The sequence below is a fragment of the Capricornis sumatraensis genome, chromosome 10 (assembly GCF_032405125.1).
Source record: "Capricornis sumatraensis isolate serow.1 chromosome 10, serow.2, whole genome shotgun sequence".
Taxonomy (NCBI): Eukaryota; Metazoa; Chordata; class Mammalia; order Artiodactyla; family Bovidae; genus Capricornis; species Capricornis sumatraensis.
Genome location: NC_091078.1, coordinates 104,667,857 through 104,737,920, shown reverse-complemented (window position 1 = coordinate 104,737,920; position 70,064 = coordinate 104,667,857). Strand labels below are relative to the sequence as shown.

Genomic DNA, 70,064 nt, shown 5'->3' with positions numbered 1-70,064 from the left:
ATTGTTTGGCTTGTTATGGAGCTTTTTCAATGGATGAGTTTAGACCTGCATGTGCAGATCGGGAACGCTGTCCACAGTTTATTTCTTGGGAAATAAATAACTTGGGAAAACCAAGTTATAGAGCAACGGGTATAATCCCACTAGGTTATTTTAAAACCCTATATGATAATTGTATGTGCACTCCCCAAGGTTCTCTGTGAGAGACATGGTTTGAATTATAATAAAAAACATACCTCTTTTGTAATACAAAAACCGGCAAGAACTTTGAAAAACCTAACACAGAATGTGTGCTAAGTATGTGACCTAAAGCTCTGAGGTTTAGAGCTATGATCTCTTTGGGTTATTTTTGAGTATGGAGCAAGGTAAGAGCTGGAATTCTCTTTCTTTCCATACAGACATTTAATTGTTCAGCCACCGTGTTTAAAAAGCAATATTCTCCTCCATCGAATTACTTTAGGGATAAATCGGGAGATTCGGGCTGGCACATACACACGGCTACATACGGTAGGCAACGAAGACCAGCCTACTGTTTCGCACGGGGAGGCCGCTGAACACTCTGTGATGGCCTCCATGGGAAAGACTCCAAGCAGAGCGGACACGTGTGTGCCTGCCGCTGATCCCTGTCGTGCGCACCTGAAACCTACGCAGCGTTGCAAGTCAATTACACTCCAATAAAAACTTGTTTCAAGAAACTCAGTTGACCGTATTCACGTGGGGTCTATTTCTGGACTCTCTTCGTTTGCGTTGGCCCAGAGGTTTCTCCTAACACCAGTGGCACACGGCCTGCATTGCTACAGCGGTGTCACAGGTCTCAGGAGGCGACTGCACACACCTCCCCGCTCTACTGTTCGTCTTTTTTTTCAAGACTGTTTTGGCTCTCCTCGGTCCCCTGCCTTTCCACATAAAGTTTAAAATTCGGTTGCAATTTTTCTTTTGATCAAGTCCGTAAGATTTTGACTTGGCGTGTACTGAACGTGTCAGGCAATCTGAGGATACCTGCCATCTGAGCGCTGCAGGACGTCTGGTTCATGACGGTGCTGTGTGTCTCCACTTCGTTAATTCACCTCTCATCTCCGTATATAAGGTTTTGGAGATTTGGTTTATTTGGGTTTATCATTTGCCCGAGTGGACGGGGAGAAGCTGGGCTGCAGTGCAGTCAACACGAGGCTCTGCCGGCCCTCGGGGAGCCCTGGTGGCTGGGTGGCCTCTGTCCAAGAGGGAGCCGGGCAGGGGCACCACGCCTCTAGACTCCTACACTAGGTAGGTATTGGGGGCCGGCCGCCCCCCAAACGGGGCCTGACCTTGAGAGACACAGGCTCCCCTGAGCTGCAGTGATGGATGTGGCTGGGAGCCAAGGGCAGGACTCCCGGCAGGCAGGCGGGGGGTGAGTGCGGACCCCGAGGCCCGTCACCGTGTCCACTGGGCCTGCTGACTCTGCCGAGAACCTCTCCAGGAAGTGGGAGCACCCCAGCGGGGTTGGATTCACCTGCCAGTCCCTGGAGCGTCGATGACCCAGGAGCTCGGGCACACGGCCGCGTCTCCAGGCTGATGGCCTCTCTGTTCCTCTGCAACCAGCGCACGCCCGCTGCGCCCTCCTCTGAAGGATGCCCAGTGGCACCCGCGGGGTCTGCCCGCGGACTGGTGTGAGCCAGTCTCCCTCCAGCGTGCCTTTGGGGCCGATCTTGCCATGAACACCAAGAAGGGCTCCTGGCAGGTGATGGCGGCTCCTCGGAGGTCCACGCCTCCTGGGGCTACTCCATGGGCTCGGTGGCTCTGCTGTCTGGCCAGAGGATGGTGGGGCCCTGGCAGTGTCCCTGAGGACGGCCGGGAGCTGGTCCCGAGTGGCGCCGTCAGCATGCTTCACTCTCAGACTTCCTCCGGCCTCTGTGGGGGGCCTGGCAGTGCCAGCCGACACGTGTGGCACAGCGGGCTGGGTTGCAAAATATATCCGGCACGGCAGTTGGTGAAGGAGTTATGCAATCGCTGCCAACTTACGGAAACCACCTCGCAGCGCTCCTGGGAGGCGAGGAGGCCAGCGGTGCCACCACGGCCACAGGCTCAGGCTCCAGACCGGCCCAGACTGCGTGTGGCAGGACCCGTGACGGATCTTCCCTGAAGTGGGAGCACGTGACCCACAGGACCCCTCGACGCTGGCATCTCCTCCTCGAGGGAGTCTAGGGTCCCTCTGTCCTTCTCCACAACCTCCAGGGTTCCTCCGTCCTTCACAAGCTCCAGGAGACGGACCCCCAGACTCCCATCTCAAACCCCCAGAGAGGAGGTCTGGCCTTAGAGAGGGAGCCTGGAGGGGACAGCTGGAATGGAGGGACTGGGGACCCCCCCCCCCCAGCTGAAGGGGCTGAAGTGGGCTCAGCCTGGAGAAGTGTCCAGCTCGGGGGGAGCAGGGGCATTCAGGGGCACAGGTGGCAAAGCTGGGCTTGTGGGGGCGTCACAGGGAGGCCGACCTCAGCCCCCCATCAATGCACGTCCTGTTCAGAGCCCTCCAGCAGCCGACCACCTTAAACCCCCAGACTGACACCTCACACCGAGGCTCAGCACCTTCGAGAGGCACTTAAACTGAGTCCCGGTGGGAACACAGCCTGGACACATTCTCCCGTGCCCTTTCCCTCTTCTTAGAAAGGCCGGCTGTGACCGAAGCCCTGAGTTAAATTGTGATTTGTGCGAAACTTCCAGGTATGCACGCTCACTAGAGTAAGCAGATGTTACTACACTCTGCACGCTATCCTGCACCTGACTTTTTTCACTCAACGTTTTGAAAGCAAAAAGGTGCAAGTCCTCCGACTTCGATTTCCTCCTTCAGGATTGTTTTGGCTCGCCTTCGTCCCCTGCAATTCCATATGAAGCGTAGAATTAGGTTTCCGATTTTTACGGAGACGCCATCTGCGATCCTGACATGGATTGGGTTGAATCTGCAGATCAGTTTAGAGAGTACTGTCAGCTAAACAATACTGGGCTGCGCGCACTCAATAGTGCCCGACTCTTTGTGACCCCCTGGCCCGCAGCCCGCCAGGCTCCTCTGCCCATGGAATTCTCCAGGCGAGGACACTGGAGTGGCCCATGCCCTCCTCCAGGAGATCTTCCCAACCCAGGAGTCCAACCCAGCTCTCCTGCATTGCAGGCAGATTCTTCACCAGCTGAGCCACCAGGGAAGCGACATTAAGTGTCCAGCCCATGAGCACGGAGTGTCTTCCCACCGATTTGGACTTCAGCTTCTTTCATCAATCTCTCATAGCTTTCAGAGCATAAGCCACGCACGTGTTAAGTGTATTGCTGAGTCTTTGATTCTTTTCGGCGCTGCTGCTCATTGAACTGTTTGCTTGATTTCATTTTCAGACGATCCTTTCTAAGTGTATAGAAGTACAACTGATTTCTGTGTGTTAATCTTGTATCCTGCAAATTTGCCGAATTTGTTTATCAGAGCTAATAGTCTTTGCGTGGCTTCCTCGGGATTTTCCATATGCAACTTTATTTCATCTATGAACAGAGATCATTCCTACTTCCTTTCCAATGGGGATGCGCGTTATTCCATTCAGTTGCCCAACTGCCCTGGGTAGACCCCCGAGAACAGCGCTGAATCGAACTGGCGGGGTGAACATTCTTGTCTCGTTCCTGTGGTTGAAGGGAAAGCACCCGGGGTTTCACTATTAAGTATAATGTTGCTGCTAAGTCACTGCAGTCATGTCCAACTCTGTGTGACCCCATAGACAGCAGCCCACCAGGCTCTCCTGTTCCTGGGATTCTCCAGGCAAGAGTACTGGAGTGGGGTGCCGTCGCCTTCTCCTCTGTCTAATGTTAGTGATGTGGTTTAAAAGATGCCCTTCATCAGCTCGAGGAAGTTCCCTTCCATTCCAGCTTTTTTTAGTGCTTTTTTTTTTAACCACAGAAGGTGTTGCGTTTCATCAAGCTCTTTCTGCGTCTCCTGAGATGACCACGGGTACTTGGTGCGTCACTCTATTGATCCGGCGCGTTCCACTGACTGATTTTCACATGTTAAGCCAAATCTGCAGGAATCCAGCTTGGTCGTGAGTGTGATACTTTCACATATGCTGCTGGGTTCGGCCTGCTGCCGTCTCGCTCGGGATCTCTGCATCCGTGTCCGTGTGAGATGCAGGCTGTCGTCCTCTCTTCCCGTGACGTCTTTGCCCACTTCTGGCATCAGGGTGATGGCTGGCCTCACAGAATGAGTTGGGAAGCGGTCCGTTCTCTTCTATTTTTGCAAGACTTTGTGAGGAGTTGGCGTTAATATTAATTATTCTTTAAATGTTTGGTAGACATCACCAGTGAAGCCATCTGGCCCTGGGCTGCCTCTCTTTGTGGGTAATTTTTAAAGAATTATTATAATTCAATCTCTTCGCATATTACAAAGGCCTAGTCAAATTGTCTGTTCATTCCTGAGTCCGTTTTGGTATTTTGTGTCTTCCTAGGAATTTGTTCATTTCATCTGAGCTATCTAGTTTATTATCACACTGTTGCTTACAGGGTGCCTTTAGAACCCTTTTTATTTCTGTAACGCCAGTAGTAATGTCTCTCTCCTTGCTGATTCTAGTCATCTGCGTTTTCTCTCACTTTGTCTCAATCGAGCTGAGAGTTTCCAGGTCTCCTGAAGTCTTTAAAGAGCCAGCTGTTAGCTTTGCTGTCTGCCTCTGTGGCTCTTCTGATTCTGTGCTCCGTGTGTAACCTGCTCTCTCGCTCCTCTAACCTTCCTTTACTGCTCTCGTCTGCATTAAGTGAAGGGAGCATTTGAACCCGGAGAAGGCAGTGGCGCCCACTGCAGTGCTCTCGCCTGGAAAATCCCGTGGACGGAGGGGCCTGGTGGGCTGCAGTCCATGGGGCCGCGAAGAGTCGGACACGACTGAGCGACTTCACTTTCACTTTTCACTTTCATGCACTGGAGAAGGAAGTGGCAACCCGCTCCAGTGTTCTTGCCTGGAGAATCCCAGGGCCGGGGGAGCCTGGTGGGCTGCCGTCCATGGGGTCACACAGAGTCGGACACGACTGAAGCGACTTAGCAGCAGCAGCAGCAGCATTTAAATTTCTTTAATGGTTTTTCACTACCTTGTTTTGAGGTATTTCCTTAGTAGGCTGCTCTAAGGCTTATCAACAGCTTCATATTTCTACTAATTTAGTTTGTGACATGTAGATACACAACTCTTATATAACGCTCCCTTCTCTTCCTTTTCACAGTATTGTACTAAGCTCGTTGCTGTTGCTCAGATGCTAAGTCCTGTCCCATGGACCGCAGCTCGCCAGGCTTCCAAATTCATGTGCATTGAGTCGGTGATGCCATCCAACCGTCTCACCTTCTGCCTCCCGCTTCTCCTTTTGCCTTGAATCTTTCCCAGCACCAGGGTCTTTTATATTAAACACGCTACATCTGTAAATGTTGTAAACCCCACAGCATGTGATGATGGCTATTATTTCTGTGATTTGGTGTCTGCCTGGTCCACCGTCCATGCCCCGTCACGGAGGTCCTTCCGCAAAGGACCCAGGCTCATGGGGGCGGCCGCCAGACTGGGCCTAGGCACCCATCAGCGAGAACTTCCCAGGAGGAGGAGAGCGATGCTGGGAGAGGTCGGCTGATTCACGCCGTGGAAAGACTGGCGCCCTGGGCTGGGGGGCGGGGTGGGCCCGGCTTCCAGGAAGGCCTCGGGCAGGACGCCAGGCAGGAAGGGGCTGGAAGTTTCTGGAAGGGCAGCCTGGACAGGCCGGGCCAGCAGCCTCGGGCCTCCCCGCGCAGGGCAGCTGCCCTGCCTGTCAGAGCCGGGGAATCCGCGGCACTTCCTGGCACATGCAGAGGTGGGGGAGGAGGGCAGGAGGCTGCTCCTCAGCAGGCCCCAGGCAGGGGGGCATAAGCAACAGGAGGAGAGGGCGGGCAGTGCTGGGCACACCTGGGCCCCAGATGCCCCACGGCCACCCCGTCCTGGGAGCCGCACCTCTTGCCCGGGGGATGTGGTGAGGGGGCCAGGGTCAGGGACCCTTGGGCAGAGAACCCGCTGCTGTGTGGGCAGGAGCCTCGGGGCCCACAAGGCAGGTCCACACATCAGAGACTCGGCTCTCTCTGCCTGAGCCAGACACCCCCACGGCCAGCATCCCGCAGCAGAACATCAGAAGGGGACAAGGCACGCCCCGATCTACCGGGGCCATGCCCACCTGAAGGGACATCCTTAGTGCACGGTCACCTGCTTCTCTGCAGGTCCTGCGACTGAGAAATAGCGGGGCAGACGTGGGGGCTGCTGGCCATGTCCCCCACGTGCCCCCAACATGCGAGCCCACACACAAGCCAACTTGTTCCTCCGAACACCAAAGGGACGCTGCTCAGGGCGCGTCACAACAGCAGCACGACAGTCCAGCCCGCCCGCAGCCCAGTGTGACCCGGGTCGCTCGCCTCCTGGCCCGGGGCCCCGCACACCTGCCCAGGCGAGGCCTGGGGCTCAGCCCCGCATCCACTTGTCCATTCAGCCCGCGGTCAGTGAAGGCCTCCGGAGCCCCAGCCTGCAGACCCCTTCCCACACAGCAGTCAACCCAGGGGGTCCACGCGGGCCAGACGAGGACCCAGGCGGGCAGTGCTGGACGAGGCTGTGAAACTGGAAGAACAGGGCCTGGGCTGCAGGGAGGGGAGGGCCCTCCGTCCCCCTGCCAAGAGCTGCATGGAGAGGACCCAGGGGTCCTCTCCCTGGGGATGGGGAGGCCTGGCTCCGCTGGTGCCTGAGCCCCTGGGAGCGAGGCTGCCAGTGGAAGTGTTCAGGGACACTGTGTTCTGCTGCCTGCGATCCAAGCGGACCGATCAGACCCAGCAGATGCCATCCTTGCTGTCCCACTCAGGGGCCTTCTCCCCACTTTCCCACTGGCTTCACCTCCTGTGATGGCGACACTCTCCTCCCGGTGGAGAGGTGGCTGCTGCGGTTCCAGCCCTTTCATCAGGAAACCAGGCTGTCTGGTCAACTTTGGGTTATGTCCACCTCTGAACCCATTGCTGTGGGTGTGAGGAGCAGGAGGGGCCACTGCAGCCTGGGTGGGAGCTGAGGTCAGAGGGGAGGGGCGGGGAGGGAAGGCTTTCCCCAAACAAAGCTACTTTTGGGGAAGATGAGCCGGTAGGATTTGCTGATGGACGGACTGATGAGGGGGAGGGAGGGAGAGAGATTGGCACAGGCCACTGAAAAACCCGGGCCAGGCGGTCTTAGGAAGCTCTGGGCTCTGAGTCACCACGTGGGCTGTTTGCAGTCACAGCACCTGCCTGGCTGCGGCAGCGGCCCCAGAGAAACTGCAGGTGGTAGCTGCCTGCCGGCGAGAGGCCGGTCCTGCTGCCTGCCCCCGGGACCACACGCTAGCCCGTGGGCTACTGTGAACCCCCCTCAGCCCCCATGCCACAGGCCAGTCGTCCAGGGGGCTAGGCCCGCAGCTGGGGGCCGAGCGGGGGGCGGGGGGCAGCTCTCTCTGGAGAGAAGCAAGAGGGACGGAAAGCAGGGGCTGCTGTGCTTTTTCAGGAAGGAAACCTTCTGGCTGCAACAGTCTGGGAGCCTCGGTCCGCCCGGCCAGGAAGCTCCCCGCCCCCACCCTCGCCCGGGTCCAGGCCAGCACTTCTGAGGCCGGAAGGGAAGAGGTGAACGAGCATCGGAGCAGCTGTGGAAGCCCCGGGCCGGCCCAGGTGCCCCGTCTTACGTGCTGATGGCAACCTCCACGCCCCCGAACTGGGAACTGGCCTGCGAGGTGGGGAGGGGGTGGGGGCGGGGTGGGTGTACAGGGCAGGGCGCCAGGCTCCAGGACTCGGCCGGAATTCCTGCAGGACGCTTTGTTCTCAGACAGCAGCCCCCGCTAGGGCCCTGAGGCCCAGGCGGCTGGAGCTCCGCCCCAGGAAGCCCTCCACTGGCGGGGGGCTGGGCACTGCCCCTCGGTGCCCGCCCGCCCACCACCAGGCACGCTCCCCCCACACACACACCCTGGCGCCTCCACCACTCCTGGGCCCCCCGCCCTGGAGCCGCCTGGAGCCTGGGCCCCGGCCGGCTGGACAGGTGTGTAGCTGCACTCGTGGGCTCCGCAAGGCCTCCGCTTCCTGCAGCAAAGTCCTCACAAAGTCCCCCACCCCGACCCGGCCATGACCGCCCCCCCACGCCAACCTGCTGGGCACGGCACAAACCCGGCAGGCCTGCCTGTCTCCAGAGCGCTGGGGGCCGTCAGAAAAACAACCTAACCTCTCTGCGGTCCTTTGGCGTCTGCTGCGGCATGGACGGCCTCAGGCCCCATGAGGGGACAAACATTCAGCTTCAGGGACTGACTCAGAATTATGCAATCAGAAAAGTCTGCAGGAAAATCCAGATTTCAGCACGAGTTTTGATGTCACTTTGATTTGTGGGAATGTTTTTAAACAAAACACACGCAGCACTTTGTTCTGGGCACTGACGCGGCCTGCACAGAGGTGCCAGCGGCCGCTGTTCCAGGTACCAGAGGCGAGCCCCAAGGCCTGGACAGGTGGGCAGCTTGGCCAGAGGGGGACGGCTGCAGAACTGGGGTTCAACCCAGTCTCTCTCACGGCCTGACTCCTAACCCACTCTGCACACCAGGTCCCGAGGACCAACGCCCTCAGCTGACCACCCCTGCCACCCCAAGGGTACCCTCTCAAGAAGAAGTCGTTTTCCAGAACTGTGCAAGGGGGAGGCACCTGTATGTGTGGGTGAGAGTGTAAACTAAGAGTGCATTGTACATGAGTGCATTGTGTGTGCGTGTTTGACTGGATGTGTACGTGGGTAGTGTGAGTGTGCATTTGAAGTTGGGGTGAGTGTGTGAGTGTGTGTGTGTGCATGTGAGTGAGCGGATGTGAAGGTGGGTAGTGTAAGTATGTATATGAAGTTGGGGTGAGTGTGTGAGTGTGCTGTGAGCAGATGTGCAGGTGGGTAGTGTGAGTGAGTGTGTATATGAAGTCGGGGTGAGTGTGTGAGTGTGCAGCAGTGTGTGGCAGCCCATAGACTCCCTGAGAAGGGCTGGCGGGGAGAGAGGGCGGGGGCAGGGCTGAGACTTTGGGATGCGCCTGAAAAAATTAGAGAGTGATTAGTCCCCGCCGAATTGTTTTTCTAAACTCCTGATGCAAACAGCATGTGGGGCAGCGCCCAGATGGTGCCCGGGAGCCCCCAGCGGGGTCCTCAGGAAACAGGTGCTCTGGGAATGCTTCCTGCCCCGGGCGCGGCGGGCGGGCGGGTGAGGGGCCCTGAGCTCCACCACCGTCAGGCAGCCCGTCCAGCGGGGTGGGAGCCACAGCAGCGGTCACGGCGGCACTGCCCTCAGCTGGACCAGGGCCCCCCACCCGCGGGGCCCGGCCTCCCCAGGCACAGGACTGCAGCCTTGGCTGGGCCGGGTGTGGGGAGCTGGGCTCTGTCCACCCTGCGGGGTGCTGGCAAGAGGCTGGCAAGCATCTTTACTTGGGAAAGCCACTGCCCATCTTTCTCCCAGGCGTGGCGCCCATGAATGGTCCACCAGCGGCAAACGCTCAGCCCTGTCTGTGCACCTCTCCACAGACATGGAACCTTCTCCATCTTCTTCGTCCTTGCTCATCTGATAGAGGGAAACGCCATCTCCCCGGTGGGCATCTCCAGCCAAAGAGGGGCACAGTGACGCCTGTTTTAGGAAGACCATGATGGGGGCTAAGCCGATGACAGCCTGGGGTACAGCCTGGATTGTGTTCTGACACAAAAAATATCTCAGCAACTTAAGCAGATAGGGATTTATTCTTTTCGCACAATGAGAAATCCAAAGTGTTCAGTGGCTGAACCATGCTCGGGCTAATAAAGTCTGTTTCTCTGTCCTCGTGGTCACAAGATGACGGCTGCAACTCCAGCCAACAGCTTCAAGCTCTGTCCTATTTCATTTTGTGAGACACCGTGACGTGTGTGCGTCTGTGTGTGGCCTTTTGTTTTTTAAAGATTGTTTTTGATGTGGAGTACTTCCTTTTTTTTTTTTGAGGCCTTTTGTTGAATTTGTTACAATGTTGTTTCTGGTTTCTGCTTTGGGTTTCTTGGCGGTGAGGTACAAACTGGAGCCCAGCTCACTGACCAGGGATCAAACCCGCAGCCCTGGCGTTGGAAGGCAAGGTCTCAACCACTGGACCGCCAGGCGTGTCCCACCACCGTAATGCTTTTGTCAACGTACTGACGGGCGTTTGGGTAGCTTGAACTTTGCGGCTGTTAAAAATGATGCTGTGTCAGGACTTCCTGACCGTCCAGTGGTGAAGACTCTGCTCTTCCACTGCAGGGGTGCAGCTTTGATCTCTGGTCGGGGAACTATGATCTCACGAGCCACGTGGCACGGCCAAAAAAGGAAAAAAATAATGGTATTTTAAAAGAAAGCTTCTATGTCACAGTCACTTTTTAAATCTTAAACTGAGACCTTTAACAAGCATCCCTGTCCTCTATCACACACCTAAGCCCTCTCCCCGGCCTGAGGCGCTGTCCCGCACCTGCAGAGCCACACGCTGCGACTTCAGCCCCAGTTCTCCTCGGGCACCGTAAGGTCCACGTGGCAGCTGCCTCTCCCCTGCCTTCCTCCCTGCTCCTGCCTTGCAGGCTGGCGGCAGCTCCATGCCCCGGCCTTGGGCAAGGACGTCGTCACCCACGCCGCCCGGGATGTCTGCCGGGCCCTGCAAGTCCAGCCTGTCCCCAGGTGTGGAGTCCACAGAGGGGTCCACGAGTCTGGAGTTGGGGCGAGGTCAGGGCTGGGGATCACTCAGCAGGAAGTTGTCGGCGTGCACGTGGTGCATAAAGACAGGAGACTGAGTGAGATCTCCGAGGGAGGGAGGGGACGGAGCAGAGGTCTGGGGACTGAGTCTGAGGCTCAGCCTTCCCACGTGAGGAGGACTGATTCCGATCAGCCAGTGAAGGTGAGAAGAGAGTGGGGTTCCAGAGCTGGTGAGCCTGCCCACGGACGGCAGACAGAGAGGCAGACAGACAGACTTCAGATGGTCGGGAGGAGGAGGATGGCGAGCCGAGACAGCCTGCCAAGAAGCAGGAGCATCACTTTGTGGACAAAGGCCCCTAGAGTCTAGACTGGTTTCCCAGTCGTCATGCACGGATATGAGGGCTGGACCGTAAAGACGGCTGAGAGGCAAAGAACGGATGCTTTTGAACTGCGGTGCTGGAGAAGACTTGAGAGTCCCTTGGACTGCAAGGAGACCAAACCAGTCAATCCTAAAGGAGATCAGTCCTGAATATTCATTGGAAGGACTGACGTTGAAGCTGAAGCTCCAGTACTTTGCCCACCTGATGCAGAGCAGACTCATTAGAAAAGACCCTGATACTGGGAAAGACTGAAGGCGGGAGGAGAAGGGGACAGAGGATGAGACGGTTGGATGGCATCACCGACTCGGTGGACATGAGTCTGGGCAAACTCTGGGAGACAGTGAAGGACAGGGAGGCCTGGCGTTGCACACTCGGACACGACTTAGTGACTGGACAACAACAGACAGGTGATGATAGAAAGACAAAACACTACGGATGGACGATAAATAGACGGCAGACAGTAAGCGGGCCAGCAGATGGCGGTCGGATGGACCGACGGGTGGGTAGATCTATCCGTAGACACGGGCACCGACCTGCGGAGGTTTCCGGTTTCGACGGTGACGCGCTCCCACCGCGGTCCGTCCCGAGTGCCACTGCGGCGTCACTGAGCAGGTTGCTGGCACACAATCAACTCTTGCAAGCTGATATGAACTGGCTCCTGCTCAGCACTGCCTGGAAACCAAGCGAAGAAAGAGTCCCGAGAGGGTTAGAAGAGCGGAACAGTGACCCTCGCATTAAATGCTGTTGACGCGTCAAGCTGGGTGAGGACTTCTGCGGAGACGTGCGTCACGTTTTGTCACGCAGAATTGTTAGCCTTCGTCCAGGAGAGCTGCGAAACCAGCATGACCCCATACCCCGCTTGTGACATCACGTTCTCCCAATGCAACTCTAAAAACCAGAGGAAGGAAGAGAAAGGACCACTTAGCTCATTTGTTTTCCATCTTTTTTCTAATATATGTATTAAGGCTATAATTTTCCCTCTAAGTATGACTGTAACTGCATTCCACACGGCTTTATATTTGGTATTTTACATACCATTCTCTCAAAATATATTTTTTATGGCCCTAGTGTTTTTTCCCTTTGGCCCTTATGGTTTGGGGTTTGGTTTTTATTGTTGATGCTGTTTCGCTTAATTTTTAAAGCAAAAGTCACTTAATTTTCTTAAATTAAGAGGCCAAGAGAGGAAGTATTTAAAGAAACTACGGTTTGATCCCAGGCCGACTCATTTTTACCTGCGTCCACATTTTTCTTCAGCTTCTTTCTTTTTGATGGAATCTCTCCTCGAATCTTGTGCATAGCTAACATTTGGAAATTTTAGTCAGATTTAAAGCGTCACACTCAAATACATCTCCGTAATCTTCAGATTGTTTCAGGATACACTGTTTCATTAGTGCAAACCTCGGAACTTGTCTGCTGTAAGCATTAATAACATTTCAATTATATCAGTATCTATGTAACAAATGCATAATGTTTCATCTTTTAAAAAATAGTTATTTTTAGTAATTTTTAAACCAACATTTCTAACTTCAATATATTGTGGTCAGAGAACGCGTCCTGTAATATTCCAATTCTTTGAATGAAACTTTTTCAGACTTGCTTCCTACTATGAGCACATTTTTGGGAAACTTCCAACATGTGCTTGAAAAGAGTGTTTTCTCAAGTAGCCGTGTGTCCATCAGGTCGAGTTCCCCAGTCCTGGCGTCTGGGTCTCTCCCATCCTCCCTGAGCTGCTCCTGCCCACTCGGCGCCCTTTCTGCGGCTCTGGCTATTTCTCCTTGTCTGTGATTCTCTTGGTTCCCATTCCATGGCCTTGTCTCTGTCTGGCCTGGTTCCTTTCACTGGATGCTTGCTGTAAAACTTTTAAACGTTGTTGGTACAAATAATTTGAGGCCTCAAATGCAGCAATCTTCCTTCAGAGAGATATTTAAATGTATTAAATGTCTTTACACATATTAAATATCTTCACACGTATTAAATGCATCCAAAAAGCCTCTCTAGTGCCTTAGACCCTAAGCCCTAAATCTGGTCTTGGGAGCTGAGCTCACGGGATACCGAGCAGCCGCTCCAGGCAGGCGAGGCGGATCTGCCTGCCGTTCAGCCCTCAGTCCCCGGGCAGTGGGGTGAGGGGGTACGGCTTCAGGCCCCCCACCAGCTGCAGCAGCCCTGTGCCACCTCAGCCCACAGCCCCCGGCGGCACCTGCTCCCGAAAGCAGCCTCAAGGGAAAGGTGACCCCAAGCGCTGAACTCACGCTTCCGGAATTTTGACATCACACTAGGCTCCTGGCCCAGTAGTTTTTTGCTGTTAGCTCTCCAGTGCCTTCAAGCTGGCGCTTCTCTCTGCTATGGTGTTGTCCAGCTTTTCCAAGTGTCCTCAATGAGAAGGGGGGTACCTGTCACTCAGTCATCTTTACAAAGCAGCAAAACCCTTGCTGGAGTTTTCAAAGGAAAAAGTCATGGCTTCCGGTCCCCCAGGAGAAGGAGCGCCTTATTTCACATGGCGGAGCGTTCCCTTCCACTGATGGGAGTCTGAGGGGCGAGGGCCGTCAGTAGGGCCTCTCAGAGGCAGACAGCTGTAAGAGCAGAGTTGGCAACGAGCAGCCAAAACGCTAAACGCAGGCTTCTGTTTCCAAACGCACAGACTGCTAAGCCGCTGTGCTGAACTCCTGCAAACCTCAGGAACCATTCCACCCCGAGCCGGCAGGCAAGACGGAAACAGCACTGACGCCTGGTAACGGCGTGTCCTACCCAGGGGGAGGCGGAGGTCCAAAACCAAGCCGTTGATTAGGACAACATCACCACAGGGGGGCTGACAGCCAGCCCTCAAAACGCCAGGGGAGGGCTGATGCAGAAGACTGACCTGGAGAAGGGACTCAGGCCAGCGCCCACGCCCAGCTCAGCCTGTCTGCCCCCGTCCTCAGTGCTGAGCGGGGGTTGACTTGCAGTTCACACTCCAGGGTCTCGAGAAAAATCTTGGTCAATGTTTTAGCCACCTCCCTCCATTCAGCCTCTCTCAAGTTCTCTTCTGGACGCCGCCGACTGACCCACCGACATAAACACCATTTCTAGTTCCCGCCCTAACAGCCAGAGGGGCCTGGTGTTGCCGCTGGGAGCTCTCCAGCGACCCTTCATGTTACCACAGGAAGAAGGGGACACTCTGAGAGCCTGAGCTCCGGCCCAAAGCTGCAGCCACTGAGGCAGGGCCGGGCCGCTGCTGCCTGCCTCCCGCCCGGTCCACGCGGCCTTGGACCGGACACATCCGTGAGTCCAGCTGCCCCGCGTCTGACTCTTCAGCAGCCTCTGCTTGAACACGCCGAGGGACGGGGCTTCGCGTGGGGCTAAGCCTTGATGGACCAGCGAGCCTTTACCTCAGGAGAAAGTCACCCCCTACAGCGCCCTGGGCCCAGCTCTGCAGCCTGAGCCACACAGATTGGCCTCCGCACGAAACCGCAATAACTGCAATAATAGTAATAATACTAACAGAACAGCGACAGGGCTCCGGGTGGGCTGGTGTGCCGCCACCGGGCTCCAGGCCTCTGCACCTACTGTGTCGCTCGGGGCTGGAGACCAGTGACTGTGCCCAACCCCCAGCCCAACAAAGACAGGAAGTCCTCAATTTATGAACTAATTGTGTTCCTGAAATTCCTTCGTAAGGCTGTTGTTTGGATGGTGGAACCGCTTTCCCACATAAACAAGTTATAGACGGCCGCAGGCGCCCGAGGAGGTCCCGAGCCTGGCGGTCACCACGCCAGTGGGACCCCAGGGCCTGATGGTGACGGAGACCAGGGCTGGGGGCTCCGGCCGCAGTCACCACCCAATGCAGGGAACACGGGCGCCCGTTCACCTTCACCACGGCCACCGGGGGACGCGCCGGCCCGGACCAACACGGCCAAATGTCCACGCCGAGGTCGGTCCCAGAGCCAGCCCTCCACCAGCGAGAGCCCAAGGAACACGCCCGAACACTGCCCACACGTGGAGGGCATGGCGTGGGCCTGAACAGTGCAGGACGGCTGGCCCCCGTGGAGGGCAAAGGCTGGCCCCCTGCAGGCCGTGGCGTGGGCCCACGCTCTGCCGCTGTGGCCCTGAGTGGCCTCCCCACCACCTCGAGGGTCCCGCATGGAGATGCAGCCACCATCCATTGCCCGCTGCTCAAGCCTGCCCTGGCCCCCGGGTTGCTGGGGGTCCGGGCGCCTGCGAACCCCAGTGTGAGGGTGCCAGGTCTGTGTGGCATCAGCCTCCCTGACCTCAGGGTCCCACGTCTGCTCCGCGCACAGACGTGCCTGCGCGTGCAGAGCTAATTTTGAGGGCTGCGATGATGCCGGGCGCACGCGCGTGCACACACACACCCCCCACAACTGGTACTGAGGTTGGGACTCCAGGGACAGCAAAGAGGCCAGCGGACCAGCCCCTCCCCACCGCTCTCACCCAGATGGCTCCGTCCTGAGTGAGCCTGTCTCCTTGGGGGGAAGCACCTTCTACCAGGGTCCAGGACGCGGCTCACACGGTAGCTCTGAGAAATGGAGCGGAGTTTGTCAAGGAGCAGGCCTTTTCCAGAGACCGAAGCGGACTCAGGAGAGACCATCTCCTCTCTCTCCGCGGCTCTGCCGAGTCTCTCCCCGGACGCGGCCTCTCCCAGGAAGCGGAGGCTCAGCTGGGGCTCAGGTCCTGCTGCGTGTTTTGGGAAAATCGCTGACCCTCTCTGAGTCTGAGACCCTCATCTCTAACTGCGGGGAGGAAGGTGACAAGCATTCATGCATGCACGTTTTTACTGAGCGTCTGTGAGGTCGGGCCCTCAACCCGGGGGCAGCAGAGACAGTCGAGGGTGGGAGGAGGGCGGGGTGGACGGTTCAGGGGAGGGTCAAGCTTCAGGCACAGCGTCTGCAGAGATCTAACTGCCACACAACACACCCAGCTAGAAAGTTGTGGTCAGGCAAACGTTCTTCCAACAGCTTGTTAGGACCCCTTCGTTCAGCACAGAAAGTGAAAAGCAGATCGAAGCGCAGCTGCTGGGAGGGATCTCGCAGGGGGCACAGCGGGAGCCTGGCGCGGGTGGGGGGCGAGGGCAGGAAGCGTCTGACGGGGCCCGAGCGGTCCCAGCCCAGCGGGCACAGGGGACCAAGGGGGACCGTCACCCCTCTCTAATGGGGAAGACACGAGGCCCCACTTCACCCAGCGTGGGGGGTGGGGCCCCGCGTGTCTCAGCTGGCAGGGCCCCTCCTTCCTGCCGGGGGTGCCCGGGGTGGAGGCGGGAGCCAGGGGCGAGGGGCCCAGGGACGGGATGAGGCCGGGGCCGGGACGCTGGGAAGCAGCTCCCTGCAGCCGCCGATTATCTGATGGAGCGCTTCCTTCATCAGTGCTAATATCCATGTAGTGAAACAATGAAAGGGCTTCCTATCAGTTCCAAATAGGACGTGAAACACTCTCGGTGCTGAGGGTAGAGGATGCTCGATAGGGCAATGGGAAACGCCTGAGTCACCAGAGGGCTCTTTGATTCCGACGGCCAATCCGAGAAAAGAGAGAGAGACACGCAGAGGTTCATCGCAGTCCTTCCCGAAGTGGGCGGGGCACGGGAAGGGCGGCCCTGAGGCTGGGACACCACCCCTCCCCACGCCCCGCCCCAGGCTGAGAGCGGGAGGAGCTGGCCACGGGGACACCCCCCGGAGAAGGGAACGGAAGGCCCGCGTCCCCGGCCTGGGAGCACGTTCCCCCGCTCCTCCGCAGCCCCAGGCCCCAGGGCAGTCCTCCAGCCCGGTGCGCCCTGAAGCCAGTGGCCCCAGGGCCAGCCCGGCTGAGGAGGCCTGTCCACCCAGCGCCTTGTCCTGCGGCTCCAGGCAGCCTCCTGGGCGTTTCTGATTTCCTGCAGGTAAAATGAAAGCAGCCCTCGGGCCTGTATTCCTGCCCAGGTCTTTTGGAACGGTCCTCCCAGGCCCTCCAGATGGCGGCCCACTTCCTCCCCTTCTCTAAGAGGGTACCGCGCTGTTTTTCTGGAATAGACGCAGTGATCCTATACCCACCGTCTACCTGGGCAGAATGGCTGTTAGCGCCGTGGGGGGTGTCGGAGTACACAGCTGTACCCCTAAAGCTAACTGCAGGCCACTCGTCCGCCTGGAGCTTACAGGAGGGGCCTGGCACGGCTCCAGCCTACGGGAACTGCACAGCTTTCACTTAAGGGAGCCGGCCTTGACCCGACCTCACTTGGCCTAAGAAAACGGTGCCGGCCTGAGTCTTGCTCAAGCAAGGACTCCCTCTGGGGTTAGAAGCCCCTGCCTTGCGGGGTGATGGTAGCCTGTACCCATCTTTAAGTGCCAATGCTTGAGCTGGCCTGCGGGCATGTCACCTGCCTGCACCGGGTGCCCGGGCAGGGCGCATGCAAGCCGTGACCTGCCCTGTGTAGACGAGAGCTGGTGGGAGAGACCTGTAGGTGACCGGCCGGCTCAGGTCCACGTCCTGTGCCCAGTGGGGGGCCTTTCTGAGCCCAAGTCCGTGGACCCTGAGCTGAAGGGAGCTATTCAACGCATGTCATCCAGGGTCTCCGTCCCCGGGAAATGGCGCGTCGGGCGGAGGCAAGGCTCCGTGGTCTCCGTTCCAGGTTGACTTGGAGGCTCCTGAGAGAAAGGGTCCCCCTGTTCAGCTCTGGGCAGAGAACAACGCCGAGCACTCACCAGGGCACAGGTGTGTGCGCTGGGAGCGGCTTCCTGCGGCCTGCGTCCCTGATCGCTCTGGTGGCTGCCTTGACGGTGGGACCTCGGGGGCAGCATGCCAGCATCTGTATCTCTCCCAGAGGCCTGCTTTCGGACCCAGGCCCATGGGCCCCCCAGACCCTGCGTGCTGCGCCGGGGGCTGGGAGCTTGCGGGCCTGACGGCACGGCATGCTGGCCCCGTAATAAGCAAGGACTCCCAAACATCAGGACCCGCGTCATTCCTCCTGTGGGGAGCCGCACCTGAGCCAGGCGCAGCGGGGGGCACTCTCACGCCCCTCTGCACCTCACTGGGAGAACATGGGGGTCCCGTTTGGCAAAGAACCGAGGCTCAGAGAGAGAGGCCACCACCCAGGTGGTAAAGGGAAGCACTGGGTTCAACCACAAGGCTGTCCCAGGCCTCAGGGCTCTCCTGCAAACTCAGATTCCTCCAGGGTCCGGGCAAGGCACCCCAAGGGGCACTCCGAGGGGCAGCACGGGCTATGGGTAAGCAGGGGGCCGGGGGGTGCGAGGAGAGCCTGCGGCAACCTTGGAGCAGCTGCCTGACCTCTGTGTGGACCCCCACGTGCTTCTGCCTCAGGGAGTGGCTCGAAACCCCGGGCAGATCAGAGAAGGCTGGCGCCCCGGACTAGCGACAAGGACGCACACCTCCAGCACGCACAGCGGTCCCTCCATCTCTCTGCACCCTGCCCGCCCACAGCAGCTCCCCTCCAAGGGACAGAGCAGCAGATGGAGGCCAGCCTGTGCCCGTGTGCCCGCTGCGGTCCCGCCAGGTCAAAGTGATCCCATGTTCCCCAAGAGGTGGGGGGAATGCTCAGGGGTCCAGAGGAGGCTGGGGACGCTCGCTGACCTGTTTCCTGGGGCCATTTTCCCAGTGCTGGGATGGCCTGGGACCGTCGCCGGGAGGCCGCACTGACCGCCGGCTGGCTCGGCTGGGACCAGCCCCCTGCCCCGCTCAGCTCTGCGCTCAGCCATCAGCCCTTCTCACCGGAGGCTCCACACCCCTGCTGGGGCCCCGGACGGTCTCCGGCCCCTGCCCAGCCGCCTCCCCCCACTCCAGGAGAGGTGGCCGCACCAACACATGCCCGCTGCCCCCGAGTGATGGGGCCGCCCCTGGTGGAGGGGAGCCTGGGGCAGCGGGGGGGGGGGGTGCCCGTGCAGCCCTCCCGGGATGACAGGAGCCGTCAGCCCCGCACGCCTGGCAGCCCGAAGCGCGGGACCCTTGACAGGCCTGGACTGGCTCCAGGGGGGAGCGTGGGGGGCGGCGTCCCCGGCACAAAGGCCGGGCCTGTCTTCACACCTGCGGGAGAACTGAGCGGCCGGTGGGGGTGGGTGCAGGGCGGCGGGGGCCGGGCCCCATGAATAATTTGCTCTGAAAGAAGCATGTCACAGGGAGATAGCTCAGCCAGACACTTCAAATAAAGGCGAGCGGCCGCAGTGACAAGGGACATTCTTTGCCACCGACGCGCTGCTGGGACCTCAGGGCTGGGATGTCGAGAAAGAAAGGCGCCTTGGACCCTTCATAGTTATTTTTATTAAAAAAAAAATTGAGAGCGAGAGAAAGGATGAAAAATACCAGCACGATGCGAGGATGGGCCTGCGGCACCGGGAGGCCGGATGACCTGGCGGCAGCTCTGTCCCGCCGCGCGGGGACGGGGGTCGGGGCCAGGCGGCGCCCCTCCTGCTCACTACCCCCGGGCCCCTGCCCCCACCTGCCCTTCCTCCTGCGTGAGGACCGCCCGGCCAACCGCCCGCCTTCTGACTGCCCCCAGCCGCGGGGCTCGGGTGCGACCCGTCCAGCCAGCCCAGCCCTCGCAGCAAGGACCCCGGTCTGCACGCTCCGTGCCCCCCAGCAGAGCAGAGGGTCTCGAAAACACCGCCGCCGCTACGCTTCCACCGCCGCCCGTACTCAGGGGGCCGGGCCTGAAGGCCGGGTCCCTGAGGCCGGGCCCGGGGGGGCCCCCGAACAGCCCCCCGGAGAGGCGGGGGGGACCCGAGCTGAAACGGAATCACGCCGGAGTCTCCTCTTGGGGGAAGGCTGGTCCCCAAGCCACTGTCCCGTCAAAGGGCGCCAGGCCTGCCCTGGTCGAAGAGGAGAGGGCCCAGGGCAGCTGCAGCTGCGCCGGGGCTGGGCCGTCTCTTGCCTGAGCGGTGGCTGCCCCCAAGAGGACAAACACGGCGCCAGGCTGGCGTTTCAGGGGCAGGCCGGCTGGCCGTGGGGAGGGGGCAGGGAGAGAAGGGCCCAAGGGCCGGACACATCGACACACCGGCCTGTGAGAGCGACTGAGCAGGGGCCGCCTAGTTCGCGTGCTTTAGGGTAACAGAGCCAGAGCCGTTGGGAGACCAACTAAAATACGCTACCGCGGGGGATACTCACGGAAGCAATGAGATGTGCGCGCGCAGGCGTGTCTTAGCCCGGAGAGGCTGAGTGCCGAGGTGTACGCGCGCAGGTGTGTCAGCGCGCAGGCGTGTCTTAGCCCGGAGAGGCTGAGTGCCGAGGTGCACGCGCGCAGGCGTGTCAGCCCGGAGAGGCTAAGTGCCGAGGTGTACGCGCACAGGCGTGTGTTAGCCCGGAGAGGCTGAGTGCCGAGGTGCACGCGCGCAGGCGTGTGTCAGCCCGGAGAGGCTGCGTGCCGAGGTATATTCGCACAGTCGTGTCTTAGCCTGGAGAGGCTCTAGGGGAGAGGGGGCCGCTGAGAGGCACAAAGTCACGCCCCAGGGAGGAGCACCATCTCCTTGCAGCGCCGTCGGGGGGTTTTCTGCCATTGTGTTCAATCTTGTGGTTTCTTTTCCTGTTTTTAATTTTTAAACCACCCTATATTTCAAGCAGTTTGAGATTCACAGCAAAAACGAGTGGTATGTACTCGTTTCCACACACTCCTTCCCCTGCCACACACACAGCCCCCCCGTGATCAGTGTCCCCCCACCCCGAATGAGGAGGCTTTGTTACAAGCGATGAACCCGCAAGGACACGGCGTAGGCGCCCGGAGTGCACAGGTTCCAGGAGGGCTCCCTCTCGGTGGTGCAGAGCCTGGGACATTAATAAAGAACAAGAGCACAAGGACACGCATTCGCCATCACCATCGCACAGAGCGCGGACTTCCGGAAATTCCTCCGGGCTCCACCTGTTCATCACCCCCGCCACGCCCGCCCCCCGCCCCGGTGTCTCCTCACCTGTTCCGCTGTCTCCACAGTTTTCCCTCTTCCAGAATGAAATAACAGCTGAAACCACACAGTGGGTAGCCTTCTCCAATTGGCTTCTTCCCCCGAAGCAGAAAGTCCCTCAGCTGTAACACACACTCCTCTCTGGTTTAGCGAGAATGATCCCCGTGTGCACGCCACTCCTTCGCTCGGTGAAGGCCATCCAGGCGACTTCCGTAACTGCAGATAAACCTTCAGTGCGAGGGTTCTGAGGACATAAGCTTGCAGCTCCTTTGGGTGCAAACCAGGGAACATGATTGCTGGACCGTACGGTCAGAGTCAGTTCCGTTTTGTAAGAATCTGCCAAGCTTGCTTTCGAAGTGGCTGCAGCAACCTGCTTCACTGCGAGCAGCGGGTGTGAGTGCCTGTTGCCCCCCGCTCGCCAGCCTGGGGTGTTGTCCGTGTCCAGATTCTGACAGGTGTGCAGTGGGGCCTCCTTGTTCCTGTTTGCATTTCCCTGAAGACACACGAGGTGCCGCGTCTTTCCGTGGGCTTATCTACCCTCTGTCCATCTTCTTTGGAGAGCTGACTGTCCAGGCTCTTGGGTCTGGACAGCCGGGTCGTTCGCTTCCCATCGGAGCTCTCTGTATAGTTGAGGCAGCTGTCCTGGAATCGAGAGCTCTCTGCAGTCTAGACAGCCTTCCTTGATCAGATGCGTCTTTTGCGAAGATTCTCTCGGACTGCAGCTTGTCTTCTCACCCTCTTGGTGTTTAACCTCTTTCACGGAAAATGTTGAGGGTCTGAGGCTGAGACCCACCCACATGCCGTATCTGTGGGACCCCCACCCTCCCCGTGCCCCACGGCCCCTCTGGGGAGGGGCCCGTGAAGGAAAGCTTAGTCCTCACCGGGAGGGATCAGCTTCCTCCCTCGGAGGAAAAGGCTGAATGTGTGTGTGTGGCCAGGGGTGGAGGTGGGGGGGTCAGAGGGTGGCGGATGGGGGAACCCTTGGGGACAGCCCGAGGGGCGCGAGGGAGGCCTGGCGGGACGCAGGGTCCATGTGAGGCCTTTGTCCACGAGGCTGGGATGTCCTGGAGATGGAACCACAGAGACTATCCTCTGCCAGGACATTGGACTGGACCCTGGAGAGGACCTTGGAGTGGGCCCCGGACAGGACGCTGAAGCGGGCCGGGGAGCAGACCCTGGAGAGGGCCCTGGGCTGGACCCCAGAGCGGGCCGACCAGGCCTGGAGGCACCGCCCTCTGCTGCCCCTAGGGGGCCGTCTGCAGCTGCTCCGGGCCTCGTCCAGGTGCCCCGCCAGCCGGCCCCTGTCACTGGGGCCTCGTGGAAGGCCGTCACCCCTGGTGCTTCCACGGGTCAGACCCTAAAGGGCCTGTAACCAAGTGCAAGGGTCAGGGCCCGCTACGTTCCCCCCATGCCCTGCACCCTGGACGTAAACCAGAACCCAAATTCAAACCATTCCCCGAGGCCTGAGTCGGGGACCGGGGCCCCTGGAAGAGCCCTCACTTAAATATTCCCTGACTCGACAGAACAGGCTGCTTTCGGGACGCCCATGAAATTGTTGGCATTTGATTTCCCTTCTCAAAACCCACATCGCCAAAAATAATCGAGGAGGTAAGCGTAACTCCGGGCTGGAGTCCAGCTGTCTCTTCAGGTCTGAGCTGTTGCCAGTTTCGCGCACGACCGTCAACTGTCACAGCAGAACCGCGGCTCTATCTGCACCGCCCCAGGAGGAACAGGGGCGGCCCCCAGCCCCCATCACGAGATCTCAAGGCGGAGATCTTAGCCAAGTGTCCTCAGCCCCTGGAGGCCCAGAAGCAAACCCAGCAAGGGGCCTGAACTCTGACAGTCCCGCTCTGGGACGACTTTGTCAACTCATTAGCACCTGGAGGTCCTCACGGGCTCTCAGGTTGGGGGCCGATCCCCGGGGGGAAGGATGCAAGGAGGAGGAGCTGGAACGAGTGAAGCTCAGAAAGGAAGTCAGATAAACGCTAGGAGCATCTGAGTCACCAACCTGCAGATGTCACAGGCAGGAAGCACGCTGACGCCCCCTCCGACCCCGGGACAAGGGGGCAGAGACCCCAGCGCTCCAGGCACCTGACCTCCGCGTGCCCCCAGCACTTCCCTGGTGCCGTCGCCCAGCACCCCACCCTCAAGGCTCTGATCTCCTCTGGGACACGTACGGACACAGGGGTCAGCGTAGACAGATGCAAACAACAGAGGCGAGAGACGGTGCCCGCGTCACGATGGAGCGCGACACAGCTGGGAAGGGGAGAAGCTCGTTATCGGTGGGTCTGCAAGAGACACGGTTCAAGAGAAAAAATCAGGATGCAGGACCTCGGTATAAGAAGCAGGGGGACAGAGATGCAATTCAGCCAAAAAAAGAGAGAGAGAAGGAAATCCCACCATTTGCAGCAACACGGATGGAACCAGAGGGCAAACTGCTAAGTGAGATGAGTCAGAGAGAGAAGGAAAAGTACGGCACCACCTCGCGTACACGGAAAATGTTACAGCAAAGAAAGAACCCTGAACTCGTGGAAACAGAGACTGGTGGTTGCCAGAGGCGAGGGGTGGGAGGGTGGGGAAAGCGGGTGAAGGAGGTCAAAAGGGACAAATGCCCAGTTAAAGGGAAATAAAAGTAAATGAGCCCTGGGATCACAACAGAGACACACTGTCTACGAGATTGAAAGTGTCGCTCGCTCAGTCGCGTCCGACTCTCGCCAGTGCTGTGGACTGAAGCCCGCCAGCCTCCTCTGTCCATGGGATTTTCCAAGCAAGAGTACTGAAGTGGGTTGCCGTTTCCTACTCCAGGGGATTTTTCTGATGCAGGGGTCGAACCCGGGTCTCCTGTGTGCCAGGCAGGTTCTTTACCGTCTGAGCCACGAGGAAAGCACAGAAGACAGTGACCAGAGTTATTTAACAATGCTGCGCCGCATGCTGCTAGGCTGCTCGGACGGTAGAGCTCAGAGAAGATCCTCCCAAGAGGGACTTCCCTGGCGGCCCAGCGGCCGACACTGCGCTTTCACTGCAAGCCGTGTGGGTTCAGTCCCTGGTTGGGGAACTAAGATCTCACATGCCATGAGGTGTGACCGAAAAAATCATAAAAAACTAAAAAAAAGAAGGTCCCAAGAAATGTTGTTAAGTATGTGTAGTGATGGGTGTTCATTAGCCTTCCTGCCCAATCATTTTATAATGTACACGTGTATGGTATTATCACATCCTACGCCTGGGATGAACATAACATTGCATGTCAGTTACATCCCAATTTGAAGAGAAGACCTATGCACACAAATGCTCACACGTGGCAAAGCCATGACTAGAACTCGCCAGGGGCCGAGACGCCGGCTGTGTCTATGGACTGCAACCGGGGACGCAGTGGGAGCGGGGGTCCCACCGTGTGCCCGTCTGGGCCGTTTGAATCTCAGGTCACCAAAATGTGTTACCTTTTAAAATATATTCAGATTTTAAACGGAAGGGAATAAAAAAGCTCTCCGTGGAGAGATGCTGAGATACAGATTCGCGAGTCAATGAAAGCTGGTAACAGGGTGTCCAGGGTGCATCGAGAATATTCACGTCTTCTCTTTCCTTCAGAAAACCTAATCGAAGGAGCACGATGCTGTAGCTTGTGAGGGCGTCCCTCCCACCATTTCCCGGAGCCCCTTCCGTTTAAGGAGGAAATGCCCAGGAAGACACAGCCGACCACCTGAAAGGTGCCCAGCAGGTGCCTTTGGGGCAGAGGCCTCTCTGGGGCTGCGGCTTCGTCCTCCGAGAGAGCACTTCCAGGTCGGCCCCTCCGCGGGCGCAGGTCCCCACCGCTCTGCACTGTCACGCCGGCCCCGGAGGTGAGCTGCTCTCTGAGGCCTGAAGGCCTGTGCGCTGCCGCTCTTCCTGCGGCGGAGACACGGCTCTTGGTGCGCCATCGAAAGGTGGGGACCAGAAAGGCACCCGAGGGACCGTGGGTTTTACTTGCACACGTGGCATCCCCCTGCGCGCGCTCGCTGCCCTGCTCGCCGCGTGCGTCGCCAGCTCGGCCAGGGCCGCCTCGCCAGGTTGCCCGGGTGGTGCGCTGCTCATCGCAGGGCCCCGGCAGCTCCGGGGGCCCAGCACCCGCACAGCTGAGCCAGCAGAGGCCCCGGGCTCGGCCGCCGGCCCCGCCCGTGCGCTCGGGCCGCCCGCCCTGTGTGGGCCGCCCTCGCCCTCCGTGGGAGCCTCTGACTCACGAGAAGTCCCCCGGGGCAAGGCTGACTCTGGCCGAGTCTCTGCCCGGCCTCGCGCTTCCTGAAGGGGCCTCAGATAACGCGATGTGGATGACCACCGCGATAAGGGCGCCTGGGAGCCCGGCATTTCCCATCCGCCTCAGAAGAGCCGCCTAAGATCCGGCTTCTGATCCGCGACTCCCACACGCAGCCTCCGCCAATGGGGTCCCCTCGTTCAAGGCTGGGCTTCACACACACGCTGCCGGGAACCGTTTACGAATTTTTTAACTTACCCCCCTTGCCATGGTCACCGATTTCTGGAAATCTAGCCTCGGAAAGTCATAAAAAGAAAAGGAGGGAAGGAGGGAGGGAGGGCAGAGACGGGAAGGTACATTCAGGAAAACGTCCACTGGGCAAAATCACGTCCAGTGGCGGCGGCAGGCATGTAGTTTAGCAGGCAAAGATTTTTATTCATTTTATTCCTGTGCCCTTGAGAACTTTCTGTAATGTTACATTAGTTTGATAACTCAGACTAAATCGATGCCAGCTCATGGCCTGATGTGACTGAAGGACTCCAGGCCACCCAAGGTCCGCAGGGCGGGTCTCCGAGCTGGACAGCCTGGGCTCCGCTCCCCTTCACTCCCAGCTGCGTGTGTCCAGGAGCTCGGGGACCTCTCTGGCTCGGCTCCCTTACTGTCCAAGGGGCACAGCAACAGTACCAACTGCGCGAGGCTGCCGCAGCATCGAATGAGTTAACGAAGGTGGAGACGCAGCTCTCAGCAAGCCCTTCTCCGCTGCCCTCTCGGTGCAAACAGCAGCTGTGCCATCATCCGCGTCCCTCCCAGGACAGGCGGCCCACTTTCCGGCCCAGGGCGGCACAAAAGCAGCTCACCCCGGAACACCACGGCTCTCAGCTGCGGCTGCGGGTCATGGCCGAGGAGGAAAGGCCTGGGTGACAAGGACCACACACCCAAAGTACAGTGAGGTTCCCCACACCCCATCATCAGAACGGCCGTCATCAGAGAGCCCACAAACCAAACACGCCGAGAGGGTGTGGGGAAAGGGAACCCGCCTACGCGGCTGCTGGGATACAAGCCAGTGCAGCCACGGTGGAGAAGAGCGAGCAGGTTCCCCGGAAGACTGCAAATAGAACTATTTATGGTCCAGCAATCCCACTCCCGGGCACGTGTCTGGAGAACTCATTCAAAAAGATACACGCAGCCCAGCATTCACAGCACTTAGACATGGAAGCAGTCTAAGTGTCCAGAGACCCAGCGGTTTTCATAACGGAGCGAAGCAGGTCAGAGAAAGACAGACATCAGACGATGTCACTTTTGCGCAGAATCTAGCGTATGATGCAAACGGACTCACTCACAAAACAGAAACAGACCCACAGACAGAGAACCAAGCATGTGCACCAAGGCGAAACGCGGGAGAGAGTGATTCAGGAGCCCGGCATTAAGAGACGCACATGCACAAAATGGACAGCAAAGATGGGGACTGGAGTCAGCATCTCATAACCTGCAGCAGGAGAAGGCCCGGAAGAACGACGCACCTGTGCATTTACAGCTGAGTCACTTTGCTGTCCACTTGACCCTAATACAACACTGTAAACCAACTATACTTCAGTGGAAAGTCACGGTTGTTTGTTTTGGAAAAAACTCTATCTATACATAACTGACATTCCCGTTTTCTCCAAAATAAAGGGAAGGGGCCAGAGGCTGCAGACAGTGCGCTGTGTCCGCTCTGCTGTTTGTGGAAAGATGGGGGGCCCTGGACCTGAGCCCACAGGAGAGCTCGCAGAGTAGGGGCCGGGGGGTGGGGGTGGTCATCCGCGGGGGGAAAGGGAGAAAAGACGGCGGAAAGGAAAGTGGGCCACGAGGCCCCGCCTGGGCCTACCGGGACCACCCTGACTACAGGGCTGCCTCCACCCCTCCGGCCAGCGCCCTGCGCGGGGCCAGCTGGGCCCCAAGGCGGCCCTCGCAGACTGCGGCCCACACCTCGGGCACGTGGCCCCCTGCAGGCCCCGTCCCCCCAAGGCCCAGGCTGGAGGCCCATCAGAGGGCCTGGGAGCAGGAGGCAGAAGGGGCCCCATGGCCTGCCGCCTGGTGCCCATCACTTGACATTCCCTCTCCCGGGCCTCGTCGCTAGGTGGATGGGGCGGCCTGAGCGTGGTGGGCCTCGCTGCCCGGCGTGAACCCCCGAGTGACCACCACGGACATCTGTCCCTGCAGCGAGGTCTCCCTGGGGCCCCCGGCTGTAGGCATGGCCTCCGCCGTAAGGAGCACGGCTGTTACTGACACTGGGTGACAGCTGCGCCCCCTGCAGCTGGGAGCCCTCGAGCAAGCCCTTGGCGTCGGGGCAGGCCCTTCATAGGCGCGTCTCCGAGACTGTCCTCAAGAGCTGAAAGGACTCCCGATGGCTGAGCTGGGGGGGCGAGCCTTACAGCCCCGTCTCCATGGCCCCAGGGGCAAAGGATACACACGTGGGCCTGGCCCGGGTCCCACCACGGCAGGGGTGGACCCCCGAGTGGACCCTCAATCTGGCCGCTCCCCCCACCCCATCCACCCTTCCCCTCCCGGGGCCTGGCCCCAGCCACCGCTCCTGCGCCCCCGCCCTGGGCCTGAGCCCCCGGCACACACGGGGGGCACCTGCCCACAGGCCCGGGAGTGCCCCCGGAAGGTGGCCGGCCTCCTGCATCCGTTACGGCCCCGGGCCCGGCTCTGCCCACCACACGGCAGTGATGGACAGTTTGTGAAACACCCCGAGTTTGCGGTTGACCAGAATTCTGAAATAATTCCATTGAGACCGGAATTCATGCAATGTTCTGTATCCTGATGTGGTAAAGGGGGCAGCCCACGGGGGCGGGGTGGGGGCAGGGCACGCGAAGGCCAGGGATGTGAGGCAGCCTACAGGCCCTCGGGGGGGCTCCCGCCGCCCCCCCAGCCCGCGCCCACGGGCTCCGGAAGGCCCATCTGACAGGAGCGGAACCCTGATAAGCACCACCTGATCAGGAGGCCCGGGGCAGAGAGACCAAGGCACAAATCGTCAACAACCTCCCCTGCCCCCCACGTGGAGCAGGGGGTGCTAGGGCGGGGGGGCGTACAAGGCAAGGAAAGCTAGCCGGGGCCTCGGCCAGAGAAGGCAGGCCCCAGCTCCCCGACCCGCAGCACCGGGCCCCGGCCCTCCACGTGCAAAGCGTGGTGGGGGGCTGGCTCCAGAGACCCCTTCGGCCTGGAAGCGGCCCGCGGCTGGCCGGGTGGACGCCTGAGCCTCCAAGTCAGCACTGGGTCTCAGGTGCCCGGGGCTGTCCCAGCCTGCGGGGTCCTTGGCCGAAGGCCCGCTGGTGGGCCTACTTTGCTGCCGGGGTAACCGGGTTTCCATCTTTAAATCTGAGTCCACTCTTGAGCTGCATTCCCAGCCTTGTTCTGGAAGCTCTGAGCCCCAGCCCCTGGCCTCAGTCTTTTGGGGACCATTTCTTGACTTTTGAAGGTGGAAAACGAATTTAGCTCTCCATAATGATAGAAACATTCTGCAAGAAAAGACGAGGTGATCCACCAGAGCCCAGGCTACACGTGGCCGATCAGCGCTGGGAGGACACAAAACCAGCTGGGGCAGCGTCTTCAGAACAGCCGTGGGCGCCTGCGGAAGGCGGAGCCCACCCCAGGCCCTGGGAGGTGGGTGTGGAAGAGGGGCAGAGGCAGATCGCAGCAGAGCCGAGAAACTTCGGGCCCATCACGCGGGCACGGAGAGCTCCCTGCGGGAAGCGCAAGGAAGCGCCTCAGGAGTTTTCCTCTGGGAGGGGCGCTGGCAACCGGGGGCTGCTGGCAAGGTGGGAGCGTCCACTTTCCTTCCCATCTCTCAGGTGCTTGAGTGTTTACACGAGCAGGTATTATTATTACTTTCACAATTTCTGAGACACAGGAAGCATCTTTTAACGACTGAATTCCGGTGCATTTGGCCACGACATGCCGTAGTTCAGAGCTCCAGGAGGCTGGCGAGGCACACCTGCCCTCACCTAGGAGGGGGCACAGCCTTCCTGGGGCACGCTGCGGCTGGGCTTCAGAGAATGAGTCGGAGCTCCTCCAGGCAGACAAGGAGGGACGCGTCTTCGCAGACCAGGGAAATCAGTGGCTGTCGTGGTCACTGGATAAGGTTCATGGAGTTTATGGAGGGCTGGACCTCAGCTGGACCTTGGAGGAGAGAAGGAGTTTCAGTGAGAGAGGCGTCAGCGGGGCGGGCCTGGGACCAGCAAGGACGGAACGGAGGAATGAGCCTGCCCCACATTAGGGATGCCAGCTGGGCCCATGGAGGCCCTCTCCCAGACCAGCCTGCCCCATTGCTGAGCCATAACCTCCAGGGCACCGCAGGGCACCTCCAGAGCGGGTACCACCCCTGAGGATGTCCCCAGGTCCCCTCAGGACCTGGCCCAGAGTTGCCACCCAGAGTCCAGGGGTCTGCCTCGGGCACTCTGCCCACGGGGTGCCCGTGGGCTCCCAGGGGAGCCTGGGCCAAAGGCGCTGGTCGTTGCAGAGGCCTGAGCAATGTGCCGTGACCGGCTCCTGCTGGGAGCCGGTCACGGGGCCTGGATTCCGATGGAAACTGCACTCACCACGTGGGACCCTGAGCCAACCCTCCCTAACCTCCAGCTTCCTGCCGGGCAGCAGACAGGACCCTGGGGTGTGAGGCTCCAGGTCCCCACGCAGGCCCTGCCTGGAGCAGAGCAGCAGGCACCCGGCGGTAACTGCCACTGTGGACTGGCTCCCATCCTAAAGCTCCTTCACTGCCAGCTCCCTCGGTCTGCAGAGACCCCTGGACGGCGGCTCCTGGACGCCCCGAGATGACGGGGGCCCGCGAAGTGTGTGGGGGGCGGCCGTGCGGGCAGCCCCTCACCTGCTGGGCGGGCACCACCCTGCTTCGCCCTTGTAAGTAGAACCCCCATCCCCCGCAAAACAGAGCTCCCCCGGGCGGGGCCAGAGCACAGCCCCGAAGGCACAGCGCGGTCTCTGCGCAGTGTGCGCATTTCCCAGGCAGGGGCTCCCTCTGGCGGTGATGGGGGGCGTGGGTCGCAGTCCCCACCAGCCTCGGAGGGTCTCTGGGGCAAACCTGAACCTCGCTCACCCCTCAGGGGTCAGGGCCCAGCCGCCCAACTTTGCGAGCGAGAATCAAGCCCCAACGGCAGAGCAGTCACTTCATACGGAGCTCCAGGACCCGTCCACGGGAAAACGACAGGAAACCGGCGGGAGCCCAGAGGCTGGCCTGCGGCGGGGTGGGGGTGGGGGTGGGGTGTGAAGTGGATTCCAGCACTTATTGAGCACCTGCTGTGTGCTCTACAAGTATGGTCTCCCAGGACCCCTATTAAAGAAGAATTATTCCAGAGGCCCCGACATCGGGGGGTCTTGCAATGCGGGAAGAGATGGGGCGTTCAGCACAGCCAGGAGAAGGGGGTTTACAGGTGCGGGCAGCGGGTGGCAATGACTAAGAGGAAACACCAGCGGGCAGGGTTCTGGCCAAACCCACCTCCCCAGAGCCTCGCTGAGGGCGGGGTGGCGAGCGGTGAGGAGCCCATCGGATACACAGGGTGGGGGGTTCCAGCTGCACAGACCTGGCAGGACTCTTGATAAACCCGGACAGTGCAGAGAGGCGCACAGAAGCCCGAAGGTCAAGGCCCGGGGAGAAGGGGGCTCCGAGGAGCCGGGTCGGGCTCTGGTCACGCAGAGGGGCCCCTTCTCGGGGTGTCGCCCCCCACAGCAACCCTGGGCACCCCATCGCATGTGTGGGATCCGAGGCTCCGGGGCTGGGCGCCCAGGGGAGTCTGGCACCCGAGACAAGGGGCTCAGCTCCCCGGGAAACGGCAGCCAAGTCATAGGGCGTCCAACACCCGCCCCTCCCCTGCCACCATGTAAATGTTCCTGTTACAACAGACCCCCACCGAGTTTACTTCGGGCCAGTGCCCACCCTGCCAGCTCCTCCGAGCCTCACGCCAACAGTGCCTCTCAGTTAGCAGTGAGCGTTACCCCATTTCCCAGGTGGGGACGTGGAGGCACAGGGCAGCTGAGCGGTGGCGGAGCCAGCAAAGCAGCCCAGCAGCCCGCCTGGAGCTCGCGGCCTCTGGCCCCCGCCCTGGCGACAGTCTGTAACTCCACCCAGTGGAGGGCCGGTATCACTCGCCACTAACAAGCACCTGGAAAGAGATGCTGCACTGCTGAGTGTTAGGCTCATATGCACCCAGGTCTGTCCCCAGAGCCCCCCACCCAAATCAGGGTTTCCCTCGTCACCCCCAGACTCTCCTGGACACGGCTGCTTTCTGGGGACCACCCCGATACGCAGCCCAGGCTTTACAGGGGGCCCGTCTCGGGCCAGGTCAGGTCAGAGGCGGCTCCCAGGGTTGGGTGGGCGGCAGCTCGTGGTGGCCGCTCTGCACGTCCCTGCCACCTGCCTGGCCCCCGACCTGGCTGATGGACACGGGGCCCCAGAAGGGCCACCTCTCCTTCCCAGGATCCTGTTCTCGTGGAAATGAGTGACACCCCCTCCCCAGGTCTGCTGTAAGAACTCAACAGGTACACTCTACACCAAGCGGGGGGGAGGCACCCTGAGAAGGGGGCACACTGTGGCCACCCTGGCGGAGCCTGTGAGCCCCCCTGTGGGCACCAATGGGCCTGCGGGGGCCAGCGCTCTGGGCGGGGGTGTCCAGAGGCAGGGGACACACGGCAAGGTTGTCTGGGTCATGACATCCGCGTGCATCGTACCCGTGGCATCGAGAATCGACCCCAAACGTGACCCAAGAGACACTAACAAGAAACAGTGAGCTCTAGAGCCAAGTGGCCGCGTGCTGGGACGGGCCCTTGAGTCGAGCTCTGCTGGGACCTGCAACCCACAAGCCCGGAAAGGGCCCCGACGCCCTCCCCAGACACACACGAGTCACAGCTGCCTGTCCAGACTCCTGCTCGTAACATGGGCATGATCGGGTCTGTTGTCTGGGTCAGGAAACGGATGGGAAGGTCCCAGGTGACTTGCAGAACCCAGACGGAACCCCAGCAGGCTGATGGTCCCTCTTCCAACCACCCAGCTGCTGCCCACAGTCTGGGAAACAAAGGCCTGCGCTTCCCCCTTCCCGGCAGAGGCTGGTCCAACATCCACCCCAGAGTGTCAGGGCTGGAAGGACCCTCAGATGTTGGCCTGTGCAGGAAGATTTCAAGCCCAGAGGGAAGGCACTTGCCCAAGGACAGGGGGCCACCAGAGGGAAGACTTGGGGGCAGGAGGTTCTGGGGGGAGGGGAGGCAGAGAGACACCAGGGGCGGAGGCAACAGGACCCGCAGGCGGGCTCAGCCCTCCAGCCAGCCCTGGGAGCCTCCCCAGGCCTGCAGCCAGCTCCAGCGATCCCATCACCTGTTTCATTTCCTTCAGAGCACTCAGCACTACCTACGAGGATTTATTTTCCAGTTTCTCATCCTTCTGAAAGTCACAGAGGGTCCTGTCTAGTTCCTGCGTCCCCAGTGCCTAAAACCCTGACTGACACACAGTAAAGACCACTGAGAGATGGAAGGACAGGGTCTCCACTGGCTTCCTGCACGCAGCTGCAGGGAGGCACAGCCCAGTGGTCAGAGATCTCCCGTGAAACCCGCTTCGGCGCTCAAGGCCCTGCGGTTCGAGACCCTTCCCTCCACTGGCCCCTTCTCTCCTGATCGGCAACCTTTCCCTCCCTGGGACCTCCTTCTTCCCCTCCAGCATTGAAAGGGGCTCCTGTCTTTCTCATCTTAAGATGGATCATCCTGGATTCCACCTCCTGAATGGAAGGCCACAAGGGGGCTGGAGTCAGGCACCTGCAGATCCTCCGGACAGGGAGACTGCTCCCCTAACCACGCCCCATCCGCCGGCTCTCCCCGCAGCCCACCCAGGCGCTCTGTTCACACGTTTCCCTGCACTTGGTTCTGGCCTGTCGCAGCGACCACGGGACCAGTGACCACAAGGAGGCTGCGAACGTGAAGGGCCAGGTCGGGGGCTCCACCACGGGAGGGAAGGCCGCCCTTAGCGCCGGCTCAGGCCTGGCCCGGTCTGCAGGCTCCGTCTTCCCTCCGAGTCACCTCCCTGGCCATGCAGGCAGCTGACCGGTGGGTGCCCAGGTTCAGGCCCTGCCGTCCGGGCAGCAGCCGGCGCAGGCGGCCGCGGGGGCCTTTCCTGCCCGGGCCGCGGCCCCAACCGCTGGCAGCGCTTCCGGCGGGCCTGCGGCGGGCTGCACTATCAGCGCGGCGCCAGACGCCCGGCCAGGATACTTGTGGTGAAACTGTGAGGGCGCACTCGGCCCTCTGGGGTTTCTCCGTGTCAGCCTCCAAGACAAATGGAGGGGGAGGCTGCCACCCGGCCCGCCTCTTCGGCCCCCTTTCCCTCCGCTGGCCCCCCGCGGCCTTGGGCCCGCTGGAGGCCCGGCCACGGAGGAGTCGGGCTGGACCACGGGGCTGGACAGCGGCGCCGGATGATGGGCCGGAGGGCAGGCTGGCCTGGGGGCCTGGACCGCCCGTGGCCCAGGGGCACCCGCCCCCCACCAGAGGCCCAGGGAGGAGGCTTGTCCGCGACCAGTGGACGTGTCCTCGTCTAGGCACCTCTCCGGGCACCCGGGGCCGGCCCAGTCCACCCTGGTCCCTGGCCTAGCAGGGGGCGCCAGGCCCCACTGGCCACGAGGGAAGCCAGGGCCAGGGAGGCGCAGGGCGGCCCGCGGCCCGCAGCTGAGGAAGCGCGGAGCTGGGGCGGCCGGGCCCAGGCCTCAGCCGGGCCGCGCCGGGCTGATGGACGAGCCTGGCCGCCTGCCGCTCCGGCGCACCTCTGGTCCAGGCCCGGCGGCCGCTCCCGGCGCGCGCCCCTAGGTGGCGCCCTCGCCTCCAGGCCGGGTGCGGCCTTGCGCATGCGCGGCGCCCCTGGCCGCGCTCCCCGGCGGGCCCTCTGCGCCTGCGCACTCGGCGGCCTGGCGCGGCCCGCCGGCCCGGCAGAGGGCGCCCTCCGGCACGAGCCCTCGGCCTCGGCCCCGGCCCCGCGGCTCTTCCTCTTCCTGCTCCGCAGCGAGGGATTGACCCGAACTCAGCGGGCGGGAGGCGGGAGGCGGGAGGCGAAGCCGCCGACGGCCGGCCCGGGGCACCCTCCGTCCGAGGCGGGCCGGGGTCGCTGCAGCCCGCTCGGCGGCGGCAGGGCTCGCGGAAGACGCCCGGGAGGAGGGGCAGGACCCCACCGGGCGGGCGAGGGGCCCCCGCGGAGGCCGGGCCCGCGTCTCGTGCCCGGGAGGCAGCGGGTGCTCAGCCGGCGTCCAAGCTGAGCGTGTCTCCCTCTCCGCTTGCCCTTCGCCTGACCTTGGGGTGAAGCCCGCAGGCTGCAGGCCCCGGGCCTTGGCACGGCCTCGCGCCCGGGCTCTCCCGGGTGTACCCTCAGGGCCTGCCAGTTTGTGGCTGAGTCTGGCCGTCACGTCACTGCTGTCACCCTAGTGCCGGGAAGAACTCGTGCCCCGCGTGCTCCACACCCCTCACACGGCTCGGGGCCTCACCTTACCGTTGTGGCATCAGGGTTCCCAGATGTAAAATGGAACCTATACTCGCCACACAAACTTGCTCCCGGGAGCAAATCCGTCTTTTTCTTTTTTTGCAAATCCACTGTTTAGTGGATAAAAGGCACCTGATGAAGTACTATCCCCAAAGTTAAGAAATAAGTTAGGAGAGCTTTTCGGTGCAACAAAACTCAAGTTCACAGTCCCAACTTTATTGTCACTAGGTCACACACACTTTAAAAAACACACGTGCTTGTAAAATACCCACACATCAGGAATTATAAGGCTATAAAACAAGGGCTTAACAGATGCCAAAAATATCCTAGGATTCAGAATAAACAAAACTCAAAAACTTCTTTGTTCAAAACACAAAGATATTTTGTTTTTCATGACATTTAAGTTTTGCTGTTGTTTTAAAGGGATACTTTAGGGACAAAAATGAAGCTTCTTGCGTTGCCTAAGGCAGGGCCTGACTTCTGTCTTCCTTGAAAGCATTTTACAAAATCCAGAAGCCGGTCTGTGCTGGCCTTGCCGTTTGGGCCCAAGCCTGCCCTCTGCAGGGCTACAGGGCGTCCAGGATGTGGTCGATCTTGCTGACCAGCTCCTGCCGCTTTCCCGAGATGAGTTTCTCGTTCTCGATGTACGTGTCTTTCTTGAGCTTGCCGGCCACCAGCCGCTCGGCCTCCACCGCCGCCTTCAGGACCAGCTCCTTGACCTGTGTGTCCAGTCTCTGCATTTCACTCACCTGAACGAGGCAAGAGCAGGGCAGGGTCGAGAGTGTCCCTGCACCACCTCCCAAGGCAGGGACACTGTGGGGAGAGGCCAGCTTCACTCCCACGAGCCCTGTCCCTTCAGCCTCTGGCCCGGGGGAGCCAGGCCTTTCACCACCCCTGGCCCCAGCTGTGGAGTGTGAGCATCAAGTGTGACAACACGTGAGCCCCCCACACGGTGCTGGCACACGCAGGCACTCGAGGAACATCTGTTCTCCCCTCCCGCTGCCAGACTGGGCCAGGGACCGTCAGGCAAAGCACCAACAGCAGGGCAGGCCACGTGCATCGCCACTGACGGGGGGGTCAAGCTGAGGCCTTCACAGCCACATTCGCTCGACACTTAGCGAGTGTCTATGAGCCATGGTGCCGGGCACGAGTCTACGCTCTGGAAAGCAGCAGACGGGACAGACAGGCACCCCGCCCGTGGGAGGCCAACAGGCAGTACCCACGTGAGGATGCACCTGAGTGGGTCAGAAAGGGCAGGGGCACTGACGAGACCAGCTCAGGGTGACAGGAGGGGGCAGTGGTCGGGGGCTCTCGGCCTTACCCCCGGGCTTCCCACATGTCACACACGCTCACAGGCTCAGCCACAACGGCTGCGAGCTCAGCCAGGACCCAACAGCTCCCCCCAACCCCCAATGTAGAGATGCGGAAACTGAGGCACCCAAGTTAGGTAACTTGCCAGGCTCACAAAGGATGAATCAGAGCCTGGATTCCAAGCCATCATTCAAAGTCTGTGCTCCTCCGCACAGCCCAAGCAGCTGGAGGGGCAGCGCTCCACGGCGGCCACGTGGACAGTGCTGTGCAGGCCCTGAGACCCCAGATCTCACAGCCCCGGGGGGCACGTGCAGCACAGGAACTCAGTGGGAGTGCTCGCCCCCCCAAGCCAGCGGCGAGCCGGGGTGTCCCACGCCATTGGCCACGTGGACCCAGGCGGCATCGAGCCGGGTGCGCAGCGGCGGCGGGCACTCACCTTGTCGCACAGGTCAGAGCCCTCGGCCTTCAGCCTGGACTGCAGCAGCGCCACCTCGCTCGTCAAGGCCTTGTGCTCCGTCTCCAGGCTCTTCCTGCCGCTGTTGAGAGTGGACACGTCTCGGGACTGTTTGTACCTGTTGACTGTCTCGTCAAAGTGACGGTAGAGACCTAGTCTCTTGTTGACCAGGGTCAAGACCTGCTCTGTGATGCAAGCCACCTTCATCCTGGCTTCCGCAGCCGGGTCCTGGGGAGAGACACCGTGTGTGATGACATCTGGGCCTGACCCGGTCTGACCGGCACCTCCCGAGGAGCACCCGCCCCAGCTGTGAAGCCAGAAAAGCATCTTCTCGGGAAGCCAGAGGCGCACACTCGCCAACACAGGCGCTGGACGGCTCAGCGGTGGGCAGCACGGGGCCGGGAGATGAGGCAGACAGCCACATCCAGGTCCGGCAGGAGAGACGGACGGGGTGAAAGGGGCGCTACCGCCAGGGGCCCCCGCAAGGGCCGGGAGGTGCTGAGGGAGGGGAGAGCCCGGCTCGGCCGGGGACTCCGGGGACCTTTACTGCGTCTCCCTCCCGCTCAGCATCTCCACGTGTTTCCAGGGCCTAAGGACGAAGCCTGAGCTCCGTGGCCTCCACGGCCCTTTAGACCTGGCCCTGGCACACTCCCCAGAACCTCTCAGCATGGGCCTACTGCAGAGAGCAGCGGACAGTGATCCAACAGGCCACTGAATCCAAACAGCCAGCAACGCGGGAAGCTTTTCCTCACAGCGGACAGCCGACTGCTAAGGGGAAAGGCCCCCACAACTGGTAACAGACTCGGACAAGAACCAATAATGAATACTGTTAACTCACGGGTGTACGTATGCAGTATTTACATAGCCTCAAACAGACTGTATTAATTGTAAAGAGAAAAACAGTAGCTTTTTGGTGCAGAAACCAGACAGGCACCAAGTCATCCAAGAAATCACCACCACCAACCCTGGACCAGCTGACACCAGGTGCCTGCTGACATCACGCACCACAGACATGGCACCAGTTTATCACACTCTCACCAGAAATGTATAATAGGGATTCTCAGGGACAATCGTAAGAAACCTAATTACAAATGTTTCAGATTAAAGGGGCCTAACAGCCTCAAGCGTGGAAACCACGCGCTCTAGAAGCCGCCCACGGGGCAGTCTGTGCAGGGCTCACACTGGTCGTCATCACGGGACACCATGCTCCCAAGGTCGATCCGTGTGCTCCCGCCACTCGAGGCGGCGCCCGCAGGCTGCACACACGCCTGAGCACGCACGGAAGGGCGGCGGCTCCCCCTCAGATGGTCCAGGGAGAGAATTACAGACAGACGGGGACCAGGTGCTAACTGCTCCACCTGGGTGACGGGGGCATGCGGCTTATTCTCACTGCTCCTACAGAATGCCCACATGCAGAGTTATTTTTAAAGCTCAGCATTCTTTAAATTAATGAGAGAATACGCAGTTTTTATACCTTAAAAAATGGGCATATGTCGTCATAAAACCTGGACTCAGCCCTCCCCGGTGACGGGGCTAACTGGCCGCTGCCCGGCGCACCCCCACCCCGGGCAGCCTGGGGGACCAAGGTCCTTGTTCAAAACCACGGCCCTGCTGTCTGCACGCCGCTGCATCCGGCCAGTCGCCCCCCACCTCCTGCCCGATGGCTTGAGGCGCTCTGCCCACCGCCCACCGCCCCGCATTCGCCACCGGGCGGCACCACGAGCCCGTGATGCCGGCAATGGGAGGAGGGCCTCCAAGGTTAAGGATGGCCGGGGCCACAGGCGGGGCGGGGGCCCAGGCGACAGCGTGTCGCCCAGATGGACGCAGGGCAAGCGCGCCACGCAGGCGGCCGGGTACCTTCGTTATGGAGAAGTCTAGCCTGACGTAGACGATGACGGTGAAGAAGAGGACGTAGAAGGTGGCCACCACCAGCAGCGGCTCCTGCAGCATGAGCACCTTGTTGAAGGTGTAGTGCACCTGGGGAGGGGGACACTGCTGGCACGCGTCCGCCGGGACGCGGAGCCCGGGGGCAGGGGCCGCCCCAGGCCGAGCGCGCCCCGCCCGCGGCCGCTCCCGGGTGGAGGCGGGGCCCCCCTGGCGTGCGCGCGTGCCCGTGGCCGCTCTCGGGGCCGGGGTGCGCGCCCCCGCCTGCTCTCGGGGCCCGGCGTGCCCTGCCCGGCCGCTCTCGGGGGCCAGCGTGTCCTGCCCGCCCGCTCTCGGGGCCCAGCGCGCCCTGGCCGCCCGGTCTCGGGAGCCGGCGCGTCCTGCCCGTGGCCGCTCTCGGGGCCCGGCGCGCCCTGCCCGGCCGCTCTCGGGGCCCGGCGTGCGCACCCCCGCCCGCTCTTGGGGCCCGGCGCGCGCGCCTACCACGATGTCCTGGATGTGCTGCTCCACCAGGTTCTCCTTGTGGGCCACGATGACCGGGCGGCCGAACGTGTCCAGATAGGTGTAGTGCAGCTCGTCAGGGCCGCGGCTGATCTCGTAGGGACTGTCCACCTGGATGTTCCTGGAGGGGACCCGGTGGGACAGCCTGACAAACCGCACTCCCCAGCTGCAGCTGGCCCCACAGCGAGGATCCCCAGGCCCAGGGCCCCAGTCCTACTCCTAAGGTCCCACCTGGCCCCCAGACCGTGGGCCCACTGCCAGAAAAGCCTGCCTGGGCACGTTTCGCCCCCGTGCCAAGGGCAGGTGGCCCACTGGTTACCACCGGCTGGACTCATGGGGAGGCTGGGCTCTGTCCGCCCCATCCTGGTTCAGCAGAGGCCGTCTTCTGATGAGATCCCTCTCCCTTCCAGATTCCTTGCTTTCTGCTTAAATTGGCCACAGACAGCTCCTCTGTCCATAACCACGGTACCTGATATACCATATGAGACCCCGCCCTTCTGAACCTGGTGTGCCCAGCCCACACAGGAGAGACTGTCTCCACTGTCCTTTCCTCTGCGAGGAGCGCAGCACAGGCCCCCCGCCTGCCTCGACTCTGCATTCTTTCCTGCTGGTAGGCACCCGTCGGCCTCAGGCCATCACCCAGGCCTGCTGTGGATGTCCCAGGTTAAACCGCCAAGAGCCCCTCCTCTGCGCCCTGGAACCCAGCGTCCCCAAGGCACCAAGAGGGCAGGACCAGGAGGGGCGGGAAGGGAGGGCACGCTCACTTGGCCCCTTCCGGCAGGATGATCTTCACGGTCAGAGAGTCTATGACCTGCTCATCAAACACGTGGTCCACCAGCCTCATCTTCAGCGCGTACTGGTCTCCTAAGGGTCGAGCAGACACAGCAGTGAGTGGCTCGTGTGCACCTTGCCAGCAAGTTCTAGAACCCAGGCCCTGAGCACCGCAGGAGGAGACAACGGCCACCACCGAGAGCCCGCCACTAATGAAAGAACACGTCAGCCAACTCTCGCTGAAGGGGCGCCCTGTGTCAGACTGGGCTCCAGAGGCACCTGTCAGTGTGCTGGAGAGACGGAAGCCACCCGTGAAAAGGGGGTCCTGCTGCCAGCCTTCCTGAGAATGAGCGCACGCTCCCCCATCAGATCATCACACACGACGACAAGAAACCCCCGCAGGAAAGAGAAAGGCAGCCTGTGCCTTCTCCAGCCTCTAGTCACTGAGACTGACCCAGGTTGTAGAGGTACTCGTAGCTTGGGAGGTTGTAGCCGACGACGTAATGCGTCTTCCAGCCGCCGAAGAGCGGGAAGCGAGGCCGGATCTCCATCTCTACGGAGTCGTCCAGGACGAGCAGGTGGCTGGTGGACACGTTGCCGATCTCGTCGCGGTAGTACACGTCCTGGGCCGCAGCGGGGAGGATGGTCTGCAGAGAGCAAGCACGCTTTTTTGGAGACCCCAGAAAGGGACCCAAAGAAGGACCACCGAGCCCAGGACAGATGTCCCGCCCCAAGCCCCTCACCACAGCACGGCGTAATGAGACCATCTCCGTGTGAGCCACCTCAGGAAAGCCTAACTTCCCCCAACAGGCTTCAGAGCTCTAGACACCTCATCTGCCTCTCAGTCAAGGTTGGCAAACAGCCAGATTCTCATGAATACCTTTGCAGATGCTGAAGACTTAGTACAAAGCTAAAAATAACCTGTAAGTTGTTTTGCAGGAAGGGAAACCAAAGATGGAAGAAATCACATCAAATCACTAGACGGTTTACGGTTTATTTCTACAAAAGGGGTTTCTCCACCTAGTCTTTTTTACAATTTTTAAAAATTTTTTCTTACTTTTAAATTGCTTACTTCCAAATCCGTAAGCATCTTTTGATAATCGAGGGGAAATATAATGCCTTTGTTTGCTCAGAGCCCTTCTGTATTATGCAGGTACATGAACATGCTTCTACGATTTCGTTTATAAGACAAAAAAAAATATAAACCTGCATACGCGATACGATCAAATGTTTTTTAAAAACGATATTATAAGGAAAAAGAAATGCATCTACGTGTCCGCAATCCTAGGGTCTGGTTTCCTTTCTTTCTCCGTTATTCCCATCTTCTGTAAAAGAGAATGGCCTACTTACACGAATGGGGCTTTTCTGGGGGGAGGGCCGTGCTGCTAGTTCCCCACCAGGGCCTGGAGCTGGGCCCCAGTTATCTCCCTGACTAGACGGTCACAGTGTCCGCCAGGGTCCAGGCCCACCAGCCCACACCTTAAACGAGCGGACGGAGGAGACCCCACTGTCCGGCTGCCTCTGGTAATCGTAGCGCGAGAAAGGCCCCTTGAGCACGGCCCCCGTGTGCTTCAGGTCCACGTTCTCCTCCACAGCAATGTTGCCCCAGTGGGAGACCTCGATGACGCGGGTCATGCTGGTGATGGTCAGGAAAGGGCTGTTGTTCTCAGAATGCACTTTGAACGTGTCCTGCAGAGGAAGGAACAAGGAGCTCAAGGATCTGAGGGAACAGGAAAACACTAGCTCACAGCAAACCGACTGGAGGCAACCTACACCTCAGCCCCAGGATGGTTAAAAACAGAACTCCACACTCCTTTAAAAATCTTAAGCTGTAAATAAAGAAAAACAGTAATGAGGAAAGAGCAATATATTTAAGAGCTAGTGAAGACATAATCTGTCACCAGTGAGCTAACAAATAGCTTAAAACTGAGCGAGACACACAGCACTACTGGCTTTTCTCTCCTGGAGAAGAGCAATCTGGAAACACTCACAGAGGGGACTTCTTAGGACAGTGAGCCGCCACACAGCTAACATGCGTGCGCATAGCCGTCACACAGCTAACATGCGTGCACATGGCAGTTATGCAGCTATGCCGGGGAAGGGGCGCTGAGGGAGGAGGGGGGTCTGGGGAGGAGAGGGGGCTGGGGGAGGGCTGGGGGAGGGGGGACAGGAGAGGGGCACTGAGGCGGCAGCACTCCAGACAGAATCAGCAGCTTCAGCGTCTCTGCATGGTACCATGTCATAGCTGGGCTTTCCGTGGTGGTCATTTAGAAATGCACGGAAATATTCACTCACCACGTTGCGTGACAGGAACTAGTGAAGTGTTGTGCGTCAATTAAACTTCAAAAAGCAAGACAGATTCACACAAAAAAGAGACCAGATCTGTGGCCCCCAGAGGCGGGGCGTGGGGAGGGGTAGAGGGAAGGGGAATTGGATGAAGGCAGTCAGAAGGTACAAACTTCCAGTTACGACACAAGTAAGTCCTAGGGATGTAATGTACAGCATGAAAAATGTAAGTACCATTGCTGTACATTACATATGAAGGTTGAGAGTAAATCTGAAGAGTTCTCATCACAAGAAAAGAGTTTTTTCCGTTTAATTTTTCTTTGAATTTCACAGCCCTTTGCCTATCAACTTTATAAACAACCGCAATTGGAGCCAAAGTCTGAACAGGTGGCTGTTTCTTTAACTTTGCATGAGCTGATGAATGTGTGCTATGCTCCTTATGATGACTGTTTCATGAGGAAGTAAAATCATTGCACCGTAAGCCTTTAACTTACTCAGGGCTGTGTGTCAATTATATCTCGATAAAACTGGAAGAAAAAAAACAGAATACCTTTCTTTCCCACAAGTCGAAGAAATGAACAAGATAAGGTGTATTTCAATTCTTACAGCTCTGGCCACTTCATTCATTCTATGACTAGATTTTCAAAAATCCAACTGAATTATTAATCATATGTGATTGCATTTAATGCCAGTACTGATGAGGGTGTGGGGAATCTGGCAGTCACATACTGCTGGTGCCGTAACAAATGGGCTAAATTTTTTGAAAAACCATTTGAAAGTACACCACAAGAGATTTTTAAATGTCCATATGCTTTGCTTTGAGAATTTTTTAAAAAATCTACCGAGAGTATAGAGCGAAAAAGGGGAAAGGCTGGCTGAAGCCTTAAGGTAGAGCTCGAGAGCCACCGACGCCTCTGCCCATGACGCTTTGTCTGCTTCTGCCCCAAGTCCCACCTCCTCTAAAAAGCCTTCCTCAAGCCGCAGCCTCTACCTGAACTCCCAGGAGGAGGGCGGTGAGCCCCACGGAGTCACTTCCCAGCAGGTTAAAATCCTGGGGTTGCTTTCACAAAGGGCCCTGGATTCCCACCCAAGCCTCTCAACGAGGTCCCTCTGGGGCTCCAGAGCAGACGAGTGCTGCAAGGGCCCACCTGACTGTAGGCAGGGACGTCGCGGAAGGGGCCGTAATCCAGGAGGTCCTCGGAGCGCGTGGGGTTCCCCAGCTTGGTGTAGCTCTCTACGTTCCGGGAGGCGAGCTTCACACGCATGGTCTGCGTCTTGGTCGGGTAGGGGGAGTAGAAGTAATGGTTCCCCTCAAACACCACGAACTGCTTCTCCGACTGGGTGATCTGGGTTGGGTACGGCTGGAGCACGTGGGTATAAACGGCTTCCACGATGACCGAGATCTTGGCCCCAGGATCAAGAGCCACTGGGAGCTTGACTGTGAAGAATCTCCCGCTGCAGGAAGAACGAGGAGAAACAAGAGACCAAGACACTGAAAAAGAACGGCTCACAGTCTCAGCGATATCTGGTGCCAAGGTAACACCACTTGCCTCTAAGAGACTACCTTCAACCTATTAACTTAAGCCTTTTAAGACAAACGTCCAGGGAGCTCCCTGATGGCCAAGGGGTTAGGTTCTGGGCTTCCACTGCGGCGGCTCACGGAAGATCCCGCAAGCCATGCAGTATGGCCAAAAAAGCCTCAAACAAAATAAAATCAACAAATGTCTACAGGTTCATCTCAAAGTTGTTTATGAGAGCGTCAAACAACCCAAATGTCCAACAACAGGGTAAGTGCAGAAAGCATCACCGTAGAGCCACACAACGGCATGCCGGCCGACAGGAAGACGCGGCCAGGCGCGCTGACTGAGGCAGCCGACATGCCGGGCGCGCACCAGGCCATCCGCTGTTAAGGCTGCCGCCTGCAGGCGGCACGGCAGACGCATGCCGACGGTCACCTTACCTTTTACCCTTGATGTTGGTTTCTCTTACTTCCAGATTGTTCTCTTCCTCATCCTCTCCCTTCACCTGCAACAGGACAAACGAAGTCATTCCTTTTTGTCTTCTGGCCTCTAAATTTTGAGTCAGCAATTAACTAACTGCCTCATAACGTCCACATTAAAGAATTCCAGCTGCCAGAACTTTGTGAAAATCGAATTCTGGTTTCAGTAACAATTTTTTAACCAAAATAGAGGAACACTTCAAAAGACTGACTTTGGCACTGAATAAGCTGTATAATATGCTCCGTAAGACCGTAATATTTTCCTGAATGATAAAATACATGCGTTCAAATTAAAATTATACTTCCAAATACACTTCATACTCCCAAATATAAAGGCTGGAAAGGTTTCTTTCTGGAGATTTTTTTCTTCATTTACACTCACATATGCATGGGAAAAAAACCCACCATTATTTACTGTTACAGCAGAAACGTCTCATGCGTAATGAAAACTGACTTTACTTGCACGAAAGAAATGAACAGTGGCACAAGAAACGGCACGACACACTCCTTCACCCTGATCCTTCCCCGCAACCCAAGGCACAACCACAAAGAGCATGCCAGCTCCAGCAGGCTGCAGGGTCCTTCTGAGGAAGAGCAGGCACCTCGAATGAGATTGTGGAGCAGGTGATAAGGAAAAAACTTATACACCCACCACTCTTTGCCAACCCAAACTCCGCCAAAAGAAAAAAATTTAAGACCACCTTTTAGGACTGAAGCAGTGATCCACCCCACTCCAGTGCTCTGGCCTGGAAAATCCCATGGACGGAGGAGCCTGATAAGCTGCAGTCCATGGGGTCGCGAAGAGTCAGAGATGACTGAGCGACTTCCCTTTCACTTTTCACTTTCATGCACTGGAGAAGGAAATGGCACCCCACTCCAGTGTTCTTGCCTGGAGAATCCCAGGGACGGGGGAGCCTGGTGGGCTGCACCAGGTGGCGTCGCACAGAGTCGGACACAACTGAAACGACTTAGCAGCAGCAGCAGCAGTGATCCCCAATAGAGAATATATACAAAGCTATAATGAGAAAGCTATTTGTATTATTTCAAACAGCCTAAAAGGTATCATGCGACCATCCTCAACGGAGTCAAAAGCCTAATAAACACAACCAATTTCACTTCTCTGGCTGGACTCTTATCACAATGGGAACATTCTAGTATACTCCTATTTATCAGGAACTCTCACTGTTCAGTTATATGGAGATTTTGTCCTAAGAACTATTCCTCTTCATTTCTAGTATTTATCAGATTCACTGCCTGAACTAACAAAAGATAAGAGAGACAAAAGATTTCAGATATAGGATGCAAATGAAAGGAAAAATGTCTTTGGTGGCCAAGGAGACAAGGAACCACTGGCTCCCAGTCACTGATCCCCACAGTCCCTTCCACCAGCTTCTGAAATTCTCCATGTAAGGGTGAAGATAATTTCCTGAAAAACTTCAAGCAACCGCACCAAGACTCCCAGTCAGTTGTTGGAAAATACGCATCGTCTTGGATAAGTTTATCATCCGGTTATGTCCCCCACTGAGACAGGTACAAAAGAGCCTCTCTTTTGGACTCCAAAAAAAAAAAAAAAATTGACTGGATAAATCTGGTGACAGACCGCAGGTTTTATACTCCTGCAGAACCCCACCTCTTCTCACCTAGGCCAAAGAGGCAGTGTGGTGTGCTGAAGAACACAAATGAAGTCTGAAACAAACTAGCCTAAGGCCTGACTCTACCCTAAAGACTGCAGGCAGGGGTTTAAACAACTCAGCCCCCAGACTCCAGCTCTCACCTGCAGTTAGAGGACACATCAAAGGGCTGTTGTGAGAGTTAAATGAGAATGTCCTTAAAATACCGACCACAACACCCAACACCAGGTAAATTCTCAGTAAGACACCAGTACAGTGACCCAGGTTGGAAGCACGCTCTCCAGCCCTGATGGCCAGATAGCTTCTGCTGTAGCCTTCTCACACTCTGACAACCTCGCTAGGTAGGAGGAGCTTTTATAAAAGAATAGGACTTCACAGTTCAGCACATAAAAGTGAAGTTTTAATCCATCCTTCCACAAAGCTTGAAGCAAACCTGCGTCCTACATCATGGAGGAGGCCTGAAAGGGAACAGGAGTCATTTCGGAAGCATGATCTCTATAAAGGCAACTCTACAGCTCCAAGTTCAGAAGTACGACACTGTAATGACTATTTTCCCAACTAATAATTGGGTAATCACTTAACGCATGTTGTCTAATGGGAACAACAATAAAAGGCAAACCTCTGTATATGTATGTCCCCTACGCCCAAAGCCAACACTGCCTCCTCGAGGGACGTAAAGCTGACGACTGAAAAGCCTGGAAGAAAAGAAGCCGACTGGGGATCCATTTATTGCTTTCCTGTCAGCATGAGAACAGGTCGGGGGAGGCGGAGAACTGGACTTTCCTCTTCTGTCCCCTACTACTCGCACGAGTTTTTAAACTAACTTAAAGAAGAGAGAACTGATTTTTTAAAGAGTTCCTCGCAGCCGTAAGAAATGCGTTCTGTGTGCAACGGTTTCAAAGAGGCACAACCCTGGAAGCAGGAGACCCGAGTTTCCGACCGCTGTGGCCAGCGGCGGCTCCCCGCGTCCCCGCGCTCCGGCCGCGCGCCCCCGCAGGCCCGGGGCCCGGCCGCCCGCGCCGCAGGCCGCTGCTGACGTGTCCGGGGCGGACGCCGCGCCGCCCCGCCGCCGCGCTCACCTGCACGCCGAGGTGCGCGAGCCGGGCCTCCAGCTCGGGCTCCAGCGCCAGCAGGAAGGAGGCGGCGCGGGGCGAGGAGCCGCCGCCCGCGTGCGCCAGGACCACCTCGGCCGTCACCTTGGCCAGGTGGCTGCTCAGGTCCACCGTGCGCTTCACGTCCTCGTTGACCAGCGGCGGCGCGTCCGAGGAGGCGCGGCCCGGCGCCGGGGCGCAGGCCGCGAGCAGCAGCAGCAGCGGCGGCAGCAGGCGGGCGGCGGGCGCCTCCATGGCCGGGACCGAGCTGAGCCGCAGCGCGCCCGCCCCCCGCGCGCCCGCGCGCGCCCCGCGGCCGCCACGGCGCAGCCGCCCATTGGCCGGCCCGCGCCCAAGATGGCGGCGCCCGCCCGAGGACCCGGTCTCCACGGCAACGGGCGGCCCGCCGAGCGCCTGCCTGCGCGCGCGGCGGCCGCGGTGCCGGGGGGCGGCGCCTGCTGTCCCCGCCGCCGGCAGCGGGGCGCCCGCCGCGGCCGTCCCCTGGAAGTGCTGCCGCCGAGTGGGCGGCGGGTCGCGCTTTGGCTTAGCGAATACTGCCCCCGAACTCTCTGTAAACCTGAAGACACCTGGCGCGCCTACTGACTGCCTCAGGAAGCGACTTGACGGAGCTTGGAGCTGCGTGCCCACGTGAAGGAAGGACGGGAAGACGTGCTTTTAGCGGAGAGCCTAGTTTTGGCGGGGAGAACGAGAGGGAAGAGGTCTGGAAGATGCTGGGCAGCCTGGGCCTTAGAGCGCCGCAGTCCCAGGGACTCTGATTGCTTCCGTGTGTGAGTCAGAGCGCACCAGACATCCCCGGTGCTGGAAGGCAGCGAGCCCCCAGTCTAGGCCAGACTCGCTCTCCCGGAAGCGGGAACCTGAAGGCGGCAGCCGCCCCCGAGCACTGCGGCACTGACGCCGGCCCTGGGGGGCCTCAGGGCCGCCTCGGGTCCCAGCTTCTGGGTGTGCGCTTCTTTAGTACCTCCCTGGCCCCGGGCGCACAAGCGCTTCTCAAAAACGGAGGAAGCAGGAGCTCATCCTGCTGTAGCCGCGCGTCGCGGGAAGCGGACTCACTCGGAAGGACGGTGCAGACAGATGGCGGAGTGCGGTTTATTACACCGGCGGGCCCAAGGCAGCGCTCTTAGCCAAGGACCCCGGCCAGTTTTTGTGAAAAACCTTATGTGCCCTAAGTGTACATGCTCAAACCCACCTCCCCAAATTCCCTGAAACTAGTCTGATCAAGGTAAAAGATACGATCAAAGTTAACCCATGATTCATGTGTCATAAGCCTAGATAGTTACACAGTACACATTTATCAATAGGCCTGTGGTCATAGCCCAATAAACATAATGGGATTTACGACTTTGTTCTGCTACATAGAGAATTAGCATATTCTTTTAGGTGACTGAGAGTCCAAGTCCTGAGGCTCTTTTATGGGGGTGGAGGGGGGGTCTGGTTTTCCATTGGTATGTACATCAAGGCTGTATATTGTCACCCTGCCTATTTAACTTATATGCAGAGTACATCATGAGAAACGCTGGACAGGAAGAAACACAAGCTGGAATCAAGTTTGCCGGGAGAAATATCAATAACCTCAGATATGCAGATGACACCACCCTTATGGCAGAAAGTGAAGAGGAACTAAAAAGCCTCTTGAAAGTGAAAGAGGAGAGTGAAAAAGTTGGCTTAAAGCTCAACATTCAGAAAACGAAGATTGTGGCATCTGGTCCCATCACTTCATGGGAAATAGATGGGGAAACAATGGAAGCAGTGTCAGACTTTATTTTTTTGGGCTCCAGAATCACTGCAGATGGTGACTGCAGCCATGAAATTAAAAGACGCTTACTCCTGGGAAGAAAAGTTATGACCAACCTAGATAGCATATTAAAAAGCAGAGATGTTACTTTGCCAACAAAGATCCGTCTAGTCAAGGCTATGGTTTTTCCTGTGGTCATCTATGGATGTGAGAGTTGGACTGTGAAGAAGGCTGAGCGCCGAAGAATTGATGCGTTTGAACTGTGGTGTTGGAGAAGACTCTTGAGAGTCCCTTGGACTGCAAGGAGATCCAACCAGTCCATTCTGAAGGAGATCAGCCCTGGGATTTCTTTGGAAGGACTGATGCTAAAGCTGAAGCTCCAGTACTTTGGCCACCTTATGCGAAGAGTTGACTCTTTGGAAAAGATATCTGATGCTGGGAGGGATTGGGGGCAGGAGGAGAAGGGGACGACAAGAGGATGAGATGGCTGGATGGCATCACGGACTCGATGGACATGAGTCTGAGTGAACTCTGGTAGTTGGTGACGGACAGGGAGGCCTGGTGTGCTGCGATTCATGGGGTCGCAAAGAATCGGACACGACTGAGTGACTGAACTGAACTGAACTGATGCCATTTCTATTGACACCGGGCACAAACTTCAGAGTCCACTGGGAGGGTGATCATGCGTGTAGCCTAATGTTCACAGTCTGGCCTAAGATGGAGTCCAATTCTGTCTGTCTCCTCCTTCATTAACCCCTCCTGATGCTCTTAACTCATAGTATGAGCATCACTGATAAGAATATATTACACCCTGTCTCTCTGACGGCCAATTTGGGAGAACACCACCAACCTTTGGGTTACAAAGTTCATAATACATTGTAAAATGCAGGGTCCACAAAGCAGAACTATCAAGGCAACTATAACAATGGTAAATATAGTTTTCCACCAATTGCCCTTCATCCAAGATAGAACCAAGTCCAGAAAGGAATGTTTCCATTCGACAGTGCTTTTACCTGGATTTTCATGTCATCTAAAGCAGCTGATACACTGCCAGGCAAGTCAGGAATGCATACACAACATTCAACCTTGGTTATGGCACAGGTCCCTCCTTGAGCAGCTGTATGTCCAAAGCCATTCTCTTTTGCATTACCGCTTTTCTCGTTTGGACTTGCTCTTCATTTAAGCCCTGGATGGCTTTTGTGCTATCTGGCAGGGCCTGTTTTGTGAAATTAGTCAAGGCCTCTACTTCAATCATAACATCTGTTGTCCCTACAGAGGGTACGAATAAGGCAGCAATATACTCATACCATTGAAACAGAGACCTTGTCCACCTGGCATGTAAATAAGTAGATTTAGCAGGGCTTGTTGTAGGTTAGGCTTTATGGTGCCGTGGGCAAAAGCGAATCCCAGTGTGCAGCGGCCTACCCAGACGACTGGTAGCCAAGGCCAAAGGTTAGGCCCACAAAGCCACTGGGTTCCATTGGGCGCTACCCAGTGGATTCCAGCGTTATATTTCCAATCAGAGCCTGGCCAATGGATGGACTGGTTGTGGTGGTATGTGACCCCAATGTTTGTTTACACTGTTCAGGGGATAGGTATCCCATAGATTTTAGTTCTTTCAGGTCTAAGGGACGGTCACCAAACCCTACCCTATGTTCTTTTTGTTCCCAGCATATAGTGGTGGGAGTAATTAATTGACCCTTTTCTGGGGTCATCCAGAAATATTCATCCCAGACTTGGTAAAATTGTTCAACATACCTAGAGGCTTGTCCTCCCTTGCTGGTCAGGGAGCCTTTTTCCTTTTTGCTCTTTAAATATGAGGTATAGGCTTTTGTTACTTCTATGAAACTGGCATTTATATCACATGTAACCCCATGACCCGGGCCTATTGACTGTAGGTCTGGTTTACACCGAGAGAGCAGAGAGAGATTGTGATTGGCAAGAGAAAGGAAAGTCTCTTTTTGTCATCCCAGAAAAGACCAGAGTGGTTTAAAATCTCCCTGGTGGAGACACCCACCAAGGAATTCCATCCATCACAGACAGAGGCAGAGCCCCACACGCCCAGCGACTGGAGGTGTTGTGGGAGTCTGTGCAGGAATGTGCCCATGAGGTGAAAACATTGTCCTGAGTTGAAGCGGAAGTTGAGCTCAAAATCACGTGGATGAGGCCGAGTGGCAGGAGTTGATTGTGCGGCCTCATCCTGAAGGGGCTCGTCTGGGATCTTTTCCTTCTTCTCCTTAAGGATGGTCTTAGTCTCTCGAGGGTCAGCGGGGTCCCTCTGTGTAGTCCACGCAGCGTTTTCTGGGTCTGCGTGGTATGCCGTCTTCACCCTCGTGTGAGGGATCCAAGCGGCAATACCTGCAAGTTTAACTGCAGTAGGGGTAGTTAGAATAACAGTATAAGGGCCCTTCCACCGAGGGGCTAGGGAATCATGTTTCCAATCTTGACCCATACTTGGTTACCAGACGTAAACTCATGAATCTGTTCCCCCAAAGGGAACTGCACTCTTTCTTGTACAAACTTAGTTACCTGACTAATTATCTTACCTAACTGCTCCATCTTCTGTGAAATCCCATCCCCCCTCCCCTGAGGCAAATTGGTTGATCCCTGTTTTATTATGGGAGGGGGTCTCCCATATACAATTTCGTATGGAGAGTAGCCATGGCACCGTGGGGCCATCCCGAGTCTGAGCAGAGCCGTCGGAAGCAAGTCCACCCAGGAACAGTCTCTATGATCCATCTGGAGAGTGTCTCTTTCGGGGTCCGGTTGGTCCACTCCACCGTGCCAGAACTCTGGGTCTGTATGCAGTGTGCAGTTTCCATTTGATGTTCACAGTTTTGCTTACTTGTTGTCCTACATCAGCTACGAAAGCCGGACCATTGTCCAATCCAATGCTGGTAGGAAGTCCAAATCCGAGGACTATCTCCGTGAGCAGGCACCGGGCTACTTCTGATGCTCTTTCACTCTGAGTAGGAAAAGCTTCTACCCATCCCGAGAAGTACATACCATGACCAGCAGGTAACGGTGGTGTCGGCGAGGTTTCATTTCAGTGCAGTCCGCTTCCAGGTGTTCAAAGGGCAGCGTGCCTTTCAGCTGAATCCCCAGAGGTTTCTGTCCGTGCCAAGAGGCAGCACTGACCTGTGAGCAGGCAGTGCAGTTCTGAGATTCCGTCCTGCATAGGGAAGAGAGGCGGGGAACCAGAAAATATTTTCAAATTAGCTCTTCCAGTTTATCATGGCCCAGGTGGGTTGCTTGGTGTGTTTGGCTTACCAGAGTGGGTGCCAGTTCCTCCAGTACCAATAATTTGCCACTTGGCTCTTCCCACCATCCCTTTTCAGTCTTAATAGCCCCTTCCACTTTGGCTAGTTGGTTTGGGGCTTCAGTGTATTTTGGAGAGTCCAATGCTGGCTCAGGCAGTTCTGCCAATAGGAGCGCTTTAATAGGGGCCTCACTTGTTATCCCCATGCCCTCGGCTGCTTGTTTAGCGGTCTTATCTGCCAGTCTGTTTCCCCGAGCCTGGCGGGTATCCTCTTTTTGATGTCCTCGGCAGTGTATGACTGCAACCTTTTCTGGTTCCCAGACAGCATCTAATAGGGTCAGAATTTCTTTCTTATTTTTGATATCTTTTCCACTAGCTGTCAAGAGGCCTCTCTCCTTATATAGAGCCCCGTGTACATGTCGTGCGGCAAAGGCACACCTGGAGTCGGTGAAGATGTTTACTCTCTTGCCTTTTGACAGCTGGAGTGCTCGAATCGAGGCCCATAGCTCGGCTCGTTGAGCAGACCAGTGTTGTGGCAAGGAGCCAGCCTCGATGACGGTCTTTTCTGTGGCCTTAGAGTAAGCCAACAGCCGCTGTCCTTGCTTTATCAGGCTGGTGCCATCAGCGTATAGGACCCAGTCAGGGCCCGGAATCGCTTGGTCTCGGAGGTCGGGTCTCTAGCGTAGACTTCTTCCAAGACTTCCCCACAGTCATGAGGAGGTTCACCCTCTCCCACTGGAAGGAGTGTGGCTGGGTTTAAAGTCTGGCAAGGCTCAATACGGAGGCTAGGGCTTTCACATAACAACCCTTGAGATTGAGTAATCCGGGAGTTTGATAGCCATTGGTGGGGATCTCCTTGTAAGACTGTGTTGACCTCGTGTGGGGCTCTTATGACCAGACCTTGGCCTAAAGTCAACTTAGTGGCTTCTCGTATGACTAGGGCAACTGTGGCAATGGCCCGCAGGCATCCGGGCCACCCGGTGGCGACATTGTCAAGCCGCCTGGAGAGAGAGGCTACAGGCCTGTCCCACGTCAACACTGAGTTAACACTCCCATTTCTGTCTTGCCCTTTTTGGTTACTTATAGAGGAAATGGCTTGGCAAGGTCTGGCAGCCCCAGGGCAGGGGCTGATAGAATTGCCAAACTTAGTTCATCACAGGCTTTTTGTTGTTTTTCAGTCCAACTTAGTGGATTTTCCTTAGGCCCTGTCAGTTCATATAAAGGCTGGGCCATTTGGGAATATCCTGGAATCCAGATTCTGCAAAACCCAGTAGCTCCCCAAAACTCCCAGAGCTGCCGATGAGTCTTAGGTGTTGGGATTCTCAGGCTCACCTCGTTTCTGGACTGGTCCAATAACTTTGTGCCCTACTGGGCACTCGGGAACACAGAGGAATTCATGAGGCACTTGGTGTCCCCCATCTGGCATTTTCTGGGCCGGCAAAACGATCTAATCCTGTCTTCTCCCGATACCCGGTTACAGCGCTAGTCTTTCTGGACAGTTCTGCTCCTGTATCCACCAGGAAGTCAATGTTTTGGTCCCCCACGTTTAAGGTTACCACGGGCTCTGGGGGACCTGATATCTCTGAGCCCCAGCAGTCCTTTAGTTTCCAAGTCAGCAAGTCCCACAACCGTGGCAGCTTTTTCTTCCCTCCTTGCCTTAGGGCATTCATTCTTCCAGTGCCCAAACCCTCGGCACCAGGCACACAGGTTTGGCTGTAATGGGGCACGGGGCCTTTGCTGGGACCTGTTGAAGGGCTGTCCTGTCCCTGGGGCAGGAGGCGGTTTTCCCGGAGGGCCCGAGGGTGCAGCGGCTAGCACTGAAACCTCCGGCCTGTTCTCTTTTCTTCCTTTATATTTCTTTCCATATTTCTTTTCTATTTCTGTGTCCCTGTTCAGGAACACTTTTTTCTGCTATTTCAATTAATTGGGAGCTGGACATGGATCGCAGCCCTTCTGTCTTTTGAAGCTTTCGTTTAATATCAGGGCACGCCTGCGAGATGAACCCTGAGTTTACAACAATCTGAGAGCCCGCAGCTTCCGGGTCTATAGGCGTATAAAGTCTATAGGCTTCGAAGAGCCTTTCATAAAATTCAGAAGGCGATTCATTCCCCTTCTGAATTACCCAGCAGGTTTGACGTGTCCGTTGGCTTACGGGCTCCCCTCTTGGGCCCTTGTATAATGGCTGCGCGATATCTGTCTAGCTGAATCCTCCCTTCTTCTGTATTATAGCCCCAGTTAGGTTTATCAGCAGGGAAGGCCTGTTCTATCCGCTTTTCCAGGTCTGCAACACCTCCTGGAACCATCTCTCATAACCATTGTTTTGCTTCCATATTAGTCCTATGCCTCTGCTCAGTACTGAAGAGAGATGTCAATAATTGCGTGACCTCATCCCAAGTTGGTTGATGGGTGCAAAAGATGGTTTCCATCAACCTAGTCACAGCTTGTGGCTCTCCTGAGTGGTGGGGGGGGGTATGCTTCTGTCCATTCAGTGTCTCAGTTGATGAGAAGGGCTGGTAGTAATAAGCTACAGGAGCTTGACGGGAATTACCGTCCTCCCCTTGCACCGGCGGTTGCTGGGCTTCTCTGAGAGGCCTCTGCGGTGGTGCCTTTCCCTCCGGCTCTCTGGCCGAGCGCAGTGCCTCCCTTCCCTTGTGCAGCAGTGCTTCCTGGGAGTGGAGGATGGAGCTTGGGGCATATGGCGTCAGCAGCGGTTGAATCCGGTGGTTGTAGCCTGTTACCCCTTCAACTAAGGTTGGAGCTTGCCGGAATGGTGGCTCTACACCCTGTGGGACTCTCGGGAGGACTGGGGGAAGTGGAGACGCTGGGAGGCTCACCGGCCTCTGGTCAATTCCCTGTGGGGCGGCTCTTGGCCCCGCAGGAGCGGTGGCTGCTTGGGGTCATCATCCAGTATGGTGGCGGGGAAAGTTCTTCCCCCTCTGGGTCCTGTAAGATTTCCTTTTCATCGTTGGTTACTTTTTGAGCCATTAATATCTTTCCTTCCCCACTATGGATATAAAATAGGGCCCATTTGGGGGCGGGGTGTCCTGGGCTATCCCTAGCCAGGAGTCTATGAGTGGGAACTGATCGGGGGTCCAGGTTTTCCTGTAACTATGGCACAGACTGTCTTTATTAAATTTAAGTCCACGGTACCCTCTGGTGGCCAACCGACTCCCATTGCGGGCCATTCGACCTCGCAGAGAGTGCGGAGTCGGCTGGGTGTCATCTTTGTCCCGTAGACTCTGTCAGATCCCTTCCCGAAGCTTTTAACCACATTTTCTAGCACGGTTGCCTTAGGCGGCGCTTCCTCCCACTTTTCTCACCTTCTCGTTGATGGTTTAGACGTCATTCTTGTGCCGGCGGGCTTAATTGGATCAGGATAAAAACACAGATGGGTTAGATACCCCACGTCCCAGGCTTCTCCTGGAAAGGCCAGTTTGTACTCACTGATACACTTTTTTTTCTTTCTATCCTAACTAGTTTGAGGGATTGAGGGTTTCGCAGCAGACAGGGCACCTCCTGGGGGAACGTAGAATACGCGCGCACAAGAACCAAGTTTCTTCTCCTAAAACTTCCTGGTGATCGCTTCGTAATAATTTTCCCTGAGACAGCGTGGACACACCTCCTAAATGACCTTCACAAATTCCCTTGCTAAGCCCTGACATGCTCTTGACCTGTGTACCAAGCCATCACTGCCGCCTGTCTATTCCAGGCCCCTGTGGGTCTGTGCCCCTTCCAGTCCCTCCCGGGGGGTGATCAGGCCCCTTCTCCCACCCTGCCGGGTGGGCTCCTCCTCACCTGAGCGATCAGTTTCCCTGCTGCTGTCCACTACCTGCTAACGTGAAAGGCTCCGGCATTGAGAGGCAGAATCCTTCCAGAAGGGCGAGGCACCTTCCCCCGTCTAGAAGCTTCAAGCCGCAAGGCTGTGGAGTAGTCCCAAGCGCGACTCGTCTCCTCAAAGTGAGGAGTTTCCCGGCCAGTGCACTGAATGTTGTAGCCACGTGTTCCGGGCAGCAAACTCACTCAGAAGGACGAGGCAGATGGTGGAGTGCAGTTTATTACACCGGCGGGCCCAAGGTGGAGTCTCCTCTTAGCCAAGGACCCCGACCGGTTTTCGTGAAAACCTTATATGCTCTAAGTGTACACGCTGAAACCCACCTCCCCAGATTCCCTGAAACTAGTCTGGACAAGGTAAAAGAGAGATACGATCAAAATTCACCCATGATTCATGTGTCATAAGCCTAGATAGTTAAACAACAGACATTTTTCCATAGGCCTGTGGTCATATCCCGATAAACATAATGGAATTTACGACTTTGTTCTGCTGCATAGAACATTAGCATATTCTTTTAGGCGACAGAGAGTCCAAGTCCTGTGGCTCTTTTATCGGGGGTCTGGTTTTCCATTGGTGTGCCATTTCTATAGACACCGGGCACAAGCTTCAGGGTCCACCGGGAGGGTGACTGTGCGTGTGGCCTAATGTTCACAGTCTGGCCTAAGATGGAGTCCAGTTCTGTCTGTCTCCTCCTTCAATCCTACCCGGCCATTAGTAACCTGGGGTCAGAGTCAAAGACATTGTAAGTAAAAAAAAACTACAGATCAGCATGTTTTATGAATATATATGCAAATATTTTCAATAGCATATTAGCAAACCAAATCCAGCAGCATATAAAAATAATTATTACCACGGTCAACTGGGCTTTCCCAAGAATATGAGCATGGTTTAACTTTCCAAAGTCGAGTAATGGGGCTACCCTGGTGGCTCAGCAGTAGAGTCTGCTGCCAGTGCAGGAAACATGAGTTCGATCCTTGGTCCCAGAAAAATCACACGTGCTGTGGAGTAAATAAGCCCAGAGGCTTCAACTATTAAGCCTGTTCAGTTCAGTTCAGTTCAGTTGCTCAGTCGCTCAGTCGCTCAGTCGTGTCTGACTCTTGGCGACCCCATGGACTACAGCACCTCAGGCCTCCCTGTACGTCACCAACTCCTGGAGCTTGCTCAAACTCATGACCATTGAGTCGGTGATGCCAACCACCCATTTCAACCTCTGTTGTCCCCTTCTCTTGCCTTCAATCTTTTTCAGGAACAGGGTCTTTTCAAATGAGTCAGTTCTTCACATCAGGTGGCTAAAGTATTGAAGTTTCAGCTTTAGCATCAGTCCTACCGATGAATATCCAGGACGGATTTCCTTTAGGATGGACTGGTTGGATCTCCTTGCAGTCAAAGGGACTCTCAAGAGTCTTCTCCAACACCACAGTTCAAAAGCATTAATTCTTTAGGGCTCAGCTTTCTTTATAGTTCAACTCTTACATCCATACATGACCACTGGAAAAATCATAACTTTGACTAGATGGACCTTTGTTGGCAAAGTAATGTCTCTGCTTTTTAATATGCTATCTAGGTTGGTCATAACTTTTCTTCCAAGAAGCAAGCGTCTTTTAATTTCATAGCTGCAATCACCATCTGCAGTGATTTTGGAGCCCAAGGAAATAAAGTCTCTCACTATTTCCATTGTTTCCCCATCTACCCATGAAGTGATGGGACTGGATGCCATGATCTTAGTTTTCTGAATGTTGAGTTTTAAGCCAACTTTTTCACTCTCTTCTTTCACTTTCATCAAGAGGCTCTTTTTTAGTTCTTCGCTTTCTGCCATAAGGGTGGTGTCATCTGCATATCTGAGTTTATTGATATTTCTCCCAGCAGTCTTGATTCCAGCTTGTGCTTCATTCAGCTCAGTGTTTCTCACGATGTACTCTGCATATAAGTTAAACAAGCAGGGTGACAATATACAGCCTTGACATACTCCTTTTCCTATTTGGAACCAGTCTGTTCCATGTCCAGTTCTAACTGTTGCTTCCTGACCTGCATACAGATTTCTTAAGAGGCAGGTCAGGTGGTCTGGTATTCCCATCTCTTTCAGAATTTTCCAGAGTTTGTTGTGATCCACACAGTCAAAGGCTTTGGCATAGTCAATAAAGCAGAGTAGATGCTTTCTGCTACTCTCCTGCTTTTTCAATAATTCAGCGGATGTTGGCAATTTGACCTTTGGTTCCTCTGCCTTTTCTAAAACCAGCTTGAACATCTGGAAGTTCATGGTTCACGTACTGTTGAAGCCTGGCTTGGAGAATTTTGAGCATTACTTTACTAGCATGTGAGATGAGTGCAATTGTGCGGTAGTTTGAGCATTCTTTGGCATTGTCTTTCTTTGGGATTGGAATGAAAACTGACCTCTTCCAGTCCTGTGGCCACTGCTGAGTTTTCCAAACTTGCTGGCACATTGAGTGCAGCACTTTCACAGCATCATCTTTCAGGATTTGAAATAGCTCAACTGGAATTCCATCACCTCCACTAGCTTTGTTCGTAGAGATGCTTCCTAAGGCCCACTTGACTTTACATTCCAGGATGTCTGGCTCTAGGTTGGTGATCACACCATCGTGATCATCTGGGTCATGAAGATCTTTTTTGTACATTCTTCTGTGTATTCTTGCCACCTCCTGTGAATATCTTCTGCTTCTGTTAGGTCCATACCATTTCTGTCCTTTATCGAGCCCATCTTTGCATGAATTATTCCCTTGGTATCTCTAATTTTCTTGAAGAGATCTTTAGACTTTCTCATTCTATTGTTTTCCTCTATTTCTTTGGACTGATCTCTGAGGAAGGCTTTCTTCTCTCTCCTTGCTGTTCTTTGGAACTCTGCATTTCTCCTTTGCCTTTCTCTTCTCTTCTCTTCACAGCTATTTGTAAGACCTCCTCAGACAGCCATTTTGCCTTCTTGCATTTCTTTTTCTTGGGGATGGTCTTGATCCCTGCCTCCTGTTCAGTGTCACAAACCTCCATCCGTAGTTCTTCAGGCACTATCAGATCTAATCCCTTGAATCTATTTCTCACTTCCATTGTATAATTGTAAGGGATTTGATTTAGGTCATATCTGAATGGTCTAGTGGTTTTCTCTACTTTCTTCAATTTAAGTCTGAATTTGGCAATAAAGAAGTCATGATCTGAGCCACAGTCAGCTCCCGGTCTTGTTTTCGCTGACTGTATAGAACTTCTCCATCTTTGGCTGAGAAGACTATAATCAATCTGATTTTGGTATTGACCATTTGGTGATGTCCATGTGTAGAGTCTTCTCTTGTGTTGTTGGAAGAGGGTGTTTGCTATGACCAGTGTGTTCTGTTGGCAAAACTCTATTAGTCTTTGCCCTGCTTCATTCCGTATTCCAAGACTAAATTTGTCTGTTACTCCAGGTGTTTCTTGACTTCCTACTTTTGCATTCCAGTCCTCTATAATGAAAAGGACATCTTTTGGGAGTGTTAGTTCTAGAAGGTCTTATAAGTCTTCATAGAACTGTCCAACTTCAGATTCTTCAGCATTACTGATAGGGGCATAGACTTGGATTACCATGATGTTGAACAGTTCACCTTGGAAATGAACGAAGAGATTATTCTGTCGTTTTTGAGACTGCATCCAAGTACTGCATTTCAGACTCTTTTGTTGATTATGAGGGCTACTCCATTTCTTCTAAGGGATTCTTGCCCACAGTAGTAGATATAATGGTCATCTGAGTTAAATTCACCCGTTCCAGTCCATCTTAGTTCACTGATTCCTAAAATGTCAATGTTCACTCTTGCCATCTCCTGTTTGACCACTTCCAATTTGCCTTGATTCATGGAACTAACATTCCAGGTTCCTATGCAGTATTGCTCTTCACAGCTTTGGATTTTACTTCCATCATCGGTCACATCCACAGCTGGGTGTTGTTTTTGCTTTGGCTCCATCTCTTCATTCTTTCTGGGGTTACTTCTCCACTGATCTCCAGTAGCATATTGGGCACCTACCAACCTGGAGAGTTCATCTTTCAGTGTCCTATCTTTTTGCCTTTTCATACTGTTCATGGGGTTCTCAAGGCAAGAATACTGAAGTGGTTTGCCATTCCCTTCTCCAGTGGACCACATTTTGTCAGCACTCTCCACCATGACCCGTCCGTCTTGGGTGGCCCCACAGGGCAGAGAAGCCCCAGCAAGACTGCAGGTGCTGGAGCAGAGGCTGGGTGGACTCTGGGAGTTGGTGATGAACAGGGAGGCCTGGCCTGCTGCAGTTCATGGGGTCGCAAAGAGTTGGATATGACTGAGTGACTGAACTGATAACGCTAACATAAAAATGAGAGAGCGATGATGATTCCAAGATAAACGAAAACTGAGATAATTTGTTGCTAGCAAACCTGCATTCCAAGAAAGAACAAAGGGAGTCTTTCAGGCTAAAGTGAAATGATACTACTCAGTAACTTGATTCCAAATACAGGTGAAAAGAGCACCAATCAAGATAAATGTAAGCAATGACATAATGTACTTTTGTTTGTAGCTTTTTTATAATTCTATTTTGCTTAAAAGAGACAACTGCAAGGGGAATTCCCTGGGACTCTTGGTGCTTTCACTGCCAGGGTCCAAGTTCAATCCCTGGTTGGGGAACTGGGGTCCCACAAGCCAAGTAGCACAGCCGAGAAAAAAAAAAAAGACAATTGCACGAAGGATTAATTATTCGCGTTATGTGGACAGAAGCGGAAAGGCCTGATGTTCCTGTTCGCTTTGGTTAGTGTTGTCCAGTATGAATGTCCAGGACAATACTAGGCAATTTCAGTGCTGGACAATCACAGAGAAACGGGATGAGGTTTCCTCACTTCATTTCTCCCGCAACAAGGTTGTCATATCTGTGATGTGCACACCTGGCTTAACAAACCTTGTATATTTCCAAAGGACAGAAACAGCATCTCCCCTGGGGCATGTGATGAGGATGAGGGTGAAAACTGACTCAGACTTGCCTGTAACCACTGTACCTCCATTAAGGTGCTAACTCATCACCCATGTAGGTCATTTTCCTACACAGAAAATACAAAGGTAATTTTCCACTTTAAAGAGACGTATCCTGAAGCCCTGGAATGCATCTAATTTCCAGGAAGAGGAAGCTACCCTGATGGAAATCGAGGCGGTCTGATTGCTGGTTTGAAGCAAGGCAGAGCAGGTAATCTTATCTACTGCTGCTGCTGCTAAGGCGCATCAGTCGTGCCCGACTCTGTGCGACCCCATAGACGGCAGCCTACCAGGCTCCTCTGTCCCTGGGATTCTCCAGGCAAGAACACTGTTATGAGTTGCCATTTCCTTCTCCAATGCATGAAAGTGAAAAGTGAAAGTGAAGTCGCTCAGTCGTGTCTGACTCTACGCGACCCCATGGACCACAACCTACCAGGCTCCTCTGTCCGTGGGATTTTCCAGGCAAGAGCACTGGAGTGGGGTGCTAGTGCCCTCTCCGAATCTTATCTAAGGAGCCCTCAAATCACTCTCCTTCAGCTTCTTACTCAGCATGCAGGTGCTGTGCATCTTGATGTCTGAATCCCAAACACATGCAGCCCTCCTCATGGGAGAGGACAGCAGGGGCCCGCCAAGGGCGGCCAGGCGGCCAGACTCCTGACGGAGCCAGAACGGCCTCTGGGCACTGCCCAACCTGTCAGGCCGCTTCAGGCTGAGAGAGCTGGCAGCCAGGTGGTACCAGAACGCTAGCCCATGACAAGCCATCACCAGCCACAGGGGAGGAATACGGCTCTGTGGTCCTGGGTCACATCATGGAATTCTCCAGGCAAGAATCCTGGAGTCGATTGCCATTCCCTTCTCCGGAGGAACTTCCCAACCCAGGGCTTGAACCCTGGTCTCCTCCCTCACAGGCACATTCTTTACCATTTGAGCTACAGGGAAATCTGATGAACCACTAGGACCCTCATTGTCCTATAGGGTCATTGGGAAAGACCTTGATGCTGGGAAAGATTGCAGGCGGGAGGAGAAGGGGACGACAGAGGATGAGATGGGTGGATGGCATCGCCGACTCGATAGACATGAGTTCGAGCAAGCTCCGGGAGCTGGTGATGGACAGGGAGGCCTGGAGTGCTGCAGTCCACGGGGTCGCAAAGAATCCGATAGGACTGAACGACTTTCACGTTTCACTTTCACTTAGGACCCTCAACCCGAGCAGGGGGAGCGCGCCCCGCTCCAACGTCCATGCGCATGCTCCCCAGGCCACCCCAGCCCCGCCCCGCCCCCCTCGGAGACCCGGAAGCAGAATCCTCGTCGGGTCAAAGCTGCCGGCGCTTTTGCGGCGCTGCAGCCAGAGGGCGCTCGCGCCGCCTTTGTCGGCTCGCACCTCGCGAGTCACGTCAGCGGGCGGTCCCGGAAATGGAGGGCTCTGCAGTACAAGATGGCGGCTTCCTGTGTGGCGGTACGGGACGCGGAGGGGCCGGCCTGTTTCGGGGACACCCGGCGATCTGCGAGCGGGGATCGCAGTAGGCTCCCCGCGAAAGACAGCTTCCGCCGTGTCCGCCGTCTTCGTCGTCGTTTGCGTGGCCAGGAGCCCAAGATGGCGGCGCCCACGGCGCGGCCGGAAGCGGCCTGGCCGCCGTCGCGGGGCGCTCCCGCGGGGCCTCGGCGCGGCGGGGCGCGGGGGCGGCCGCGCGGGCCGCGGGCGCTGCCCTGCCTGGACGCGGCTCGGGGCTGAGGAGGCCCCGCGGCCCCGCCAGGGAGCCCCTCCCGGCAGTCGAGGTCCCCGCCGCGCCAGTGCCCTCAGCTGCCTGGCGCGGGCTGTCCGCCCGCCTTGCCCGCGGCGCCAGGGATGAGCAGGAGACGCGGGTTCGCCCCTCCTCGCGGGGGAGGGGCCTGCCGCGGCTGGAAAGCGAGGGCCGGCCCCTGCACTGACGCCGACCCGCCCCAGCAGACAGTGAGCGGCGCAGAGTGCGGGAAGCTGCGGACACGTCGTGGCGGGCGGGCTTTGCTTTGTTCCTGAGCTCGCGAGGGTAGGGATGCCCGCCTCCCGCCGAGGCAGGGTCCCTCCCAAGGGCTGAAATGGCGACCGGGACCGGATACACGACAAGTTTGGGGATATCTAAGTGTGCCGTCTGAAGACACACCGTTTTTCCGTAAGGTTAGGGAAGGCGACGTTAAAAGAAAAAAAAAGCGGACTTTTAAAAGCTGAGACCACGATATTTAGTAAAGATTCACGAGGTTCTGTTTGTGAGGACAGACTCCTTAAGGTCAGTGCCGCAGTACTTGCTGCAGAGGTTAGCTGACGAGACGGCCTGAGCCCTCTTGAAAGACAGACAGTTTTTGTTTTTGAGGGGGAGGAGAAGGAGCCTGGGTTTGGCCCCGCAGACAGACGGCGCTCAAGGCCTGTTTGTTGAAAGAACGAATAAATATTATTAATAATAATACCTTCCTGCTATGAACACACGTATTTGTAGTGAGCCCTGTTGCTGGAATATCTTCCTGTTTTTTTAGGGTTGCATGCTGAAGTGCTGTTCGACTCTGACCTCCTGGACAGCAGCCCACCAGGCTCCTCTGGCCGTGGAATTTCCCAGGCAGGAATACTGGAGTAGGTTGCCATTTCCTCCTCCAAGGGATCTTCCTGACCCAGGGATTGAACAAGAGTCTCTCATGCAGGAGCTTGAAAGTGAAAGTGTTAATCTCTTAGTCCTGTCTGACTCTTTGTGACCCCATGGGCCGTAGCCTGCCAGGCTCTGTCCATGGGGACTCTCCAGGCAAGAATACTGGAGCGGGTTGCCATGCCCTCCTCCAGGTGAATCTCCCGACCCACGGATCAAACCTTCATCTCCTGCATTGCAGGCAGATTCTTTACTGCTGAGACATGAGGGAGGCCCTGTGTTTTTAGGGTTAGTATTGTGGAAAACAGTTGAAGGAAGTTCTGCCTTAAAATCATGCCAAAATGTCTTCTCAATGCTTAAAAAATCGTCTTAGAACCTTGTTGATCTTGGGAATCACCAGTTTGAATGTGAAAGAAATGTCCTCCTCTTGAAGCCACTGACTGTTCCTGAGCTTTACTAGTGTGCTGGGTGCTGGACAGGCTGGCGCCCTTACATGTGCCACCCCAAGCTATGGCGTGTGTTAAATATGGTAGTGGGACTAGTCAGCCGGGTTCCTCACCTGCGCTAAATGCTCAGCAAGCAGCAGGTACTGCTGGCGGCGACCTCGAGTTGCTTTCTGTGTCTAGGGCCTTGGCCTTGTTCTTGTTCAGTAGCTAAGTCGAGTCCGACTCTGCGACCCCGTGGAGTACAGCATGCCAGGCTTCCCTGTCCTTCACTATCTCCTGGAGTTTGCTCAACTTCACGTCCACTGAGTTGGTGATGCTATCTCACCATTTTATCCTGTGCCTCTGGGGCCTTGTAGGGGCTTAAAAAGTATGCTAGTTGCCCTACGGCCATTTATTGACTTAGAGGCCACACGGTGTAATGGGAAGAATTTCGCTCCTTCTTGTGTATGCTGAGGAAGTTAGTAAGTTACGTAACCTTTCCAGACTTCGGCCTCCTCGTGAGAAAGAGAATCCCAAAGCCTCTTGCACAGCCTCCCTGTGGACATGGCTATTAGAAACACCGCGTGTGGAGCCCCTAGCACAGAGCATGCCGCAGGCTGTCAGTCCTGGCCTCCAGTTCGGCCCCAGGGTAAGGGACTAATACTGCACTCAGAAGCCTTCTCCACGGGGCAGGAGCGGGTGGCCGCAGAGTGCCCGTTAACACAGGAAGCCTGTGAGAAGCGGGAGGGTGGGCGGGTCTGCTGGCTTCAGGGCCCCAGGCTTCCTGTTTGCATGGGGAGGCTGCAGGTATGGTCTGCAGGCCGTTCGCGGCAGTGTCTCCTTGCCAGCAGCCACCTGCTCTGTTCAGTCCCAGACACCCCTTTGGAGCATCTTCCAGCACCTTCCACAGGCGTCAGCCTCGGTTTCTGAGGCTCAGTGTTCACACTTCATTGCTCATTTAATGTGGAACTCATACCGCATAGATTTAAAAGTTTAAAAAAAATGTAAGCGGTAAGGTACACATAATGTAGAATTTACCGTTTTAATATGTTTAAGTGTACATTTCAGTGGCGTTAAGTGCATTCGCACTGCTGTGTCTTTTCATTTCACAAAAAGATGGAGCTCTGTGCAGTCAACGGTGCCTCTCCGTTTTTCCTCCCCCTGACGCCCTGGCAGTCACCGCCGACCTTCCTTGTCTGCGAAGTTTACTGCTCCAGGGACCTCCTATACGAGGAGCGAGAGTACTTATTTGTCTTTCTGTGACTGGCTCATGTCACGAAGCATAACGCGTCCTCGAGGTTCAGCCACTGTAGCGTGTGTCAGGACTTCCTTCCTCTTACAGGCAGGGTGGTGCTCTCTCGTCTGCGTGTAGCCCCGGACGGGAGCAGAATACACCAGCCGAGACACACCACTTCGTCATGTGAATTATTTTGAGCCGAAGGAAATCCAGACCCAGCAGTTTTTAGGAAAAACCTTTACCTCTTTATCTGCCTGAAAGAATTTAGCTAGGGGGCCAGCCCCTAGAGACAGTAGTCGCCAGAGATAGCTGTTTTATCTTCTGGACTTACCTGCGCGGCAGGACAAACGTGACCACCAGACGTGCGCCCGTCGTCCTGTGCGCGGCCCTCCCCTCTGCAGACCCAGCCCTAACCATTTCCTCAGCCCAGGGAGGCAGATAAGCCTTAACTGCCTGACTGCCTGTGGGTCTCGAGTTTTTGTGGGGCTCCCATGCATATGAAATGAAATCGGTTTGTCTCCAGTTAATCTGTCTTCTATCAGTTTAACCATTAGACCAACCAAAGAACCTGGAAGGGGAGAAGGGACATGTTTCTGCCCCAACACCACATTTTGTCGTTCACCTGTCTGTGGACAGCTGGGTTGCGTCTCCCTTTTGGCTCTTGTGAATAATGCTGCTACGAAGCTGAGTGGGTACATATTTTAACTGGAAGTAACGCCCAACAGGATTGTAATAGAGAGTAGAGTGCGTTTTATATGCTTACATTTGATGAAGTAATTCTGAATCATGAAAAATGCACTAGTAAGCTGTTCACAAGATCATTAGATGGGTTAAGAGACGTCGTCACGGTGCCTCATCGGCCGTGCTGTGGCTGGCGATGGGACGCATGTTCAAGGCGCTGTGACTGTCCCAGCTCGCTTCTGCCCCACCGGTGGGCGTGGGGGAGGTTGTGGATACTCTTATTTAAAGGAGGCGTTGAAAACCTAAGAAATAGGTGCACACAGGTAGGAATCAAAGACCTCTCACAGATGACTGTGAGGTGAAGCGTTGGGAGCACTGGAGGCCTACTCTGTGAGGCTGGATAATGAGAGTGCTCATCTCGGGGTCGTGGGGAGCACAGCAGGGCCAGGCGTGGATGTTGGCCGTGACGACCGCCAATGTGCAAACATGTCTGTGGTGTGCAGGTAATTTTTAAAGGGAACGCAGTGAATCTAGGTGAAGGGAACACGGGGACTTACAGGGGTTCCTTATAAGTTTTCTGTATAAATTTTCCTATAAACTCTTCTGTAAGTTTACATCAGACTAAGCTAAAAAAACACACATCAAGGGACTTCCCTGGTGGTCCACTGGTTAAGACTTCACCTCCCAACGCAGGGAGTTCAGGTTTGATCCCTGGTTGGGGAGCGAAGGTCCCACATGCCTCACGAGCAAAAAGGCAAAACAGAAAACAGAAGTGCTATTGTAGCAAATTTGATACAGACTTTAAAAAATGGTCCATGTCAAAAAAATCTTCAAAAACAAAACCCACATCAAAATAGCATGTAAAATGGAATACAACTGTGAGGGAAAATGTATGCACACAAAAAAGACATGATATTTTTATATCACGTATACTAATCACGGTTATCTCTGGGTGGCAGTGTCTTCTTGATTTTACCGAGTTTTTTGTTGTCGTTGTTGTATGCATTTATCAGTTTACTAATTATGGAGAAGAACACTAGTACTTAGATTAATAAGCATGGACTCCAGTAGCTATCTAATAATTATCTAATGGAAACGTCTCTGGTAGCGCAGTCAGTAAAGCTTCTGCCTGCAATGGAGGAGACCCAGGTTCGATTCCTGGCTTGGGAAGATCCCCTGGAGAAGGAAATGGCAAACCACTCCAGTGTTCTTGCCTGGAGAATCCCAGGGACGGCGGAGCCTGGAGGGCTACAGTTTATGGGGTTGTAAGAGTTGGAAATGGCACCCCACTCCAGTGCTCTCGCCTGGAAAATCCCATGGACGGAGGGGCCTGGTAGGCTGCAGTCCATGGGGTCAGTAAGAGTCGGACACGACTGAGCGACTTCACTTTCACTTTTCAGTTTCATGCATTAGAGAAGGAAATGGCAACCCACTCCAGTGTTCTTGCCTGGAGAATCCCAGGGATGGGGGAGCCTGAGGGCTACAGTTTATGGGGTTGCGCAGAGTCAGGCACGACTGAAGCGACTCAGCAGCAAGAGTCGGACACGACTAAGCACACAGCACGCGTGGCAGACACACACACAGAAACACCTGAGGCCTTTCATGAACTCCCGCTCCACCCAAACGGCCCCTGGCTTCCGTGAAGGACCATGGCCTCTGGGCAAGGACAGGCACTGAGGCGTGATGGCTTCTGGTCCCACTTTGGGCAGGTCCTTTATCCAAGGTTGACAACATCAATTGAGAGCCACATCAGATGCTTAGAACATCAACAGCTCGAGGTTGAGACATCCTTCACGGTCGTGGAGTTCACTTCCTGGCGCTCTGGACAGCTCCCCCTCCAGTTCGTGGCCTCAGCTGGTCCTTGCTCGGCAGCTCTGCCTGTGGAAAGGCCTTACTTCACTTGGAGTCCAGCTCTGATGGCTGCTCTGTTCCTCAGAGACGTGCCCGACCAAGACCGCCAGCGAGGGGCTCTGAAGTGTCTGCCCTGAGCTCCAGTGACGCGTGCTTCCCCAGCCCAGCTCTTTCCCCCAGCCCCAGACCCGCCCCTCTGGCTCTCCTGCTCTCTGTTCTCGTCCGTCTCACTGAGACCTCGCACGCAGTGCTTCTGAAGCGTGGCTCCTCTCCCCCCGTCCAGGACCCGAGAACAACACGTGCGGTCACCCGTCCTGCTACCGTGATGGATAAGTTAGGGAGGGAGCTCTTGGTCACGGCTGTAGGCTCTTGCTTGCTCTTGCTCACTGCCTCCGAGGCACAGCTTCTCCTGGCCGCGGTGCGCTGGTGAGGAAGCTCACAGCTAAGACCTGGGCACCTCTGCTCGGACAGACGCGCAAAATACAGTGACTGTATTCAGATGAAAGAGTGGCTCCTCTCGGCAGGTCCAGTGACCGAAGCATGAGGGGTCAGAGTCAGAGCGGAGAAGGACGACAGAGGCAGAGAGGGGCGTGAGCCTCCTGTGCCAGCCGGAGCGGGAAAGGGGCCGGGCCAGACGTCCCCAGCAGGCTGTCCCCGGCACCCCTCACACTCGGCGCCCCTGAGTGGGAATCACCGGAGGTGGAACTTGAGGCTGAACTCCCGTCTGCGATGGGGGAATCCATTAGAATCGAGGAACAGGTGAAGCCTTGCGGAGAGAAGCCACAGGCCGAGAGAGTGGAGAGCCTAAGCTACTCCATCTTGTAAAAGAACTCCATTTTGTAAAGTTCTGGGCAAAAAGACGCAGACTTTGGATATTACCTAACCTTGCCCCACTGCCCCCGAGCCAGTCGGCCCTCAGGTTGAACCTCCTGACTTTACGTTCAGGAACTTGTGATTTACCTTGAAAGTAAAAACCAATCAGGAATCAGCACACAACGCTATAGAAGAAGGTGACCAATCAGATGTCCTTTATAGAAGAAGGCGACCAATCGGATGTCCTTTATAGAAGAAGGCGACCAATCAGATGTCCTTTATAGAAGAAGGTGACCAATCGGATGTCCTTTATAGAAGAAGGTGACCAATCGGATGTCCTTTATAGAAGAAGGTGACCAATCGGATGTCCTTTATAGAAGAAGGCGACCAATCGGATGTCCTTTATAGAAGAAGGTGACCAATCAGATGTCCTTTATAGAAGAAGGCGACCAATCAGATGTCCTTCAGCCTGAACATCCCCCTTTACCTGACTATTCCCTATATAAGCAGTGAAACCCAAAACTCGGGGCCCTCCCTAGAGCCGCTGCGTCGGTAACAGTGGGAGCCCCAGCTCAGCTTGGTAATAAAAACTCTCTTGCTTTTGCATCAGATAGCGGCTCCCCGGTGGTCATTGGGAGATTTCGCGGCTTGGGCATAACAAGAGCAGAGGAGGGTGGTCTGAGCGGACGGCAGTGCTGGGTGGACGCGTTGAAGCGGTGACGGAAGCCGGCCTGCTACTGCGTCCGGAACCGAGGGCTGAGAGCCCGGCACCGGCGTCCCCTCCCTTGTTGGCAGGGAGCTGCGGCAGCCGGAATGCCGGGTCCGGCTCACCCCAGGCGTGGGCCGTGCTCGCGGGTCTGGTGTGGGGCACGGAGCCGAAGTCACAGTGGCGAGGGCGGGACAGGTCCCCCAGGAGGCTGCACTGACGGGGGTGGGGGCGGGATAACCGAAGGGTCTGCCGCGCTCCCGCTCTCTTCCTGGACGTTAGGGGAGGGGGTGTGATGATGTTCTCTGTGGCCCCCTTCGAGGAAATGGCCGGGGGTGTCCTGGACCCCTGGTGGGGGAGCTGGGGAGGCTGCCTGGAGGAAGCGCTGTTCCCACTGACGTCTGTGAGCAGAACAGCCTGCGTGTCTCCTGAGCGTGGTGGGTGGGAGGCCGCTGTGCTGCGTTCATCCGCTGGGCACCGCGCAGCGCTCTTTCCTGTGAGGCATGCCTGTGCTCAGCTGGGCAGTCATGTCTGCCTCTTCGCGACCCGTGGTCCCAAAGTCACAGTAACGTGTCAGGCCCATCAGGAATTATATTAAAAAATATATATATATTGAAACAAGCCACTCAGTCATGTCTGCCTCTTTGCAACCCGTGGTCCCAAACTCACAGTAACGCGTCAGGACCATCAGGAATTATATTAAAAAAAAAAAAATATTGAAACACTTACACACTGCTGGTGGGAATGTAAAATAGTGTGGCTGCTGTGGAAAACTGTGAGGTTCCCCCGAAAATTACCTAGAATGTCCATGCTGCTGCTGCTAAGTCGCTTCAGTCCTGTCCGACTCTGTGCGACCCCATAGATGGCAGCCCACCAGGCTCCCCTGTCCCTGGGATTCTCCAGGCAAGAACACTGGAGTGGGGTGCCGTTTCCTTCTCCCATGCATGAAAGTGAAAAGTGAAAGTGAAGTCGCTCAGTCGTGTCTGACTCTTAGCGACCCCATGGACTGCAGCCCACCAGGCTCCCCCATCCATGGGATTTTCCAGGTGAGAGCACTGGAGGGGGGTGACACCGCCTTCTCCGATAGAACGCCCACATGATCCATCAATTCCTTTTCTGGGTGTATTGCGAAAAGAACTGGAAGTAGGTACTCAGGTATTTATACAAGGATGTTCGCAGCCGTGCGCCCCAGGTGGCTCAGTGATAAAGAATCCACCCGCCAGTGCTGGAGGCGCAGGCTTCATCCATGGGTTGGGAAGATCCCCTGAAGGAGGAAATGGCAGCTGCTCCGGTACTCTTGCCTGAGAAATCCCATGGACACAGGAGTCTGGCGGGCTACAGTCTGGGGAGTTGCAAAGAGTGGGA

The 70,064-nt window shown here is 56.5% G+C and overlaps 1 protein-coding gene across 1 annotated transcript; it reads right to left on the bottom strand.

Annotated features, from left to right (window-relative positions):
* Nucleotides 1–34,842: 34,842 nt before the first annotated feature.
* Nucleotides 34,843–46,818, bottom strand: RPN1 (ribophorin I). Its single transcript, XM_068981782.1, has 10 exons — nt 46,552–46,818; nt 43,803–43,867; nt 42,991–43,297; nt 41,036–41,245; nt 40,011–40,203; nt 39,550–39,649; nt 38,768–38,906; nt 38,258–38,377; nt 36,383–36,628; nt 34,843–35,384 (listed from the first exon to the last, which is right to left on the bottom strand). The coding sequence occupies exons 1-10, from the start codon at nt 46,816–46,818 to the stop codon at nt 35,202–35,204; spliced, it is 1,830 nt and encodes a 609-aa protein (XP_068837883.1). The 3' UTR covers nt 34,843–35,201.
* Between the last annotated feature and the right edge of the window lie 23,246 nt (nt 46,819–70,064).

Excerpts from the sequence above, each read along its gene's own strand:
- RPN1 (XM_068981782.1), bottom strand. The coding sequence starts at position 46,818 with ATGGAGGCGCCCGCCGCCCGCCTGCTGCCGCCGCTGCTGCTGCTGCTC. Across the intron at positions 38,378-38,767 it reads AGCACATCCAGGACATCGTG|GTGCACTACACCTTCAACAA; the intron begins GTAGGCGCGCGC and ends CCCCCTCCCCAG. Across the intron at positions 36,629-38,257 it reads TAGACTTCTCCATAACGAAG|GACCCGGCTGCGGAAGCCAG; the intron begins GTACCCGGCCGC and ends GTCTCTCCCCAG.